The sequence below is a fragment of the Sceloporus occidentalis genome, unplaced genomic scaffold, assembly GCF_023333645.1.
Source record: "Sceloporus occidentalis isolate IW3139 unplaced genomic scaffold, rSceOcc1.0.p SCAF_249, whole genome shotgun sequence".
Lineage (NCBI taxonomy): Eukaryota > Metazoa > Chordata > Lepidosauria > Squamata > Phrynosomatidae > Sceloporus > Sceloporus occidentalis.
This window is the reverse complement of record NW_028317229.1, coordinates 1,028,806-1,089,919: the sequence shown is the minus strand read 5'-3', so window position 1 is coordinate 1,089,919 and position 61,114 is coordinate 1,028,806. Positions and strand designations below refer to the sequence as shown.

General features: G+C 43.7%; 5 protein-coding genes across 8 annotated transcripts in view; 2 read left to right on the top strand and 3 right to left on the bottom strand.

The window, feature by feature from the left end:
• Positions 1 to 386: 386 nt before the first annotated feature.
• LOC149276066 (cystathionine gamma-lyase-like) lies at positions 387 to 7,765 on the bottom strand. Its single transcript, XM_089503983.1, has 8 exons — positions 7,589 to 7,765; positions 7,321 to 7,414; positions 5,297 to 5,392; positions 4,906 to 5,015; positions 3,912 to 4,043; positions 3,473 to 3,530; positions 1,151 to 1,303; positions 387 to 466 (listed from the first exon to the last, which is right to left on the bottom strand). The coding sequence occupies exons 1-8, from the start codon at positions 7,763 to 7,765 to the stop codon at positions 387 to 389; spliced, it is 900 nt and encodes a 299-aa protein (XP_089360109.1).
• A 1,514-nt stretch (positions 7,766 to 9,279) lies between these two features.
• Positions 9,280 to 18,013, top strand: LOC149276065 (ankyrin repeat domain-containing protein 13C). The gene is made up of 13 exons (XM_089503950.1): positions 9,280 to 9,544; positions 12,919 to 12,960; positions 13,286 to 13,390; positions 14,134 to 14,219; positions 15,038 to 15,083; positions 15,170 to 15,236; positions 15,584 to 15,728; positions 15,915 to 16,046; positions 16,283 to 16,444; positions 16,817 to 16,896; positions 17,128 to 17,226; positions 17,693 to 17,793; positions 17,883 to 18,013. The coding sequence occupies exons 1-13, from the start codon at positions 9,280 to 9,282 to the stop codon at positions 18,011 to 18,013; spliced, it is 1,461 nt and encodes a 486-aa protein (XP_089360076.1).
• A 4,627-nt stretch (positions 18,014 to 22,640) lies between these two features.
• LOC149276064 (uncharacterized) lies at positions 22,641 to 25,929 on the bottom strand. 2 transcript variants are annotated; one of them, XM_089503948.1, is made up of 8 exons: positions 25,910 to 25,929; positions 25,001 to 25,128; positions 24,824 to 24,911; positions 24,177 to 24,308; positions 23,940 to 24,029; positions 23,700 to 23,795; positions 22,955 to 23,093; positions 22,641 to 22,838 (listed from the first exon to the last, which is right to left on the bottom strand). In XM_089503948.1, exons 1-8 carry the CDS (start codon positions 25,927 to 25,929, stop codon positions 22,641 to 22,643), a joined length of 891 nt encoding a protein of 296 aa, XP_089360074.1. The 2 variants fall into 2 exon arrangements, with proteins under 2 accessions (XP_089360074.1, XP_089360075.1); XM_089503949.1 differs by having other exon boundaries at positions 22,641 to 22,835.
• Positions 25,930 to 32,538: 6,609 nt separating this feature from the next.
• Positions 32,539 to 49,425, top strand: LOC149276063 (leucine-rich repeat-containing protein 40-like). 3 transcript variants are annotated; one of them, XM_089503946.1, is made up of 16 exons: positions 32,539 to 32,549; positions 37,870 to 38,006; positions 38,716 to 38,897; positions 39,213 to 39,286; positions 39,981 to 40,110; positions 40,609 to 40,732; positions 41,263 to 41,402; positions 43,436 to 43,608; positions 44,171 to 44,261; positions 44,688 to 44,739; positions 45,102 to 45,210; positions 45,938 to 46,045; positions 47,722 to 47,832; positions 48,544 to 48,621; positions 48,898 to 49,083; positions 49,320 to 49,425. In XM_089503946.1, exons 1-16 carry the CDS (start codon positions 32,539 to 32,541, stop codon positions 49,423 to 49,425), a joined length of 1,812 nt encoding a protein of 603 aa, XP_089360072.1. The 3 variants fall into 3 exon arrangements, with proteins under 3 accessions (XP_089360072.1, XP_089360071.1, XP_089360073.1); XM_089503945.1 differs by lacking the exon at positions 32,539 to 32,549 and having other exon boundaries at positions 37,856 to 38,006; XM_089503947.1 differs by lacking the exon at positions 32,539 to 32,549 and having other exon boundaries at positions 37,856 to 38,006; positions 44,688 to 44,753; positions 45,122 to 45,210.
• A 7,722-nt stretch (positions 49,426 to 57,147) lies between these two features.
• Positions 57,148 to 61,114, bottom strand: part of LOC149276062 (leucine-rich repeat-containing protein 7-like) — a 56,908-nt gene continuing 52,941 nt past the window's right edge. Inside the window, exon 24 of the mRNA XM_089503942.1 lies at positions 57,148 to 57,255. Coding sequence (XP_089360068.1) covers positions 57,148 to 57,255 — 108 coding nt within the window. The remainder of the gene's footprint in view (positions 57,256 to 61,114) is intronic.

Here is a 61,114-nt window from a genome sequence, read left to right as displayed (position 1 = left end):
AGAGAAAAGAATAGAATTAACTTGAAAACCACTGGAAAAAAAACGCAGAAGTCATAAAATGAGGAGCAAAAAAAAAAAAAAAAAAAAATCACATAAAGAAATTAATGATTCTGCTGTCTCTTCTGTAAAGACTTTAAATGACTTCTCCTCCTTTTTCAGGAGTGACCGGACCCCGGGGGCAGCTACCCCTTTTGCCCAACGTTGAAGACCACCCTGACCGCGGTGATCAGCGCCCAGCTGGGCCTAACCTGGGGTGCAAATTAAATCAACAAGTGAGGAGTCTCGGTCATTCGATGGTTAATCCTAAAGCGAATACAAAATGGGGAGGAAAAAAGGAGTTTACCTTTAAGTTCTTGAGGAAGGTCTTGGCGTGTTCTAGGTTCCCCTTAATGTAAAAGGTAATCATCCCCGGCACCCCCGGTGCACTGACGCTTTGTCAGCTCGTACTGCGGATGGGACGGCAAACCTGGAGACGGGGGAGGGGGGGCGTGAAAAATCTAATTTATTTCATAAATTAATATAAGTGGATATTATTATTAATTTGCCTAAACCCTCCCCGGAAATATTTAATTGACCATTTTCCTCGGGAACACTTAATTATCACGTGACTCAAGCACAGGCACTGATTGGCTGTTGCCGTAGAAACTGAAAATCTTCTTAAACGTTGCTTTCTTTTAAACGCGATCGCATGCTTTTTATACGCACCCAACATTTAGGAAGAAACAGCTTTTAGTTCAATTCTATTGAAATTTTTATTTTTATTTTTTTTATTTACAGTAAAGATAATCGGCAAAAGTTTGCAAAACTACCATAATTTAAATAATTAATAATAACTCACAACCCATCCAAAGACTGCCTGAACCAATCGGCACCTTTTAGGGGGAAAATAGCTAATTGGGGAGGAATAATCAGGCAAAAGAAGTTATGATGGCTGCCCCACTGTATAAACATACACAATTGCATGTATTTATTTAGTGTATAGAAAGTACAGCGCTGCGGTATATGGTGGTGCTATATAAAACAATAAATGGGAATAGTATTATTATTTATTTATTTATAGAGCGCCAACATATTCTGCAGCGCTGTACAAAAGTAAGAGATCCCCTTTAATAGAAACGTCGCACTCGGTCTGTTATTCCATGAAACGTACCCGGAAATATCACTTTATCCACGCGAGGATCCGCTTCCAGAAACCGCGCCGCGGCGAGCGCGTTCTTAAAATGCTGCTCCATGCGGAGGTGCAGAGTCTTCAGGCCTCGGTTGCAGAGATAACAATCGAAAGGGGACGGAATCGCACCGAGGGCTGCAAAAAACGACCCCGTCAGAATAAGTGCGGGAATTTTCCATAACTGCTTTATGTATTAACCCCTCGTGGATCAGGGAGGACATGCGCTGCTTCCCTGGGGGACTTCGCCGCGTTCATCACTTTGGGAGATTTTTACTAAATTCAGTTTTAATGCAGAGTGTTTTTTTAATAACCGGCTGTGATTTAAAAGGGGATTTTTTTTAACTAGTAATGACTCCATATCACACCGCCCCTCTCTCTCCTCTGCGAGCCCTCTAGCTCGGCCTCAGTGCCGGCTTGTAATGCTGAGCGCCGGAAGATGACGTAATTTCCAGCTCTCAGCACCGAGACCGAGCAGGGAGACTCCGCAGGACTGCTGGAATTAAGGTAAGTGATGTACAAAGGGGGGGGGGGGAAATAGGGTAGATAATGGTGAGGGATTACTGTATACAGCGCTGGGGGTTATATTACTGTATACAGCGCTGGGGGGTTATATTACTGTATACAGCGCTGGGGGGTTATATTACTGTATACAGCGCTGGGGGGTTATATTACTGTATACAGTGCTGGGGGTTATATTACTGTATACAGTGCTGGGGGGTTATATTACTGTATACAGTGCTGGGGGTTATATTACTGTATACAGTGCTGGGGGTTATATTACTGTATACAGCGCTGGGGGTTATATTACTGTATACAGCGCTGGGGGTTATTACTGTATACAGCACTGAGGGTTATATTACTGTATACAGCGCTGGGGGTTATTACTGTATACAGCGCTGGGGGTTATATTACTGTATACAGCGCTGGGGGTTATATTACTGTATACAGCGCTGGGGGTTATATTACTGTATACAGCGCTGGGGGGGTTATATTACTGTATACAGCGCTGGGGGTTATATTACTGTATACAGCGCTGGGGGTTATATTACTGTATACAGCGCTGGGGGGTTATATTACTGTATACAGTGCTGGGGGTTATATTACTGTATACAGCGCTGGGGGTTATATTACTGTATACAGCGCTGGGGGTTATATTACTGTATACAGCACTGAGGGTTATATTACTGTATACAGCGCTGGGGGTTATTACTGTATACAGCGCTGGGGGTTATATTACTGTATACAGCGCTGGGGGGGTTATATTACTGTATACAGCGCTGGGGGTTATATTACTGTATACAGCGCTGGGGGTTATTACTGTATACAGCGCTGGGGGTTATATTACTGTATACAGCGCTGGGGGGTTATATTACTGTATACAGCGCTGGGGGTTATATTACTGTATACAGCGCTGGGGGTTATTACTGTATACAGCGCTGGGGGTTATATTACTGTATACAGCGCTGGGGGTTATATTACTGTATACAGCGCTGGGGTTTTATGCTCAAGGAGGATATTTTTTTCCAGAGAATTTCACCTGTAAATAAACTCTTGAAATTACTGTATGTTCTGAGAGTCTCATTTAAAGTGGAATTATTTTTATTACTGTTATTTTATTGTTGTGTTATTTGTAGTTTTCCTCGCTCACCGTTTTGAAGGAATTTCAGTCTCTCGTACAGTTTGTCACAGTTTACAGAAACCAAACCCATGACGACGTCGCTGTGACCTGCGGATCAATAATAATAATAATTTATCACACATTAAATACACAGATTGTTTGGGGAATCTTTTGTTTCTACATCAGTAAGAAACTCGTTTTCTAATAATTCACTTTTTCTAGCTTTAAGCCGCCGGCTCCATAAATAAAAACATATTTTTTTAAAAACCCCACAAAAAACATATTTAAAATGAAGTATGAGCCGCGCATGTCAGGAGCTTGCGATTTATTCTATTTAACCCTGTATCTGCTGGCTTCTTCAAAATCACCTACAAAGGAATTTTGTTAGCGTTAGCGACTCTTGAGCTCCCAACAGACCTGGGTTCAAAAAGATTAACTCCCAGAACTCACACAAATTATTGCTGAAAATATAAATCTGTAATACTATTATTTCTATATCTATGGCACCACCATACTCCATGGCGTTATCGTTTTTTGTTACTGAGCTGCAACGTTCTCTTTAATCCTATTTCGGATTTTTTCTCCCTCCTCCCCAGAGTGTCGATGGGCATGCAAGGGTTAATTGCGGGCATGCAAGGCTTAATTGCGGGCATTCAAGGGTTAATCGCGGGCATGCATTTCCTTACCGTTCATATATTTGGTTGCGGAGTACATACAGATGTCGGCCCCCAGGGCCAAGGGGCGCTACAAAAGAATTCATGAAAATTAAAAAAAATAATAATACCCATCGGCAACAGCAATTATAGTGCAAAGTGACCTTATCGTCATGGCAACCAATGGAATGGACCAATCAGCAGGACCATTTGATCGGTTAGTACGGCGAAAAAAATAAATAAATCCCAAAACGCTACAATGTAACAAAAACAGCTTCTTCCGAGATCTACACAGGAGCGGAATACGGTTACTAAGCGACGGGTTTTTGCCCCAATCATGCTGCCCCCCCTTCAGGATTTAAAAGTAAATTCAATTTAAATATTGACGTTTTGGATCACTTTTAGGAAAGTTAACCCAAATCGGGGTAAATTCTTACGGATGGCTGGTGACGTTCTTGCGATTGTTCGTTACCTGGAAGTACGCGGACATGAAAGTGTTATCGACGGCCAGAATGACGTCCTTCCGCCTGTGAGCGATTTCCGCGCAGCCCTGGATATCGATGACGGTTAACGTCGGGTTCGTCGGGGTCTCGATCCACAGAAGCTGGAGGGGAAAGAAAAGACTGATCGGAAACAAGATCTCTGAACGCTACCAATAGTTATTAACTTATATAGCGCCATCATATTCCGTAGCGCTGTACAATGCGTGAAACAACTACAACTACTAGTAATAATATTAATAATAATAATAATAATAATAATATTAATAATGTAAAAGGTTTGTGCCACGCTAAGGAGATAACACTTGGGAAAAATACACAAAATAGAACATTAAAAAAGGAAAAAAAAATCTATAAAATTATCGTTTGAAAAGACACATTTTTGTTCAAAAGTTTGGGGTCACTCAGCTGTTTTCATGGAAACCGAGGACATTTCCAGCTGTTACATAATTACAAAAGGGTTTTCTAACGATCAATTATCCTTTTAAACTTAAAATTGGATCAGCGAAACCTGCCATTGGAACACAGGAGTGATGGGAGTGAGAAAGGGCCATTGGAACACAGGAGTGATGGGAGTGATAAAGGGCCATTGGAACACAGGAGTGATGGGAGTGATAAAGGGCCATTGAAACCCAGGAGTGATGGGAGTGATAAAGGGCCATTGGAACACAGGAGTGATGGGAGTGATAAAGGGCCTCTGTACGCCGACAAAGAGATTCCAATAAAAAATCCGTCCTTTCCAGCTACGATAGTCGTATATAACATTAACCCCGTCTGTGCTGGATTTCTGATCCATTTCATGCTATTTTAATGGGCAAAATGTGCTTTTCTTTCACAAACAAGGAAAGATCTAAGTGACCCCAAACTATTGCACAGTAGTGTGTGGTGTTTTTTTTAACCCAAATGGTATAATCAGAAAAGCACCAATTCCCGCAGACTACATGTTGCAACGTAGTGACTGGTTACCTTGGTTTCGGGAGTAATTGCAGCTTCAAGACATTTTAGATCCGAGCAATCGACAAACGTCACCTTCAAACCCATTTCGGCTGCAACTCTCCGGAAATATCTGTTTGTACCTGCAGGAAAAAAAGGAAATATAGACTTTGCTGGCAGATCGGCCCCATCCGGCCCCCGTCTAGTCGCCCTTCATCAAATCTTTACATTATTCAAAATTAAAAATTTCCCAGGATGACAAATTAAGGGAATTTACACAAAGTGCAGAATGTTGGATATTGTATATTATTTTGCTTCCTATTGTACTGCACTGCGGTATATGATGGCGCTATATAAATAATAATAACTTTTGCTCGGTTAAATAACTCCTGTAATTGCGATTATTCTCCCCGCTGATTGTTACCTCCGTAGACGTCGCTCGTACAAATGATCTGGTCCCCGGCTTTTAGGAGATGCGCGATATTCAGCGTGGCGGCCAATCCCGAGGCGTACGCCAAACCTACGGAGAGAAAAAAAAGCGATCAGAAAATGACATCACGCCGCGGCATTCCAACGCGCAAAAAATAAATAAATTATGTTTCGCTGCAAAAATTATTATTTTTAATGTTTACGGCTTTAAATGCCCCAATTTCTTAGAGTGTTTGAGATAAGAATAGAAAACAAAATGTTTTTAGAACACGGTTTGTGACCCCGCGGCCAGGAGCATTTCTACAGCAAAATAACGGCTTCCTAAATTACTACTGAGAGGGGGGTGGATAGGTGGAACAGTCTCCCAGCAGAGGCGGTAGAGGGTAATACAGTGAGGGTATTAAACATGCATGGGATAGACATACGGCTCCTGAATCTAAGACGAGACCAACGACCGGTTCTGTGTTTCTTAGATGTTAATCGAGTCGTCTTGACATTTTTAATGTGGCTTAAAAGCACAAAAAAAAATAAAAAAAAATAATAATCATTAGTAAAATTCCCCGCTGGGGGGCGTAGAAAGCTTACAGTATTTGGCACCATCCAGGGCAGCAACCGCTTTCTCCAGACAGTTTCGGGTTGGATTTCCACTGCGGCTGTATTCAAACCCCTGCCAGGAGAAAACACTTTTTATTACATAAAATATTTTAGATTTCCGGCCATTTTTTTTTATTTCTCGTATCAGATTAAAAAAAAGTTATTTTGAAAATATTGCTCTTTTTTTTTAAATTATTATTATTATTTTGCAGTTGCAGTTTTTCACCCGATAATGTTGGGATAGAAATATGGCTGCAATGGAAGCAAGATTTACTTTACTGAGATGGTGGTAGATAAGTGGAACAGCCTCCCAGCAGAAGTGGTAGAGGGTAATACAGTGAGGGGATTTAAACATGCGCGGGATCAGCATATGGCTCCTGAAGACGAGACCAACGACTGATTAAGGTTTGAGTCTTTACAGCAGGAAAAACGGGTTACTAGACGGGGGCCGGATGGGGGCCGACCTGCCGGCGGGTTCTGTGTTTCTACTATTTTTTATCTTAATTTTTATAAAAATGTATTTTACAATGAAGGACACGCGTGTTTCCGCCGTGACTCTCCGTAAACGTGCAAAGAGGCTTTGGGGCTTTAACCCTTTCAGTGCTGAGAAGTAGTTAAAGCATTTCTTTTGCGCACTACGATTGGACGTTGCCCAAGCATGATAGGATTTGCTGGAAAGCAATGAAAGCTGGAATCTCAGAGGTTAAACATTCAGCATTTTTTTGAAAATTATTTATCGCCAATTTTTGTTTTTAATTTTTAATTTCCACCGAGATAAAGATTAAACCTGGAAGGAGCGTCAAGAAGCTCCAGCTGGTTAATGTTTGATTTGGAGTTTTGGACACGTTGACAGAGGGCAGCCATACGATGTCTCAACCTCCCCCTCCGGGTACCCAAGCCCTGCGACAACCTGGTTTATTACAGATATGTGCCCTTGTTACGGCGCCAGGTGTTCGCCATGATCATGTGACCTGGGTTTTAGACGGGGGTCAAGGTAAAGCGGCATAAAAAATGATTGACGACTGAGAGGATATTAAATGCAAGGTAGAGCTAAACTATCTGAAGAATTGACTTCTGTGTCCTCATTGGAGGGGTTTCACTACTTTTGTGATTCCTTTGTTGGCTTTTATTTATTCCAGTGGCTAACATTTTCTATGCCATATAATGGGTTACATTCACAGGATCTGGGCATTTAAATCCCAAAGCCCTTTAATAATGATGTATGGGGAGGGGGGGCTGACACCCATTGGACAGGGAAGGGCCACCCAGCTGTGACTAAGCATTTCTATTGAGGAAGGTGCTCGTGTAACATTGCATCATACGCACCTATATGAATGAGCCCCCGCAGGGCAGTACAGAGAGGGGTGGAAGCTGCTAGTCCCCCCCCCATCCCCCCTACATTGTTCTTATTCACCCCCTACATACCCTGAAACAGACTGAGCTGCTGCAGAACATCTTTGATGGGCAGGCCTGGGTTGGCTTTTTGGGGCTTAAGGCTGATCTTCTCTTGGAAGAGGTTCTGCAGCAGCCACGAAAGGATCTGCGGCTTTTGCCTACTGCATGACTACAATCCACATCATCCCCAACCAACAGATCTCGCAGGGGAGGATAGTCGGACTACAGAATCCCCAGTCTTGTCCCAGTACAACCCCTCCTCCCCTACTCCCCATCCTTGGTGCTCTCCCGTGCTTACTGCGTGCTCCCCGGGTCCATGCTGCTTAAAGGTGGTAGACAGTGAGATGGGGGGCACCACTGCCATGGAGGTCCACTGCTCAGGCTCCTGCCCCGTGTGGATGGCCTGGGTGGCAAAGTGCCTGAAAGCTTCCAAATAGCCCTCGGAGGGACGCTGGGTGCGGGCCGGGGTCTCCATGCTGCGATGTCACCACTGTAAGAATGAACGGAGGTGCTATAGGCGGCTTCCTCCCCCTGGAGACCGCCTCCCCGGCAACGGAGCTCTGCTATTGGATGGAGCTGTAGGCGTTGTCACTGCACAACAAATCGGCTGGGAGAGGGAGGACAAGGAGGCGGGGACTGGTAAGGAGAGGCTGGACTGGCAGACAGTGGTGGATGGGGGTTGGTTGTAGCTTGAGGGGGGTGTGTCCAAGCGTGCGGCAGCAGACAATAGGGAGGAAAAGCCTGGGTTCATGTGCCCCTGGGCATGGGATCGTTGCCCCCGACCGCCTGACCTTTAACTCTGTTGCTGTGGAATATGACTCGCATCATGCTGACCCTTCTGAAGCTTATCATGGCTAAAACTGAACCATTCACTCGCAGAAACAACATTGGTTGCTATGGCGATTGCGTTAAATGTAGCACTTTACTCCCGAACCCTTGTAAATATTGCCCTTAGTGTCACTGTGGGCATTAACCCCCACACCTCCACAGACCCTTGGCAGTTTGCTGCCCCTAGGGGGATTGTCATTGCAGCTTTCGAGAGGCGATGCAGCAGCTGTGGCATTTATATGATAGCCCTGCGGTGGGTCATATGGCTTTCAAGCCGGACCCTACCCTGCCCTGCTCCACCCAATCACATTTAATATGTTTTTATTCTTGCGTCATTCGCCCGCAGCTCATCATTACACGCCATTAATCCCACTAACAAGCATCCTTCCTCTAACCAGGATTAAGTGTAATTGCACCCGCCATGTCTGTAGCATTTTCTTCTGCAATACGCCTAATCTGTCAGGAAATGGCACAAAATGCATCAAACATTTCTATTATATTTCTGGATTTGAGCGTTCTAGAGACCGGGCATTCCAGCTGCTTTCCTCCCCTTTACTCTGGCAGCTGCTCCTTCGCAGGCACAGAGTCCCCACCTGCGTGAAACCGTTTGCAGGCTGCAGACATGAGGTAGTTTACTTCAGACATGTATTTGCAGCTAGGGTTAGGTAGTATTCCAGCTGTTGAGACTACATCTCCCATGACTCTCAGCCAGGCATAAAAAGGTAATCAGTTACCCGGTTATGGCTCACACACACTGCAGGGGGCAGCACTTTACATGCTCTGGAAATTAAGTTTCTGGAAAACTTGGCCGATGCCGTCACTGTAACTTGTAATCAAATCCTGTCAGGACGCCCTCTACATCTACACCCCAAAGTAACCGGGAAACATGCAGGCTTCTTTTCACTATGCATGCGCACTCCGCCTCCCTCTGCACTTTGCCACACGCATGCGCGTTACTACCCCTATGGTCTGGTTTTAATCGCGCATGCGTTCGGTGTTCCGCAGCAGTCACCTTGCTACGCGCGTGCGCTCTTCCTTCGACGCAGTTCTCGCGATACTCTCGCGTTAAGATGGCAGGGCTCGGTTTTTTGCTGTGCTGAGGGGAATCTCGGAACCCCTCCATTTTCTGCATGTCCCGGCCCCGGTGAGTGCCCAGCGGCCATGACCGGGGAAAAGCTCCGCTCCCTGCGCAGGGGCCACAAGCCCAGCAAGGAGGAGGACCTGCTGGAGCCCGACGAGGAGGCCACGGCCGGCGGTACCATCACCCGGCTCGGCAAAAGCAAAGGTAGCCACAGGCTGAGCCGGAACCTCAACCACAACTACCAGGCCAGCGACTTCCCGCTGCACGAGAGCGTCTTTAACGGGGACATACGCCGCCTGTCAGCCCTGCTCCGGACACACAGCATCGGACAGAAGGACAACCACGGTGAGGGGGGAATGACAGGGGCGGGTGAGGTAAATGGTATTGGGGTTAAGAGGGGTGCAGAGAGCAAGGAGGGGGGGGGGGGTTAAGCGACAGGTGATGGGGGGGAGCGAATAAGAGGGTCGGGGAAAGGTGTGGTGGGGAGAGAGAAGCAGGTGACAGCGGGGGGGGGGGGGGTGTAGCCAAAGATGGTGTCTGAAGGCATTATATGGAGGGGGATGGGGGCTTGGGGTGACTGGGAGGTGCTGGGACTGAGGGTATAGAGCTGGAAAGGGGGTAATCACATCCATCAAAAGCCTCATTGTAACCATTTTGGGTTATCTAATATGTTCAACAGGGAAGGTCACTTTTGTCACTTGGATTGCTGGCTGGGAGTTATGGGAGTTTTCCCTCATACTCGGTATATTGGGAAGCAGCCGCTCCTCTCTATCTCACTGATAAAGCGGGCGGTGAACCCTCCCCTTGTTAGTGACTCGCGTATTGGTTGCTTCCTTATAAATGACTTTATGCTCTATCTTACGCGGTTTATATTTATTGGGTTCCTCAAAACCAAGATTCATCTCGAAATATTTGTAAAAAGGTTCCCCTCCATCTCCCCGGCCGGCGGCAGTCATTCTGGCAGAACCACGTGTGCTTGCGCTCTACGCATGGTGTTCATTGTGCTCAATTACGGTGCTGGTGGACCTTTCCTGGATTGCTTTTGTTAAGCAATAACCCCCGTGGGTGTTCAATGTGCGAGCCCCCCCCCCCCCCCAAAAAAAGATGGAACAGGGTCTTCAATCGGTATGTGATGGACAAGACCACCCCTGCTGGGAGACTCCTCACTGATGAATTCTGTGAACAGGATTGTAGTTTTTTTGTCTGCAAGCCGATCTCCGTTGATGGTTACGTGAAGGACAGTATATAGATCATATAGATTATAATTAAACGTTTACATGCCCTTCGTATGATAGCCAAGAGGGCTCTTTAAATTGACTTTATGCCCCCCCTTACAAATACATGGGGGATTCTGCAGAATGCCCCCAAGTGCACGTGCCCCATTCTCCATCCTCAGCTGTTACCCCCGCAGGAGACGCGTTCAGCCAAATACACCGACTGACACCTGGTGCGTTCAGCGCTGTCTGGACAAACATCGCGTGCGCGGGTGACGGGGGTCCGGCTGCTCTAAGGAGACCTCCCATGCACATATCAATAGGAGGGCTTCCCTGCCACTGATTGGCTGCTGCTTGCTGCCATTCAGTGGGGACTCGTTGCATGTTGGACCAGGCAGGGCGCTGCAGCTTCTCCCTAAGATAAGTGCTTTTTATTAGCATTGTATTTTAATAAGCATTCTTTACAAAGTTCTGCGAAATGACATTAAACGTTCCCTTTAAACACGGCGGCCGAACCCCTTCCCAGATCCAACTTCTGCTTTTCATTCATGACGAACGTTCCCTGATACAAGGCGGCTCTCGTGCCGACTTCCTCTTGGCTTCTATACAGGAGATGTTTCTCGTCTTCACTAATTTTTACTAATTTTCTGCTCCCGAGACGGAAGGGCCCCGGCTCTTGAGACGGGAATATTTTCGATCCAACTAAACTCATGCTTGTAATCATAAAAAGAAAAAAAAAAATCCCTTGTTGCGCAGCGTTGCGGTTTGTTGGCCGCGGCCCTGCGGAGCGCCTCTGGCGGGATGCAGACGGGGCGGTGGTGGCGCCAGCAGGGCCATCACACCGTACCATTCGTTGAGCTGCGATCTCTGCGCACGTACTCTCCCTGTTCCCGCTGACGTTCGTTGGCTTGTTTGTTCTTGGCAATGGGTTAAAAATTACCTTTCTAGCTCGTCATTCCGCCGCGTGTCTTTACACCGCATTCCGGCTGTTACCCGACCCGTCCGAGTGATTTATGTGAAAGGGGCATTAGGGCAGGAGTTCCCCGCTCTTCTAGTGACGCGTTTCTTATGACTTTTATTCTCGGGGTGATGGGAGTTAGCGAGGCGCTCGCACAGGGTTGATCGAAGGCTATTTTTAAGGTCTGGGCATATTGTGAGTAGCGGATTATGTCGCTTCGACTATGTTGGCTGCTTTGAAACCCTCGAGGAATCTCTGCATGAAGCCGGAGTCTCCCACGGAAGGCGTTCTGCGTGTCGGTTGGCGGCCGGATTAGTCCCTCCGCAGCCAACCGCGAAACAAACACGAACAGGTGGATAAAAATGACTGAATCAACAGAAAAAAAAAAATCCCCCTCCCTCGGCTTTTCGTGTTGAAGGGGTTCTGGCTGTTCTGTTGGCTGCACGGCCTTCGTTTGCCAAGCTTACTTTTATTTTAATTTTTGGTGGAGATGAGTAAAAAGCCTCAAGGGCCCCGCTTGCTTTGTCTGTCGGGGCCGCCGGCGGGATCTCCGCGAGAGCATCATACTCTCGCCATGTTCTGTGTTGCCTTCCCGCTGTGACATCATACTAGTCTCAATGTTGTAATGCGCTGTGATGACATCGCTGTCAGACTAAGGGTCGATACACGTGCTTTAAACTCCAGACTGGCCCCCAGGAGTTCTTGGCGACGTCGCTAAAGACCCAGAAAAAAACAAACCTGCTGAAAGCTGAGCCGCCTTCACTATCCCTTTAATTTATAGACGTGTTAAATTTGAATGGATTACTTTTTCTTATTTTATTTTAATTAAGATCTTTCTCACCCCCCAGTTAAGGCGAAGAATTAAATGTCACTTTCCGCGTTCCGGAAGTCTTAAAGCTGCCTTTTTCTCCTTTTTGGCATCTTGTTTTCGCAGCCTTTTACCTGAAATATTTATTCAGGGTCCCGTTTACTGTTTTATCAGCGGGACTTGGCATGTGGACGCCCCAGATCTGTCACCCGCGATAACGTGGCGAACCTCTTCATGCGTTCCTTTGCTTCCTCTGATCGTGGAGTTTTCTGCTCCACGTACGGAAAGAGGCGTTAATTAACGACTGCTTTGATCTCGCGACGGATCAGGACAGGAGTTAATGTCTGAATTATTTTGCGGACCCCCGCCGGCCGAGTTCTTTATGGTTCGGTTGACGGTTCGTTATTGGTCGCTTGTGTCCTAGAGATGCGTTGAGACTGAGTAGTTTCATGGAAAACCACCAAGCGGATGCCGTATCGGAATTATTGCCCCCGAATCGCTCTTTTTACTACTTTTAGACCCAGTGGCCTTCGTGTCCCCATCGTGGAGACCCTCAGGATCTCTGCACATGGACTCAGGGTGATCTCCGGCAGACCCGTCGGGCTCCAATGAGAGCCCCCCGCAGGAGACCTGTTTAGCTCCGATGCTAGAAACTCTATAAAGGCTCTAAAAATAGTGAATTTCTTTTTGTTGAAAACGCACAAACTTTGACCATGTTTCTCTATTTTCTGTCTTTCAGGTAATACTCCGTTACATCTCGCTGTGATGTTGGGTAACAAAGGTAAGAACCGCGCCCTAAATATCCATCTGCTGTTAAAGGGTAGTGGTATCGAGGGTTAAATCCTGAAGAGCCCGACATCCCGCAGTGATCTGAGCTGTCAGAGACTCGTAAAGGAATGACTTTGCTTTTTGTAAAAAAAAGTTTGCTTTAGTCATTTTAAGTAAAAAAAAAAATAAAAAAATGGCCCTTTTAAATTGTTTAATTGCTATTGTTTCACAGATAAACCCTTTTCTGTCATGACTTGTCCTGCGTCTTGGATAGTTGGACTAATTTCCGGCAGTTTATCCACTTTTAGCTATTAAATATATATATATATATTTTGCAGAATGTGCTCATCTTCTGCTGGCGCACAACGCTCCCGTCAAGGTGAAGAACACTCAGGGCTGGAGCCCCCTGGCTGAAGCCATCAGCTACGGAGACAGACAGATGAGTGAGGATTTTTACTCGCTTTTATAAAGGGCCCTTAAAGCGCGTCGGCTGCTTTTTGGATATTCTCGGTCCCGGCCTGTTGCGTATTAGTCAGGTTTTCTTTCTTGACGTTTATATTCCGCTCCCTGTGGTGCTGTACGCGGGAGCCGCCGTCTTGCTGCCTCATCACATGGTTTAAATCCCTGTCTCGCCCCAACATGTTTGTGATAATAGCTTTACAGAGACCCTGCGCGGCTGGAAACGAGGCTCTAGAGGCTAGGGGGGGGTCACAGAGATAAAACTAGAAACCCTTGCCTTAGAGGATAAGCCCCAAATGTGAGTGTTAGCTTACTGTTAATTTTTTTTTTTTTAACTGCTAACCCAACAGCTTTAAAGTGACGGCGGCTTTAATATATACAGCGGGGCGGCTCTTGTGTACACATGGAGCGGACCAGTTACAGGCTGGGTGGTTAGTCCAGGTTGCTACATCTTGTCTGTGTCCTGATTGAACTTTAGGGTCACCTGAAGCCACGCGGTCATTGAATGTCTCCCTGGCAGACACCGAGTGCAGCCTCGCCAAGGGGTTGTGTTCCTGCCAAACATGAATGAGTCCGCAAAGAGCCTTTAGAATTATTCCCTCGAGTCCCTCCAAAATAAGTTTGTTAAAAGCTGCCCGACAATGAGAACGCGTTTAACAATGTGTCTGAAAACGCAATGCTTACCCGGAGCTTTCTGAGCTCCTCTGACAGCTGTTGGTGTTTTTAGTTACAGCGCTGCTCCGAAAACTGAAGCAACAGTCCAGGGAGAACGTGGAAGAAAAGAGACCTCGCCTGCTAAATGCCCTCAAAGAGGTAAAAAATGTCCATTAATGCCCTGAACGCTCACCAGCTGCTTTCCAGAACTCCCGGGTCCTGTTGCCTTTTTTTCTGTCCTCTGCTTTGTGTTTATTGGGGTGGAGGAAATGTCAAAAAAAAAAAATAATAATTACTATGTTGCAACAATGATTTTATAATTTTCCGCAATAAAAAAAAAATTCTTACTCCTTGGCTCACTTTATGGCTTCTGACACACTCACAATTTTTCGATGTTCCTCTTTTAAAGGTGAATTTCCCTGTAGGGTGCCTCAGAAAATATCACCGGATAAGTAGTGCTTCATGTAAAGATAGTAAAGAGATGTAAACACAACATATCTGCCATTATCGCAATACTGTAATACTATATTTTTCTCCTAAATGCCCCCTATCCTCTAAAAACTGCATTAAAAGTTTTGAGATGCTAGAGCTGCTTAGCAATAGAGTCCTGTCATTCTTCCAAAAGCTCCTCCTCTCCATGTATTACATCACAGCAACCTGACTTCCCACAACCAATCAGTCTCTTTTATAAACTAATAGACCTTCAAGCAAACACCCCTTCTGCGATGTAAAAAAATAAATAAAAAAATGGCAGTGCAGAGGGAAGTTAAGAGGCCCGGCTGAAACGGTTTTTTTGGACATAGTTTTAACAAGAATGTGTTTAGCATGGATGGAGGAATAACACAAAGTATTTAGGAAAGTTTGGGACAAAAATGTGTAGCTGGGACAGCACCTTAAATCCTTGTATGTATTTATAACCCGAAATGCATGTTTTTAGGAATTGTTTTTTTTTTTGTTTTTTTTTGGGTTTTTTTTAGCTGGGAGATTTTTACTTGGAGCTTCACTGGGACTTTCAGAGTTGGGGTGAGTATCGCGATTATCCGATTAGCGCCTGCGTTCGTATCTTTGCCGCGACTAACGATCCTTCTCCCCTCTCACCCCCCCCGCAGTGCCTTTACTCTCCCGAATTCTGCCTTCTGATGCTTGCAAGATATATAAACAAGGTATTAATATCAGGTGCGTGCCCCGCTTCTCCGTACTTACGGTGGGTTTGGGGGGTTATGGGAGCTTTACTGATGCCAGTTATAATAGAAATAAGACCGTTGGAAGCTTGATTGTGTGACTCGTCTTCATCTCGTCGTTCTGGACTCGGGTCTCGCGTTCGTTTGCTGTCAGCAAATGCAATACACTGAAACTTTTCGGACGCGTCCTATGTCTGAATAATCTAGTTTCAGGAGCCACGTGTAGTATTTCGGATTCTATGGCTTTCCAGAGTGTGTGTGTGTGTGTGTGTGTGTGTGTATATGTATATATTTATTTTATTTTTTAATTGGCCGCCGCGCCGTACTCTTGTGTTGCCGCAGACTGGACACAACCCTCATAGACTTTACCGACATGAAGTGCCAACGCGGAGACCTGAGCTTCATCTTCAACGGAGAGGCCCCCCCTTCTGAATCCTTTGTGGTTTTAGACAACGAGCAGAAAGTTTACCAGCGAATCCATCACGAGGTACGGAGGGGCCGCGGCCCGCAAACCTTAATATCTGTCTGAACAGACGTCTAAGAGACAGCGTCTAGACTTTTTACCTCCTCGTCCTTATAAAATCTGCCGGTTTGGGATGTGATGTTTCTATTGGATAACAGAACTAATCAATGTTAAGGATTTTTGGAAATATATATATTTTTTCTTCTTTAGGAATCTGAGATGGAGACTGAAGAGGAGGTGGACATTTTAATGAGCAGCGATATATATTCAGCCACGTTGTCCACGAAATCCATCACTTTCACCCGGGCCCAGACGGGGTGGCTTTTCAGGGAGGATAAGACGGTACGCAACCCTCCTTCGCCATCTCGGTGTGAAGGAGCGGTGATGACTGCTGAGCGAGTCTCGGGAGAGTGGAGGTTTCACTTGACAAACAGATGGCTCTTGGCAGAAGAGCTGACATTTTGGATGTTGAGAGCCGCTTAGTCTGTTACTTGAGTGCAAATGATTAGTTATCGCGCTGTACGTTGGCTCGTGTCTTTACACCGGACTGCGTCTCACCCGCGCTTTTTGTTTTTAAGGAGCGAGTGGGAAACTTCCTGGCCGATTTCTATATGGTGAACGGGCTTATTCTGGAATCGCGGAAAAGGAGAGAACATCTGACGGAGGAAGACATACTCCGGAATAAAGCCATCATGGAGAGCCTGAGCAAAGGGGGGAACTTAATGGAGCAGAACTTTGAGGTGTGCAAAGCCGCTCGCTGACGCCCTGGCGCATGCTCAGTCTGTTTTCCATTACGATAATGGCAGGAAAAGAGCGAGACTGGGGTTTATTAGTGTTCGGAATGTAATTTGCTGATCGATACAGATTGTTTCGAGGGATTTTTGTTCCCTGGAAGATAGAAAATCACCTAAATAAAAACTAAAATATTATAAAATAATAAAATATATATATTACACACACACACACACACACACACACACACACCCCTATACCGGGAATACGTAAAGCCACCTTTGACACATACCGGCAGACACGTCCAGCAAGCAGCGGGTCAACCAGAACATGAGATCCAAACCTAATCTACCCTCCCGTTTGTCTTTTCTATAACCCAGCCTGCGCGGAGACAATCGCTCACGCCGCCTCCTCCGAACACCATCACCTGGGAAGAATACACGGACGCCGAAAACGGGAAGTACGTATGTACCGCGAACACCCGCACCCTACGTAGCCATATTTACCCCACCCCGCTAATAAATAATTAAAGAGGAAATGGGGGGATGCTTTAAACTGGAGAAAAGGGGGCTGGTGAATATGCGTTGGGTAATAGAGTGTGTGTGTGCTGGGTAATAGTGTGTTCTGGGTAATAGAGAGTGTGTTCTGGGTAATAGAGAGTTCTGGTCATTATGATTCGTTCTCTACTCAGGGCTCCTCATCTCGGAAGAGAACTCGTTTGTAAGGAGAACAAGAAAACTTTTAAAGCAACGATCGCTATGAGCCAGGATTTCCCGCTAGGAATCGAATCGTGAGTTGTGTATATAATTTTTTTATTTTTTTTTGTTATCCGGACACATGAAAAAAATGTATATTTGAGTCTTTTAGTTGTTTGTCTTGTATTCTGCGCGCTGCTGTATCGTACAATATATGAATTGGCAGGACGTAATAAATCCCAGACAGAAATGATGGATTGCTGCTCCTATGTCTTATTTCTGACTTTATCATTTTTTTTCCCTCCACATCCAAAATTAAGTGGTTTCTGGGTAAGCAGCTTTTAAACATTCTGACATCCTACATTTGGTCAGTAAAAATTCCTTTTAATTGTTCAGGTTTCCGGTTATTCCTTTGACGTGGACCTTATATTCAACCAGAAACAATTTGTCTGGAGTTCACCAGCCCGATCAAAAAAAAAACAAAACCCCATATATATATATTTTAGATAATTGTAATGATTATGCCTGTGATAAAACAATTTATTTCCCTCCGTATTACAGACTGTTGAATGTTTTAGAAGTAATCGCACCTTTCAAGCACTTTAATAAACTCCGAGAATTTGTACAGATGAAGCTCCCCCCGGGGTTCCCTGTAAAGCTGGGTAAGCCTTAGCCCGCAGCGTTGCTCCGAGGGCCGGATTACGGGTTCTGGTCTGCAGATCTTCATTCGCTTTTGCCGTTTCTTTCTCAGATATCCCTGTATTCCCAACGATCACAGCCACGGTGACATTTCAAGAGTTCCGCTATGGAGAATTTGACGAGTCCATTTTTACGATACCGGATGACTACAAGGAAGACCCCAGCCGATTTCCGGACCTATAACCGGCCCGAACTCTCCGATGGGCTAACGTTGGACGTCCACATTGTATAAGGGTCGCCTGCCGCGGTGGCCTGAGGTCTTGCAATTCAGTACAGAAATGTTCCTCTGGGTTCCGGAAGAGAGAGCTTCTCTGCCGCAGCATGTTACGGATTCGGCATCCAAGGTGGTAACGCCACGCCGGATCCTGCCGGGAATCTCCGCCGAGTACCAGTCATCCCTCACGTACCTGCAGGGAGTGCAGGACTCGCAGCTAAACCCTCACAAGCCCCCGGTGAACAACGCCGAGAGGGACTTCCTATCCACACATTCGCACTCGTTTCAAGGAGTACTTTTTAATGATTTCCTATGGCTTGATTTTTTTGTTTTCCCTCAGAAAATTATGTATCTCGTAACATTCTGTGTAAATTCTCGTTTGCCGGAATTTATGACCCCTTTTTGTTCTTTTGCGCTGAATGTTGTTCCATTTGGTTATCGCCGGCTCTGCACTTGGATGCTGAGACCGATGTGTTGCGACGTGTTCTCTCTGTGGCAAAGTTTTGTTTCAGTTTTTTTATTTTCTTTAAGTAAATGGTTTTCTTTGGTAAATAATTGTCTTTTGTACACTTATGATTTTTTGTTTTTAATTACGAAGATTCCAGTCATATTTCAAAGTAACCCATTTCGTATAGTGAGTTACGTTACCATTATTCCGCGCAGATAATTCGGCACAGTATTTAAGTTTTTGCGGCGCAAAACAAAGGTTTTATTTTTTTCTTTTTTTTTTTTTTTTTTTTTTACCCGATATTAACCTCCATAGTCTGCTGGTAGACTGGTGTATAAAACTATTACGAAAATGCTTTTAGTTATCAGATGCAAGTCTTATTAATTTTTCTCAAAATATAATTTTCTTTATTTATATGTATAGAGGGAGAGAAACAGTCACAATCCGTACGTTCTCGACGTGCGCCCCTTTTTTATTTACCGTAATCCATGTACTGTTTCCAGTATCTGCCCGTCGGTTGCCCCGGGTCAGGTTGGGAATCTGCTGCGAACACTTCAGTTTGAGGGTTTTTTTTTTTTTTCTCGTGAATTTTCAGCATGTCCCTCCCTGCTACGTTTAAAAAAATAAATAAATAAGTAAAAAAAAAATATATATATATATATATATATAATTTTTTTTTATGTATACTGTAATTATACGACGCACTGTAGGTCATTTGATACGGGCTGCACTGTTCTGTCGGGGCTTCCACTGCTTCTTTTTTTTTTTCTCTCGAAGGGAATAAATCCTTCTTTCCACGCATTGAAGAACTTTTAATTGTTTCAAATCATCACCATTGTATACGTCTTTCTACTGGAACTTGTAACATTTGGTCTTATTTTTGTAACTAGTAAATGAGTAAATAATACAGATTCCTACTGGAACCACAGCCAGAACTGGTTTAAATAAACAAAAAACCCTTTTAAATGATTGCCTGTGTCTGATTTCTGTAACATGTCTTCTAAATGACTTAGATCCTCATGTTTTAATGTTCCTTTCAAAGGATCTGTCTTGGGTTTTGCAACATAAATGCTCTAGTTTTGCTCTGAAAAGGAGATTAAAGTCTAGTTTGTCTGTGATAAGAGAGCGCTGGCGACTGACTACTACTGTGCAGAGGGCTGATTACATTTTTTTTTTAAAGATGACACAATCTGGAAGCAACCGCTCAAGTGCCCAGCATACCCTACTGTTTAAAAGTTTGGGTTTATTTAGAAATGTCCTTGCTTTTTAAAGAAAAGTACACTTTTATTGGGATCTCTTCATAGAGGCCCTTTATCCACTTCCATCACTCCTGGGTTCCAATGGCCCTTTATCACTCCCATCACTCCCGGTTCCAATGACCCATTGTGTTTGCTGATCCAAGTTTACATTTCAAAGGCTAATTGATGGTTTCATGAAAAACAGCTCAGTGACCCCAAACTTTTGGATGGTCGTGTAAGCCTCAAGCGGTTCATGGATACATGTTTTAGGATGTTCTAAGCCTAGAGAGGATAGCATCTGGCACTCAGTAGGCTGGGGATAATGAGTGTTGGGTTCTGCATGTGCTGTCCCTGGTGTGATTACTAATACATAATTACTCAACAGATTAATGTTAATTACAAATCTTTGCCTGCCCAAAAATAACAGTATTTATATCAACCCATCTCTAAACAGAAGTTATATGGAAAATAAATGATTGACAAGCTATTTAAAGAGAAAGCATTCCAAATCTAACATACACAAGATAATTCATAATGATCAGATCTATTTTATGCCAGAAAAAAAAGGAAAGCTTTTGGGATTATTACCCCTCATTTTATAATTTAGGAGATAAAATTATTGAACGGATAAGGATCAAAGACTACCTGAGAAGCATTAAAGTTCAGTCCTTCATTAAAGACTTTGTACAGACTTAGCGACTCAATCAACTTACATTAAAGCCCCAGGGCCTGATCGATTTTAGAAATGAGTTATTTCTATAATTATCCACAAGGATCAAGTTGGCTTTGTCAAGGGGAGATATGAACTTAATAGTAGGGACAACACTGAGAGAACAGATCCCATCATTGATGGTTTTATTAAAGGCTGAAAACATGTCCTTCCTATTAGATATTAGTTGTCTAGGGCTTTGTGGAAAGGGTTAATAGATGCCAATTACAGAATTATAAACCATTCCAATAGCCAAAGTATTCCAGGCTTTAAATCTCAATGGTTCAATGTCCACAATGGTACAAGACAAGGATGCCCACTAGCTCCTCTTTTGTACATTATGAGCCTTTGGGGATTACAATTCAAAATCAACCCACTATTAAAACTCTTATGATTGGTAATCGTGAATATAGAATATACGAGCTTGTATTGTATGCCGATGATGTATTGCCGACTTTAACGAGTCAGTGACCTCAGTATTGGAGGAGATAAAGATTTACGGTTAAGTCCCCAGTCCTGAGTGTTTCCGCATCTTTGAGCTCACGGATAGAATTTAGACTTACTCGGTTTCCTATGCCTTTTTCCACCCGGTGCACAGCATGATTCGGCAGCCCCTCTCCTCCCTGCATACCCCACCATTAACCAGCCCCTCTCGCCCCCCCGCATACCCCACCATTAACCAGCCCCTCTCGCCCCCCCGCATACCCCACCATTAACCAGCCCCTCTCGCCCCCCCGCATACCCCACCATTCACCAGCCCCTCTCCCCCCGCATACCCCACCATCCGGCAGGCCGTCTCCTCCCACACATAGTACTATTTGGAAGCGCCTCGCTGTCATTATGAATGGGTGTCAAAAGACAGACCCCCCCCCCCCCTTCTAAATATAATTTGTGTCACGGAATTATATCCAAAGACACTGAAAGGTGGGAAATGTTTCTGTCCGTGTGTAAGAACATGTAACACAGCCTAATCATGAAAGGATTAATAGATATATTTAGACCACTCGGCTTCCCGTTGCTCCGTAAAGGGTTTGTGTTGGGTCTGCATGCCACTGGGATGGACGGGAGCCAGCAGGGTCCAATTCTGAGGCGAACGTAACCGGCGCGCATGTCCCGCCACAAAGAAATCAGGGAGGTGGCTTTTGCCTTCTTCCTGCGCGTGAAAAACATTAGGCGGCTGCCTTCTAAACGCATCCACTGGAACGTTTAATGAGTATTTTCCAAACCAAATATAAGTTATAGATTTTATTATCAAAGTTTCTTGTAAAACAAGATCTGCAGAACTGTACATCAACATGGCACAGATTGTAACCTAAGACTTGTTTTATTTGGTAATTAACAAAATCGAAGCCTCTGAAACTAACATACCAGCTATATTCTGCGTATTCTAGCACGGAATCACTATCGGATTGCTACCGAAATGATAGTGAACACAAATGCACGTTTATAGGTCTCAACACAACCGTGGAGCTTTGCTCTTAATCTTAAAACAAAAAAAAAGGAAAAAAGCAAAGTTCAGATTAAAAACACGTAATTTCTGGTGTTATGGGGGGAAAACCCAAAACAGGGAAGGGGTTAAAGTGGTGACTCCGTTTAAACCATTGCAGCACTGTCGCTGAAAGGGTCAAGAGCATAAAAACATTCCACAATACAGGAAAAAAAAAAATATGTTTTTTGATATTTAATATATCCTGAAGATCATCGAACAAAAACAGAACTAAATGTTAAGAGGTCGTCGCTGCCTTCAAAGGGGGGGGGGGGGGGTTAATATTTAAGCAAAACAAAAGAACCCACAAAATACTCTGCTGTACAGCCATGAAACCTACGCTAGGAGGATGCGATTATAAAACGCTGCTGCCCGATTTACCGGCTGCCGGTCACATTTAACGTGCAATCAGTGTTATTTCCTACGGAAGTCATTTAGCACACAAAGAAACCGCGCAACTAAACAGCAAATCAGACAACTCATGCAGCAAATCTGGGGGGACGGGGGAGCTTTCATATATATATTCATTTTGTGGAATTGTGCCGTCCGTGTCACGCGACCTCTGTACGGATCGAATAAAAGCTGTTACGTTTTGTACAGCAAACAACAAGCTCGGTGTCGTATACAACCAAATAATAAGCAACATCTTAAATAGGAAGATCACACAGGGGGTGACACCGGCCCTCGTCTCCAGTAACGCCTGCTGGCCGGACGCTCAGTCGCTCATGTCCATGTCCTCCTCGTGGTGGTCGTCTCCGTTAACCTTGGAGTCTTTCACCGAATCGCCGCTCCCTCGCTCCAGTCCGCTCTCGCTCAGCTGAGTGGGACTCGCCTCGGTCACCATCATCTGCTCCAGCTTCTCCTTCTCGCTGTCGTAACCCTGCTCCTCTTCGTCGTAGTCGCGAGTCACCTTCTTCGCCAATAAGAGGAAAAATAAAAGAAAACATAAGCCTTGATGTGAAAGAGCGGCGCCAGCCCAGGACCCTCCAGATGAGAAGCCGAGGGGAGAAATTCCATTTATAAACTTACTTTCACATCCTTTTCACTTTCTGATCTCCTCTCGCGATCTTTGTCCTTGTCTTTGCTTTTCTTCTTTTTACTTGTGGATCGTTCTCGCTCATCTCTGTTCTTTTCACGATCCTTATCCTTCTTCTTTTCCTTTTTATGTCTAGAATAGAATAGAATAGAAAAAATTTGAAGGTTACCCACCTCTCCGTGACATTAATCAGGCAGCAGTGCCGGGTATCCGCACATAGTTACATAAATAAGGTTGAAAAAATACCTAAGTCCATCAAGTTCAACCCTAACCTTCCTACTCCTGATCCAAAACGAGGCAAAACCCCTGAATTAAGCTACTTCTGATTCTTCGAATTCTGCCATCAGGGGGAAAAAATTCCTTCCTGACTCAAAAAGGCGATCGGATTTCTCCTTGGATCAAGAAGCTCTAAAATATTAATGCTGTTCTATTTATAGCCCTGTATAGACCCCTTTTGAAGGCATCCAACGTATCTGGTAACATCACCCCCCCCTCGCTCAAGCATTATGTCATTCTGATGGACATTCCCCTGCCTTCAAGTTCGCCAATAAACCCAGGGGGGCCTCATCGTGCCGTTGGCACATTTTCTAGGCTGTGGAGCCAGGACTCAAACGGGGGGGGGGGAGGGGGAGAAATGCTCTGGAGTTTAGGGACAAAGAAGGATTTTAGCAAAACACTATTTTAGGGGGGGCTTCCATGCATTAGTGGTCACAGGTATTTGTCTGTTAGTATAAATACCTTCTGGGAGACGGGGAGCGGGACGGCTTCCTTTTAGGAGATCTCATCTTTTTGGGAGACCTTGACGCGCTTCGGCTCTTTCTCCTCCTTCTGTCTCTGAAATAATAATAAAAAAATGTATATTTAAAAAAAAATTGCGCCCAGTCAGCACTTAATGCCATCACTGCGCTGATACAATATGTTCGGGTCTCATTTAAAGTGGTAACGCTGCCAAGGATTTATCCGCGGATTGCAAAGTACCTGCTTGTGCTTCTAGATCGCCTGGTTGTGCTGTAGCTTTTAGGTGGGGTTTTCGAACGCTTTTTTTCTTTTTCTTCTCTCTTTTTCTCTCTGAAACAAGCAACGCAGATTTGGTAAGTTTTATTATTCTAAACACCTATAATGACGTCAGAAGCAATACGGATTCCAGGTAATCACGCCCCGGCCGGAAGACAAGTCACACCGACGGATACGTTAAGGAAGCCGATGGCCGCGTACCTGGGCTTCGACGCACTGCGGGATCTCCGACTTCGCTCTCTGGAGTGAGTTCTCCTGCGTCTCGGGCTCTTGGATCGTCGCCTGCTTCTAGACTTTGAATGCGATCTCCTTCTTGATCGGCTTCTAGAACGCCTAACAAAACAGCAGATTAGTGCATACTAGAAAAGACCAAAGTTCTCGATGCCTCACCTACAGAAAAATTAATTACAGAGAGAGGGACTCCTGGCGTCACACCTGTAACACTAAAGAGAATTTACTTAAACATCCCGTACATCATGCCTCTGATTCTCATTATCTGCAATAATATATTTGTAATAATGGAATCTGAAATCCTGAGAAAAGTACATTTAAGACTGCTGCCCCTACGAGACACACATATGATTTTTTTTTTTCTTTAAACATTTTGCTTATTTTAAGTTATGGACACCATTATATGGATTGGATTTGTTTACAATGTGTTAGAGACCCACTTTACATAGACAAACAAAGAATGTTTATAAAGCTGGAAAGAAAAAGTTAAAATGACTGTATATTGTCGGAAATCCTGGTGACTGATTAAATGTGGTTTCTGAAAACGTTTAAAGGGCAGAGGTTGGGCACAGAACCTGCTTTTTCTCCTCTGATATTTTGGGGTTCAGCACCCGTACCTGTGTCTGGAAGAGGAAGGCGTCCTTCTGCGTCTGGATCGAGAACGCGATCGTGAAGAATGTTTTTTGCCTTTATCATCTTTCTTGTCTGCAAAATTCAGGAAGTTTAGGTTGGAAGCTGAATTCTAAAATTTATGGTGTAAAGAAAAAGAAAAAAAAAAAAAAAAAAAAATGTACCTGGTTCGATGGCAGCAGAAATGAGAGACTGCGCCTCCCGCACTCTTTTCATGGCCTCCTCGATATCTTTATTCGAGGTGTCTGACTTCAGAGCCGGAGACACCAGACCCGCCGTCACATGGTTCAACCTAACAGACAAATGTATCACTTGTTGATTTTTTTCCTTAAAGACCTAAACTTAACCCCTTCATGTCCCTTAGGGCATACATGTATGTTGCAGAAGGGATCTGATTGACCCTCTTGCTGGGTGTACGCAAAAATAAATAAGTGAAAAAACTTATTGGGAGCTCAGCGATTATACATTTTGGATAATATCACTTGACAAGACATATCACCAACGGATCTCTATCCATACTGCGCTTGGGACAACAACAAAAAATAAAAATATATATATATATATAAAAATCAAATCACCTCCAAACCCCTTAAAGCCAGCAGTATTAATAAATGTACATATTACTGTACTAAATATATGGTAATATGTACATATAAAAATATCTATGCGAGTGACTATTCAGGAGATGTTGCTGAGCATAAATTGAGCTGTGACATCTAGACAAATTTGCAAAAAATTGATTTTTTTCCTAATTTAGTATAGCTTTGTTTTTTTTATTAATAACTACTATTTATGTTTTACGCTTGGGCGCATTAGATATCACAAAGGGGAAACAGTTCGCAAACATAAGTCTTGTCGTAAGACGTTGAGAACATGCATTAGGTAGGTTAGTTAGGGGCCCCCGTGACATGTATGCCAAGGGTGGAAACTAAACATTTGTAACTATACTTTGATCCATACATGCGCAGTATTGGTGTGTTATTTAAACCCAGGAACTCTGTCACACAGACATAATACCAGACAGGGTAAAATGATCTTTTACATTTACAAAAAGGAATGGAACTGTAACCTACTTAGGATCAACGGTGGTCATAAGTTTCAGAAGCTGATCTGCGGCCAGAGACTACAGGGGAGAAGAAAAATAAAAATGAATGAGGAAAAGAACCACGCAAATCCTAGAAGAAAATCAGCAGAACAAACGTATGGGGTATAAAGCACAGTAAAATGTTGTTATTCTTCAGAGAAATAGATTTCAAGATGAAATGATTACTTATTTTTATGGGATACATATTACGCAAAAAACACAAAGATCCTTCCGTAGATCCACATATTGCTGTTAAAACAGGGTAATAAAAGCATTTCTACCATACAAATAAAGTTATAGAAAACCAAAAACGGACCAAAAATCTGTTAAAAAATAAATAAATCTAAAAGCTTCCGGTGTGCATTTTTTTCTTAGATCATTTATTTCTGTCTTTATGTCTCGGCTGTCGAAAGTCACAGTATTAATGGATTAAAAAGTTGCAGATATGCCTCTTTTATATACAAAAGCAATTCTAATGCTTCAATGGTTTGCCTAATCATTTTCTTAAGTGTGAAAAGGAAAGTTTACTGGCTCTTTAAGGCACACACTGGGATGTAATGAGAAACACGCTGGACTCCATAACACTTAACGCCTGAAGTTGGTACAGACATGAATTCAGTACATCTGGAACCCCTGCTGTAAAGAAATAGTGTTAACAGCGGACGTCCTGATGACCAGGCAGTCTTTAAGCTAGCAATCTATTGAAAAATCAGTGGTATGATAAATACTTGTTCCAGTAGAGCCGACGGGTTGATCCTATAATCTGGAAACGTATCCAAAGCGAGCGCCGACAGTACCTGTGAGTTTAGGCTCGCTCCTGGAAGCGTAAGGGCTGCAAGAGTTGGATCGAGAGTAGGGGCCCCCAAAGCAGCGAGAGGAACGGCTCCGATCTGCGGAAATACAGAGTGTCAGAAAAATCAGTGCGGAAACAGGCAGAGAATTGTCAGAGAGCTATGGGGAAGCCGGGATCAGACACAGGTCTAAACTACACAACTCTGAAGATGGAAGTCATTTTATAATATTGATAAACTACTAGAAGACGACCTGTGGAACAGAACTGATACTCCCCAAGTGCCTGGGATGGAGAATTTGCTCATTAGGGGGTCTCAAAACAATGCTCCAGGGATGGGTTTTTAATGAGACGACTTATAGCCACCATGGCCCTTACAGGCACTTAAGCAGATGACAGCCAAATGCCCCCTTAGTAAATACATGGAGAGGTTTTGAAGAATCCCCTGCTATGCATTTGACGACCCCGCATTTCCTAAGCTTGCCCTGGCATGTGAGCGGTATACTCTGCGCCGGTGAGTAAAGCGAGAGCTTTACTGCCCCCAACGTGCTGCGAAAACGGGACCTGGAGGGGGAAACGGCACCAAAGGTTCGATATTTTTACCTAAATGTATATTAAAGGCCTTGAAGAGTAAATTAATACACAGGACATCGCAAGTAATATCTCACAGAGACGACGGGTGAGGAGGGTCCGGCCATGATTATATTTAGCGTGTTTCCCACTAGTAGTGGAAGAAAATGTATGCCTCGGATGGGGTTTTTTTTTTTTGTTTTTTTTTTTTAATATTTGGGCACTGAGCTGGTACTTAGGAACTAATGAAATGAATAAACTGTCCATTGATAAGTGGGGCGCTCTGTACCTACCTGACCCAGTGGGTTGGGGGTTGGCAAAAGCCCCCCTCCAGGCAGCAAACCGGCCACTGCATTGGCAGGAGCGACTAAAGACAGGGCCTTTGCTTCATCAGGAATGATTCCTACAGAGAAACGAGCTTGCGTTAGAAACAACAACTTAAGGAAGGAAAAAAAAACAAAAAAAAAACAAACAAAAAAAAACCACAAAAAAAAATGAAAACACCCAGCATTGTGTTCCCTGACAGCACATATTCTGGCCATCTTTATCTAGATCTATAAAGACTTCACCATTAAAATGTATTTCAATCCATTCACTAATCTTTAACTGTTTCTCTACAAACAAAAAAAGGTTAAAAGGTTCTAAGTGCAAAAAAATAATGAAAATCAAACGAGAAATTATTCCACAATACACACTACTTGGTTTTGTGTGAACGCTGCCGGGATTTCATCACCTGTACTCGATTTTTAAGTCATGAACCAAACGTATGCAAGCACAGACGGCTCTCCGCTGGTGTAATCTCAACTTTCAAAAGCTGTTTTATGAACAACGACTCGAGTCGGCTGCTTCACTATAAAGCACACAGAAAAATGAAGATACACAAGACAAAAAGAAGTATGATTTAGGAGTTATTCAAACGGAACAGTTTGCCATCTCTGCATACCTACCATACCCGTGTGTGAGAAAGACGCTCGCTTTGAGTGCTGGTGTGTTTGTGTGTGGGGGGGCGTTATCCGCTAAATAAGGGGTCTTTACTGAAGGTCTTTTTGAGGGGGTTGCCGGGAGTCTTTTTACCATACGTTCCTTACCTGTTCGAGCTCTAACAGCCATGCCAAGGGTGGGTTAGCAGCAGAAGACAGCTGAATTAACCTTAAGGGGGTGAGGGACCGGGGGTCATTATTTATAACGTACCCCAAAACAGCTGCTAGATGTAAGCTATCAGCTGCCGCGGCTTATGCCACGTTAGAAAAGGTCACACAGTTTCTGCCATAATGTGGATCGTCACGCTAGGTTGTAAAGCGCGTTAAATCCATTATGTGAGAAGATGAATACGATCTCCAACGGGGAAATGCAATGTAGTAAGTTCTAAAGGAAAAAGATGTAGCTGTTTTGTGCCCGTGCCCTCCCAAAATCAGATGAAAACTGAAACCCCCGAAACAGAAAGGAAAAAGAAAAAAAAGAAAAACTAAAATAAAAACTACAGATTTGCAAATACCAGTAAATTGGTCTTGACTGTGCATTAAGAAACTGCATGTCATCATTAAACATAGAATTTGTACAGGGCACTTAAACTGGATAAACTGCAGAAGAAAACGGTTGAGTGGCATTTTCAGCTGGGCCTGGTATAAAGTTCAGGCTGAACCAGGGGAAAGAACTGTAAAACACAACAACAAAAAAAGAAAAACCACTGTTAAATAAACGTAATGGCTCCGTCCACCTACTCTGAGAACGGCAGATCTTAAAAGTCAAACGCCTATCGCGCTGCAGGGGGTCGTGAAGGCAGGGGGTCGGGGGCGACGTGCGTCCGCTCTAAATATATATTACATATATATATATGCCTTAAATGCGTCTATGGTAAATCTCACGGAGGGGGGAGGAATAATCTTGCATGCATGTCTCCAAAGACAATATAATAATGCTCAATATTTCGGCAAAAAAAATATATTTTTCACTTTTAAATTAACTTATCTTGAGACAGCAGGTTTTTGGTTTTTTATCATGCACCATTTGTTTCACATTTCAATTAATTGAACTAAAAAAATTAAATTAAAAAATATATATCTATATATAAATAAAAAAAGCAATGAGGACCCTCACCGGATAATTTTCATGCGTCAAGTTTTTTTTTTTGTATTTTTTTTTTACGCTGCCGCTTTGTTAGAACCATGAAATACTGCTTGGATGTGGTGAAATGAAAGAAAAAAAGAAAAAAAGAAAGAAAAAACAGACAAAAGAAAAAACATTAACCAGTAAACCTACAAACCTACAAACCTGCCCAAAATCTATTACGCATACATACAGTACATAAATAAATTACCAGTTACCCTAAAACCTGCGCAAAGCCATACATTAATAGAAATGGGGGGAAAAAAGGTGAGATGTGGAAATTCTCAAAATGTAATAAGCATTAAACTGCAATGACCCGAAATTCCTGTTTCATTTGAAGTAACGGAAACCTTGTTAAAAATGTTTTAGGGCATAAAATGCAAGTATCGGTCTGAACGGAAAATAGACACGTCTATAAACACACAATAAATTAATTTATGCTATAGATACAGATGCAGTTCGATTACCAGGTGAAACAATGAATTTCCAGGCTCGTTTGGGGATTAAAGACTAATTCTGATGCAAACTGGTAAAAACAGTGCAATTGGCATAGCAACCAAGAGAGTGTTTCTGCGGACTGCAACTTTTATCACTTTGCACCATATGTACATATATTTCCAGAAAGCCTGTTTGGATCTTGGATTGAATAGCTGCTCACAAAGTGTGTTTAGTTATTAAATGTCGAACGCTCAACTTTACGTTAGGACCGTGCCTTTGGCGGTGCTCCCGGCCCGATGGACGGCTCGTGGTGCTGAGCATAGAGGATGGAACTCGCGCAAGCTCAGTAGCCAAAGGCTGGCTGGAGAGTCACAGCGGAAGAGCCTTTTACCTTGTTTTAAAAGCTTGTACAGGTTGAATGCCAAATCAATAGCATAATGACATCAAAAAGCAAATCCCGTGCTGCCGAGACCCCCGTTATTCCTTTATTACCAAGAAATTAACCAAGGAAGGGTGGGAGTCGGACACTTTGTTAGTAAGCTTTAGGGGGTCTGCTTTGCAGTGTTGGTTATAAGTGGCTAATAGAAGCGGTGAGCATAGAAATATATCAGAAGCCCTGGACTGAAATACTAAAGCCCTGGCCATCGAGCAGCTGCTTATTGTGTGATGTGGGCTTCGAGAGGCAGTAGTGAGTGCGGCAAGCAACAAATAAGCTGGGATTACAGGGGAAGCGAAGACCACTGAACATCAAACTTCTAATACTGAACACCAGAGAAGGCAAAGGGCCAAATGCAATATGGGATAGTCCCGCTCCGGGGCCACGCAAGGCGCTAGTTACTGAAAAGTTTGGTAAAGGGGTCTCCACGGGGGACTGAACTTGGGAAGTGACTGAGGGGCCACTAGGTCTGGGCTCAATAATATATGGAAGCATTAGCTTTCGTTGAGCCATTTGTCTGCTTGTATAAAGACCATGCTGCCGCAGTGCGATTATACAGCTCGGCACATTTCAACATTAGAAGTTTACTTCAGTTTAATCCCCTTCATTTCCCAAAATGATAAGATTCTCATGAACATGTATTATTTAGATAGCACATGGTGACCAGTGTTTAAACTGGACACCCCCCATCACCTGGACTATCTGCTGGTAATCCCAGACAAACATGTTTCTTTCCCATAGCTAGCGCTTTAAAAGGGTGATGATGTTTCTCTGTTTCTGGGATTCAACCCACATCACACCTAAGTTGTCGTGGGGTAAAAAGATACAGGTCTCCCCCAGGAGACGTGGTCTGCCCCCACTTAATGTTCAAAAGAGAGTAAGATGGGTTACATTAAGGCTCATTTCTTGCATTGTCTTAAATGTTAACATTTACCAAAAAACCCCCCAAAAAACAATAACCCCTAAAGCAGCGTGAAACCCAGCACGTCACGGCTTAATACAGCAAATGGAAGAAAACAAGGGCTAATAAGAGCAAAGAAAGAACACAGAGGTAATTACACCACGAAAAACACTCAGGGACACGGGTGCTCGCTGGCGTCTAGTTACTGTCTACAAATCCCCTGAAGCAGCAGAGGACCCACTTTTTTCTGCCGTCAGGAAGGGCTTTGCAAACGCCTTCTCCACTACGAAAATCACACACACAAATAACAGAGAAAAGAGTTCATTATTTGGCAAATACTGTTGCATACACGTGGGGGCAAATCGTGAGAGCAAAAGAAATCAGGGAAGGAAAGGGGACACCCGGCACCCTCCGAAGAAACCACAAGGAATCCATGGTAGACGTGGCATTATCGGAATGGGTTAACATGCCGGCCGCGGCTCAACCGCAAACCGTTACCTTTCTGGCACCACACTGAAACTGCAGGCGGGGAGCTAAGGCATTGAAAAGGAGGCTAGCACGCCGTTACAGAGAAGGGTTCACCTGAAACTGATCATTTTAAGAGTTAAAAGCCGTGTAACCAATGGCAGCACTCTATATACAGCTGTCACAGAGGCCATGTACTCCATATACAAAGACGTTATAAATAAGCCACCTAATCTCGACAAATCAGCCAGCCACGGCTTCTAGATGTGTAGATACGACTAATAGGTTCCTTACTCCTAAAAAAATGTTTAAAAACATACCAAGCCGGCTCCAATATTTGCCTGTTTGGCTTCTGACTTCAACGTTCATTTGTCAAGCCCTGGTTTATAGCAATGTAGTTAGATTTGAAAGGGGGAAGATCTAGTTAGTGATGAGTTCAGCGCCTTTACGGCATTCTCAGGTGTGAATTTAGCCAAGGCCGTAGCTGTACTCGGCGAGGCGATTAGGACGCGATGTAAAGCGGCCATGCAGTTTTAGTATGTGTGCCGGAGGCAATGCTCAGAGTACCAGGGATCACGCGAGGGAGTAACACGCATCATGCTTTTTTCCCATCAGAAACCGATTCCCCGCTCCCACAGTGACAAAATAAAGAAGATAAATGTAAGCGAGCGGAGTACAAACCTTCGGCGTACGGCACCACTATCAGAGCTCTGTCGACGAACACCGTGTTGGTCAGGTGCTGGGAGACGACCGCCGAGTCTGCATCTTGGAACTTTACAAAACAGACACGAGATGTTACAGGCAAAGGAGATTCACTAAAAAAAGGAAAGGAAAAAGCCAGGTGAAATCAGGGTGTGAAATTAGCATGCGATGGACCACACCGCCCTAGAGAAAGTATTTAAAGGGACAATCATGGCCGCAGCGTATGGGTCGTGGGTTCAGCGGATCAAATGATTTGATTTGCTCCGCGCTCTCGTAATCCGAGCAGGGTTTCGGGGAGAAGCGCTGCTCGGATACTCGGACAGCGGTTTCTCTATAGTAGACATCTGTTCAAGGACAGATAAGACCCCCTCGCAAATCTGGCTCAGAGACGGAAGCCACGTTCCCAGCCTCCGGGGATCTGCCCCACGCTTAGTAACCACTGAAAACAAATATTTATTAGTTTTATCATAATATATCAGGATATCAAACTATTATTTGTAATGGATTCTAATTGCAATTTTCAAAACATGTAACAAAGCAAAAACGGTCTATTTTGAACAAAGCGGAAACAAATACGTCACAAAGCGCACCATCTGGAGTCCCAAATATCAGCAGAGCTTGAATCCGGCAGAAGGCGCTGCGAGACGTGAAACTGCATCATATATCCAAAGCCCTGCAACCAACCTCACCGTGCCGAACCTCGACAGACAAGAGGCCTTTTCGCATGCGGGGTTAACGCTAGTTTACGGTATTCACTACTAAGAATTCTTTAAATAGCCGTTTACTGAACAATTAACCAAAACCCTGAAAATGTCTGACTGTCTCAATACCATGAAAACGCTGACAGCACAGAAACAAATGCTTCTGTGCAAGAAGTCACTTTTCTGTGTAATTGTTTAGCTGCGTTCAGGGTCTTTGCAGCCGCGCGGCTATAAATAATCTGATCACGTGTCGGGCAAAAAGATTCTGCAAACGTATCACCCGCGCGGCGCAGAAACCGGAGACGTCTTCACCAAGAAGCATGCAGCTCATCGAACGCGTCAACACAAAAATAAAAAGGGGTTTCTAACCACCAATTAGCCTTTATACTTAAACTTGGATCAGCAAACACAACGTGCCACTGGAACACAGGAGTGATGGGAGTGATAGAGGGCCATTTGAACACAGGAGTGATGGGAGTGATAGAGGGCCATTGGAACCCAGGAGTGATGGGAGTGATAAAGGGCCATTGGAACACAGGAGTGATGGGAGTGATAAAGGGCCATTGGAACACAGGAGTGATGGGAGTGATAAAGGGCCATTGGAACACAGGAGTGATGGGAGTGATAAAGGGCCATTGGAACACAGGAGTGATGGGAGTGATAAAGGGCCATTGGAACACAGGAGTGATGGGAGTGATAGAGGGCCATTGGAACACAGGAGTGATGGGAGTGATAGAGGGCCATTGGAACACAGGAGTGATGGGAGTGATAGAGGGCCATTGGAACACAGGAGTGATGGGAGTGATAGAGGGCCATTGGAACACAGGAGTGATGGGAGTGATAGAGGGCCATTGGAACACAGGAGTGATGGGAGTGATAAAAGGCCTCTGTACACCTATGAAGAGATTACGTTAAAAATTAGCCGTTTCCAGCTACAATAATCATTAACCCCGTCTGCGCTGGATTTCTGATCCATTTCACATTATTTTAATGGACAAAATTTGCTTTTCCGTCAATAACAGCAGACAAGATAAGGAATTTCTGCTTAAAGGGGAATAACCCTAAACTACACTTACGGCGTATTTACAAAGAAAAGAACAGCAGCCGGTAAACCCTCTCTCCTCTGCGCTTTAGGGAAATATTTAGATAAATGAGCGCATTTGGAAATACTTTTAAACCGCACCGCTGGGGAGAGGTCTTTAACCCCTTGTATGTAAATACTGATAACCTCGAGCTTCAGAAAAGGGATGATGCAACTCGTCTGAAATCTGGCCGAGAACTGAAAATGAAACCCAAGAGGCTGCCTGATATTGTGGGTCTGCGGTTCCTGGTTTAGCACCGAGTACACGGATAACGTCACGGGGGGGGGGGGGGGGCTTGGACAGGCGGGTGCGAACTGCGAGTAAAAATAAAGCCCCGGGTAGAGATATAATGAACACAAACAATCTCCTAAAACACGGACGACGGGGTAGTTATAAGAAGTGAATACTCTGAACGCCGCGGTTGTTGCTTCTTACTTGATTTCAACATTTCCTTAAGGATCAGCAGCACCGTGTATACAGCACGGAAAGGACTACTCCCGTAACATAAAAGTATTTCTCCTGCCGTGTAACACAAACGCTAAACAACGGATGTTTCATTATATAAATTATATATATATAAATATATAAAGTGCAGCTCCAGGGAAGGCCAGAAGTAACATATAAACCAGGTGGTTTATGAAACTGAACCCGGGACGAGCTCCTTCTGAAAGGGGTTTATTCGCTAAAGGGAGAGTTTGCAGGAGAATTGTGGTTTTTAACGCTCACTACATTATTTATTATGAAGAGTCAATACGGGCAGGTTTCTCCACCGTCCAGGGCCGAGCTTGGCCCTGTATAATGCATACAACAATGGGTAAGAGGATCTCACTGATTTAACCATAAATTATGAAGTCAAGAAGCAGAAACCCAACTCCCCATTTAGTGAATAAACCCCAGAGAGTGATGAAATGATGTATTATTGAGTAAAGCTGCAGGCTCCTAATCTACTTAAAGGGAACAAAGACCTGCTTGTGCCAGAACGGCTCAGAGCGGCCAGATATTAAAATCATCGGCCACTGCTTACATAGAAACACAGATTTACCCGGCCCAAGACGGCCCCCATCTAGTCGCCCGTTTCTCCTGCTGTAAAGACTCAAACCTTAATCAGTCGTTGGTCTCGTCTGAGATTCAGGAGCCGTATGTCTATCGCATGCATGTTTAATACCCCTCACTGTGTTACCCTCTACCACATATGCTGGGACGCTCCTCCATTTATCTACCACCCTCTCAGTAAAGTAAAAACTTCCTTGCATTCCATCCAACCAGATGCAATTATGAACAATTATACAAGAAACCACTACTCAAGGATTACTAAATGATCCAGCAAAGCTTTTCAACACATTCAAAACTTAAACTAGGAATTTCCTTTGAATTCATGTAGCCGGAGGGATCATTAGTAACCAAGTGCCCCCTAAAGTCCTATATGACTACTGATACCTACACAGACTTGACCCTTTGAGTGCCAGACACAAAGGGATAAAGTTAATGCCCCTTGAATGCAAAATATGCCCCCTCAACATCTATAAAGTAGTTTAATGTAGAATTTATATAGTTTTTTTGCAGTGACATTTTATATAAATATGTGTCCATGTGTGTGTGTGTGTGTATATATATATATATATATATATATATATATATATATATATATATATATATATATACACACACATACTATACAGATATATATACACACACACATATACATATATATATAAGAACATTAAACTCCCAGCCTAGAGAAGTGAACAGGACTCTACAAACCAACAAACTTGATTTTTTTTTGCCCTCATTCCCTAAAGCACCCCATCACACCAGATAAAAACTATTTTAATATCTAAGCGCCAAGCCCCCCAACAGCCATAACAACCTCCCTGCACCCCCACAATCCATACCCACCTTTATGCACCCCCACAGCAAGTACCCCCTCTGCCCCAGATTATACCCCAAACCACCCCAATAAGCTACCGTCTATGCCTCCCTTCATGGCCGTGCTCTCCCTTTGTCTGCAACTCCCTCACAGACCATAAAATTACCTCAGCGCCCCCGCAAGATATAACCCCTCTTACTGCCCCCCCCCAGGCCCTACCCCACATTGTCTGCAATCCCCCACAAACCATGATTCTTTCAGCACCCCCACAAGATGTACCCCAACCTTCAGGTCGCACACCTACGGCCCACTCCTCACAGAACCCAATCCCCTCACTCACTCGGGCGGGAAGAGTCGCAGCTCCTCGATCTTCCCCAGGAAACCGAACAGCGTCCGCATCTGCTCGGAGGTGGCGCTCGGGGACACGTTCGTCACCTGGATCACGTCTGTGGAACTCATGATCGCGCGCCCTGCTCTGACATTAAACACGGAGACAAAAGAGCAACAGGATTAGTAAGAGCGACACAGCGAGTCACACGCACGACGACCCCGGCGCCATGCACCGAACAACGACTGGGCCGCACGCTCCCACAATGCACTGCATGAGCATGCGCACTGCACCACAGCACGGCCAGCCGTCAGGGGGCAGTGTGACACTCGCTGATACTCACAGACAGACGATGCTATTCCCCGGCCAGCCGCCAGAGGGCACTCACTGATTAAAGGGAAAGGACAGAGTGCCCGCCTCAGTAATAAAGTAAGAAGTAGAACAACTTTAAAAGCTCTGCGTAGAGCAGAATACAGACGGTGAAAAAAGCGTTAAACCTCAAAAACAAAATAAAATGTATTTGCTGATACATATTATGTCAACCTTTCAACCATGCAACCTTCATCAACCTCGACAATGTGTGGGGGAGCAGGATATAATTAGTATGATTATGATTTAGATAGCGCCATCAGATTCCGCAGCGCTGAACAAAGGGTAGACAGGACATAACAATTAGTATATAACATAACAAGATGACAGACAGAAACAACAGGCGAGGAGGGCCCTGCTCCCAGGAGCTTACAATCTAGAGACCAGGAGAATGAATTCTAGAGGAAGCTGATGGAGGGATTTAAGAAGCGGAGCATCGGACGGACAGACAGACAGACAGCCGAGCCAGTGCCCCGGGTAGATTATGGCAGAGGGATATGACAAGGGTTTGTGGAACATGTTGGGCAGACGTGGGCGACATCCCCTTAGCTGCCGGTTCCCGTGCGTTTCTGTATCAGTAGGACCCCCAGCGGGATTTTATGGAAATTGTGGCGGCAGAAACACTAAAGTATAAAATAATTCACCCATACAGCAGGGTTACATGCAGCCATATGTGAGTCATGTGTCCCATCACTGGGTATTTGTGTAACTGAGGGGAGGCATTTAGAAGAAGAAGAATGGGGTTTATTTATCCAATTTAGTTTATAAAGCCTATTCCTGCTGTTTCTATACACATTATCGGGGCTTTTAGGGCCGTAGAACCCTGCGATCCCCTCATACCCAGCAAACATTCTGACCTCCTAGAAAGGAGGGGCATCAGAGGGGGCATAGAGGGACTGGTCACACTGAACAGGGACCTTTAGGGTGTATGTACATGCCACAATGCGCAGACCCTGCCTGCAACTAACTGGCTGGGAAGGAATAGCCGCCATGTTAGGCGCCCTGAGCGGTACGTCAGCCGTGAGGAGACACATGAGGAAGGCGGGCGCCATATTGGTACTCCCAAAGAATAACGGCTGCTCTGTGGCGCCATCTTGTGTTGGCTTGAGCTCGGTGCCGCGCTCGGCCGGATTGTCAGGTTGTGAACCTCTCAGGGGCCTGTCCGGTGTCCGCCAGCGCCATGTCTCGGCTCAGGCGGGGTGGCAGAGCCCCGGACCCCATGGCCGGTTTTCGGGACGGGAAAGAGCAGGAGCCGGCGGTGCCCCAGGGGGTGATCAAGGCGGCGCGGAAAAGCGGCCAATTAAACCTGTCCGGGAGAGGCCTGACTGACGGTAAGCCGCGGCCTGCCACTCCTAGCACCTTCAGCCACTTCTTTAGTGCTAAAGCTGGAAGGGGGGGAGGACACGGCAAAGAGCTGCTGTCACTTCCATTACTCCCAGCCAGCACATAGGACCCGGCGCTAAGTAACGAAAGCCTGCCCCGCCAGCACCTGAGGTGATACTGACCATGCAATGAGGGGTTAATTTACAGGAAGCTGCAGCAAAATAAACCTCTGGCAGAGGCTAATGGGAGTAATAGATCAGGGGCGACAAGCGCTGCCTCCTAGGCTTGTTTTTTTCCCCCATGTATTCGGTAATATAAAGGAAAAAACGTGTAATTTTACTGATAATATACAATAATAATAAGCATTCTATGGATTGTAAACTCTTTGGGACAGAAACGATTGGGCCGCTGTATTATTTAGAATTAGGGGCAGCATTTTTTGTATCTACCCCATCTACCACAACAACTCCCATCACTCTCATGCCACATCCAGAATCACGGGCTAGACTAAGGGGCTCCCGGGGGGGCTAATTGGCTCAGTGATTTAATAGCTTTTTTTTTTTTTTTACCGTATTTGCCGTTTAATATCTGCCGCGCTTCATGTTTTTTTTTTTTTAAATATATAACCCGCGAACCCATAAAGGGCCGTACCGAGCGGATGTCTTGCGTTTAATCCCGCCGGCGTAATTACCCTCTCTCTGTGATCGTCACGTTTAGTTCCGGTAAGCGTTTGGCGGATAAACCTGGACACGCCGGAAGAAGCGCATCAGAACGTGGCGTTTGGCGGCGCGGACCGCTGGTGGGAGCAGACGGATCTGTCCAAGCTGATTCTGGCTTCCAACAAACTCCAGTCTCTTTCGGAAGATATCCGGCTTCTCCCGGCCCTCGTGGTGTTGGATGTAAGTCGGGTGTATATAGCAATAATGTGGCTTATTAGCCAGAATGGGAGCGCTACTGAGCATGTGCAGGAAGTGTACCTATGTATGCTTCCTGTTTTCAGTAGGAGCAGCCGTGGGGAGGAGTCAAATCAGACAGAAGATCTCCCAACAACCAGAGAACACCTGCACCTATTTGCATGCAGTAAAATGCGCAAAATGGGCTCCAGGATGCATTGTGCATGAAAACAGGGGCTGGGGTAGATTATAGACATCCAGGGTAGGAGGAAGGTGGCAGCAAAAGGCAATCAGATCTAGATCTGCCGTCCCTCTTTCCAGATACACGATAACCAGGTGAAGTCTCTCCCCCGGGCCATCGGCAACCTGAGCGGCCTGCAGAAACTCAATGTCAGGTACGAGCGACAATTCTACGTCTTACATTCTGAGATTTCCAGGTACCGGACCCTGTGAAGCCCCCCGCCAACCAGAAATCTGACGTATTGGGTATCTCCTAAGATATTGGGGTTCCCGTCACACTATACGGCCATTTATCGCTTAGCCCCCACTACGCCTACCCCAATCTCACCGAGTCTATCTAATCCCGACATGGCTGTATCGCTTGCCGTGGAGCTGGATCAGCGGGGCTGCGCTGCCCTTTGACCCACCGAGACTCTCCTGCGATTTAATGATGCCCCGGCGTGGTAGGTTGCGGCGTTTAACCCCGAGGCCTGGTCAGGACCTGCCGATAGACCCTAAACAGCATATACATTCAGATTCCAGGGTGCTGCAGAGATCACCAACATGTATATACAATAAAGCCGCAGATCTCCCCCCATATGCTCCCTAATGCTCTTCGAGCCTCGGCAACACTCCTTTCCTGTTGGGCAAGTTGGCAGAGGATCATGGGGGTTGTAGTTCCAGTGGGAGGTCTGCTCCTTGGCCACTTGTTGCAAATATTTAACGATAGACGCTTTTGGTGTTTTTGATGCTTTTTTTGCGTCTTTATGCCATTTATATTTTACCCGCCTCTCTGTTACGTCTCTTTCCGTCTCGCTGTCTCTTTCGTGTCGGTAAACGCTGCGCTCTCTTTTTTATTACTTTGAACAGTCACAATAAGATTAAAGAGCTCCCGGCAGAGCTGGCCAATTTACAGAGTTTGAAGAGCCTTCTAATCCAACACAACCAGCTGGAGGAGATACCGGACGCGCTGGGCCGGCTCGGCTCCTTGGACCAGTTAGTGAGTCGGATCTTATTCTGATCGTTTCGCGTGAAAGAGTTTTCATAGAATAACGGATTTAAAGGGACGCTCCGGCCTTCATGCTTGCGATAGCTGTGCGGCCCCTTTACATCTTTTGGGTGTTCGCTTGCAAATGCATATAGGGGGGATTCGGATTGGGCCCCTTTCATCATTCATTCAGCTATTTTCCATACACAAGATGCTCCATGCGTGAGATATACTTTTATCCGGTATTTTTCTTCTATTAACTGACTTTACATTTTATTAAATCGTAAAAATAAACTATTAACGTCTATTTTTGAAAGCATTTTTTTTCACTGGCATAGAAAGTTTGCTCAGTACTGTATATGAATATGTATATATGTATATATAGTGTGTGTGTGTGTGTGTATATATTTATAAGATATATTTATATAATTTTATATATTTATATAATATATATATATATCTTTAACGCACCAGTTAATTTTTTTTCATTAGTATTATTGTTACTCATAGGATGTGTCCAACAATCAGCTTAAAACCATCTCAAGCTGCATCGGCGGACTCTCGTGTCTCGTCCGTCTAAATCTGTCCCATAACAGGATAAAGACGTTACCGGCAGAAATTGGTCAGCTGAAAAGTAAGAATTTGTATATTTCACCTTTTTTTGATGTTGCTTCTTCCTGGGGAAACATTCAAATTGATGTCTAAATGAATGAGAAGGAAGCTGCTCTGTTTTAGATTCTTATGAGATCTCATAATATCCGCCGTGTTTATTAACATTATTTAGGAAATGTACTGTGAGGGTAGTGGATGTACGGAGTAGCCTTCCAGCAGAAGTGGCAGAGGTTAATGGGTAAAGGAGCTAAAGAATACATGGGATAGGCATACAGCTGTGGTAGATAAGATAAGATAAGGCCAGGGACCAAGGAAAGTATTCAGAGACCGGGCAGACTTATCTGCCAACACATTCTATGTTTCTGGGTTTATGTATGCCAGTTCTGTGTTCGGCTGGAAGGATGGACGCGCATGGCCGGCACGCTCTGTCACACCGCGCTGATCGACGTGTTTCTTGCGTACGGTGAACACGCGCCCGGCAGTCGTGCTGGGAGCTGACGGCATTGAGATCGCGGGTAAATGTTATATGATGGGTCGTGATGTTTTTTTTAGATGTGAAGCAGCTGGACTGTACCTCCAACCTGCTGGAGAGCGTCCCCTCCTCGCTGGGCGGCATGAACTCGCTGGAGCAGCTCTATCTCAGGCAGAACAAGCTGACGGATCTGCCAGAACTTTCCTGCAAACTGCTGAAGGTGATGGCGTTTAGCTGTGTGGATAGAGCTGTGCGGCTCATTCCGGGGATACACGACGGCCGTAGTCCTAAAGAAATAGGGTTAACCAGGGGTCAGGGGGTGCATGTCCATACCGCTTCTGTTTCCAGGCTTGGTGGGGTCTACTAGACAATAACCCCGACTCCTTATCATACTGCATGTGGGGAACAATAGAATGGCTCAGTCTTAATCACCCAGTCAGACTCTCTGACTAATGAAAGTCTATGGAGGAACAGCCTTCATTAGCATTGCCATAAAGCATCAGCTCAGTGTGGTGTTTGAGCCGGCAAAGTCACCCAAAATATCACATGACTGACAGCAACGGCGGCTCCAGGTCTGCAGATAAAGGGAGTTTATTGGAACGAAATGAAATAAAATCAGGTTTACTGTACATTACTGTATACAGCGCTGGGGGTTATATTACTGTATACAGCGCTGGGGGTTATATTACTGTATACAGCGCTGGGGGGTTATATTACTGTATACAGCGCTGGGGGTTATATTACTGTATACAGCGCTGGGGGGTTATATTACTGTATACAGTGCTGGGGGGTTATATTACTGTATACAGCGCTGGGGGGTTATATTACTGTATACAGCGCCAGGGGGTTATATTACTGTATACAGCACCGGGGGGTTATATTACTGTATACAGCACTGGGGGGTTATATTACTGTATACAGCGCTGGGGGTTATATTACTGTATACAGTGCTGGGGGTTATATTACTGTATACAGCGCTGGGGGGTTATATTACTGTATACAGCGCTGGGGGGTTATATTACTGTATACAGCGCTGGGGGGTTATATTACTGTATACAGCGCTGGGGGTTATATTACTGTATACAGCGCTGGGGGTTATATTACTGTATACAGCGCTGGGGGGTTATATTACTGTATACAGCGCTGGGGGTTATATTACTGTATACAGCGCTGGGGGGTTATATTACTGTATACAGTGCTGGGGGGTTATATTACTGTATACAGCGCTGGGGGGTTATATTACTGTATACAGCGCCAGGGGGTTATATTACTGTATACAGCACCGGGGGGTTATATTACTGTATACAGCACTGGGGGGTTATATTACTGTATACAGCGCTGGGGGTTATATTACTGTATACAGTGCTGGGGGTTATATTACTGTATACAGCGCTGGGGGGTTATATTACTGTATACAGCGCTGGGGGGTTATATTACTGTATACAGCGCTGGGGGGTTATATTACTGTATACAGCGCTGGGGGTTATATTACTGTATACAGCGCTGGGGGGTTATATTACTGTATACAGCACTGGGGGTTATATTACTGTATACAGCGCTGGGGGGGGTTATATTACTGTATACAGCGCTGGGGGGTTATATTACTGTATACAGCGCTGGGGGGTTATATTACTGTATACAGTGCTGGGGGGTTATATTACTGTATACAGCGCCGGGGGGTTATATTACTGTATACAGCACCGGGGGGTTATATTACTGTATACAGCACTGGGGGGTTATATTACTGTATACAGCGCTGGGGGGTTATATTACTGTATACAGCACTGGGGGTTATATTACTGTATACAGCGCTGGGGGTTATATTACTGTATACAGCGCTGGGGGGTTATATTACTGTATACAGCGCTGGGGGTTATATTACTGTATACAGCGCTGGGGGGTTATATTATTGTATACAGTGCTGGGGGGGTATATTACTGTATACAGCGCCGGGGGGGTATATTACTGTATACAGCGCCGGGGGGTTATATTACTGTATACAGTGTGGGGGTTATATTATTGTATACAGCACTGGGGGGTTATATTACTGTATACAGCGCTGGGGGTTATATTACTGTATACAGCGTTGGGGGTTATATTACGGTATACAGCACTGGGGGTTATATTACTGTATACAGCGCTGGGGGTTATGTTGAAGGAGGAACCCATTCTTCTATTCTTTTACTGAGCTTTAACCCTTTCTGTAAAAACCGAAAAGAAAACCAAAACACCCCCTTATTTTTCGTTCTGTAGGAGCTTCACGTGGGTAATAACCAGATAAATACTCTGGGTCCCCAACATCTGAAGCATTTGTGCTCCATCAGTGTGCTGGAGCTCCGGGACAACAAGCTGACGTCGTTACCGGAGGAGATCACCCTGCTGCAAGGTCTGGAGCGCCTCGATTTAACCAACAACGATTTGGGGGGGTAGGTGACTCTTTACTGCCGCAGACCCTGCATGTGTACCTCAAGAACATAAACCGGGTCGGTGATCATCGATGGCACCTACTCTTTAGAAGAAATTCTAAGCAAAAAGGCAAAAAATATGTATTAGTAGTATAGTTTTTTTTTTTTTTTTATACACTAGCACTCAATTATTTTTTGCATGTGTGAGGGTTCATCAAACACGGAAAAGCGGAATCACGCGGTGAAAATGTCCCAGAAAAGGATGCTAATTGTTGCACTTAAAAAGCCTTGCTAAGGAGAGGGTTAAAGATGATGGTCCCGTGTTAACAACAAGCTGGTCCAGACTGTTCCTCTACTGGTCGGCGGTGGTAGACAAGTTACTTGTGCGGCCGGCTGGATACATTTAATCGCTGCCTATTATTGTAATTGGAAGTCGGTGGGATTTTAGTTTTATACCAAATCTGAAGGAATCCATATCGTTTTTTTATGCCGGGTCACAAATGCTCAACAAAAGTGTCATTTTTCTTCTTCTTAACGTCAAATGGTAAATTCTACAGATCTAATTCCTCATTTGGCTTTCCAGCCTCCCCAATGCACTCGGAAACCTTCCGAACTTGAAGTCCTTGCAGTTGGACGGTAATCCCCTGAGGGGGCTTCGCAGAGATCTCCTGAGTGTAAGTACAGATGGAGTTTATCATATGATGTCTCAGCTACTGATGTGATGAGGGATGGCGTCTTCTGATGGTTATAATGTCCCCGGGGTCATGTCATTGAAGGAAGTCTTACTTTACTGAAAGGGTGGTAGATAAGTGGAACAGCCTCCCAGCAGGATTGGGAGAGGGTAATACAGTGAGGCAGTTTAAACATGCATGGGATAGGCATACGGCTCCTGAATGGTTCCTGTATCCAGAGATGACAATAGTTAGTGATTCGATGAGCCGCTTACACAAGCTGAGAAATACTTGGGGCTGCTTTAGCATCATGGGAGTTGTAATACCGCTCAAGTTGGCGCAGTACTGTTCTTTTTTTTTTTTTTATTATAGATTTTTTTTAATTATTAATAATCTCACATTGTCATGTTTGATGTCCTTTTTTTAAAGAAAGGCACTCAGGAGCTCCTCAAGTATTTAAGAAGTCGGATCCAAGCGCCAGGTGAGTCTGCAGCTATTTATCGTGCGGCTTTGGATTCTGGGCACGGATTTATTGCTACGGGGCAAATTCACTATTCACGCGTATTTTAAATATTAGAATAAAATTTATTTTCTTTATTCCTTCATGGTTTTACCAGTGACCCCTTTACTGCAGCCTCCTGACACTGGGGTGATTCTCATGGGGAAGGGGTTGTCTCCAGGATAGTTTTTTTCCTATCTTAGAGAAAACATTACTTTTTTTTTTTTTTATATAATACATTAAAATGGTTTATTTTATAGAATAATGAATGAAATAAGTGACAGTCCTTTATTGATCGTCGGTAAACGCAGTCTTATGATGCATTGCTGCACTTTTATATGTAGAGGTGAAGACCGGGCACGACGCGGCCCCCGTCGTTACGGCTATGACTCTGCCGAGTGACGCCCTCGTCAGCATGCATTCCGTCACCACACTCAAGACCTTGGAATACTGGTACGTTTCCAACGTGTGGCTGTAAAAGTCGGATAGTCCTCATCAGCATTACTAGAAGCCACATTCTCAAAATGCCCCCCCCCTGCAGTGCTGTATATAGTAATGCCCCCCCAAGTGTTTTATATAGTAATGCCCCCCCAGTGCCATATATAGTAGTGCATCCCCCCAGTGTTGTATATAGTAATAGCCCCCAGTCCTGTATACAGAATGTCAGTTGGCATTAACAAAAACCTGCTTTTACCTCATTTTACACCAAGAAACTCCCTTTAACTGCAGACGAGGAGGCCGCCATTGATATGTCATGTGATATGTTGGCTCATTTATGGCGATGCTAATGAAGTCCGCTCCTCTATAGACTTTCATTAGTTAGAGGGTCCGCCTGAGTGCTCCCCACATGCAGTATTATAAGGAGTCTCGGGGTGTTTAGTAGATTGGGGAACAGAGCGAGAATCATACAAACGGCTGATATGCAGCTGTCTGAAAACTTTATATTATGGGGCAAAAACTACAACTGGGGTAAAAAATAAAACAATATTTTGTAAAACATATTTTTAGTCGGAAACTAGGAATAAAAAAAAAATGGTGAGTTCCTCTTTAATTAGTGTGTGCGGGGGGTGTAAGTATCTTTTGTAACTCACAGGGTGATTCTGTCATTAAGTGAATCTTGGCGAACTTGACAGAATTCAGATATTTTATGTTCTATTATCCATTTTCTTCCTTTTTCCAGCGACAAGCAAGCGCCTGTCATACCAGAGGCCGTCTTTAATGCTGTCGGTACAAATCCCATCACAGCCGTAAATTTCAGCAAGAACCTTTTAACTGAAGTACCGGCCAGGTGAGCGCAACCTGCTTCGCTTAATTTACTTTCTTCTTCATATTGAAAATGAGCCTTTTTATTAAAAAAGGAAATTATCCCAGAAAAAAATATAGATTCTACTAAACAACCTTTTTCAAATGCCTTCTGCCACCATTTATCGTCTAACGGAAGACCCTAGATTATTATATAATTTTATGTTATTCTAGCTAGACAAAATATTAATTGCACACCTTTAATTAAATAAACTTTAGAAGATTTGGGTTAATTGCATAAGAAAAGCTTTTTTTCTATTTAAGTGCCCTGTCAAGTGCTCGCAGTAAAAATTAGCACTACTACCTAATATACATTGGTCCTCTATGGATGTTTTTTCATGATGTACCCGGTATGTCATCAGTCACGATGTCAAATAATTATTTCTGGGAAGGGTTTTTGGCAATCAGCTGGACTAACGATGTTTCTAATGCAGCATTTAGTTATAAAAGGGTTAAATTAAGCAGAGCAGGTGGAATCACTCATAAATCTAGCTAAGTACAGAAGGCAGTTACATCTCTATATATAAATATCCAAAGATCTCACCGTTTTCCTGGAACATAATTGCTACAGATGGAACTCGTTTCTACGTGATGGAATATTTGTAATAACACTAATTTGGATATTTCTCTGTTCTGTTTCCATAGCAACGGAACAAGTAAAAATGTACCTTTTTTGTAATACACGGAACATTTAGTCTTCCAAGCGTTCTTTTAGAAGAAAGCTAAATTATAGGCCGTATTAAGTGCTGCTCTTTTCTTATTGTATCTCTAGGAATGTTTTTTTGGAGCCCACAAATGACATTATTACAATTTCACCCTTTTCGGTGTCGTCTTTTCTTCATCTTTTTTTTTTTTTCTGTGCGTTTTTAACATCGACAGCCACGGTAATCATATAGTCCGTGGTCCGTGGCTGATTTTCCAGCCCAGGGCTCTGGGGCCAGTTGATGCCCCCCTCAATTTTTTATCAATATTGATCTATTTCTCAATGCTTTCCCCAACCTCCAAGCTGCGTTCCCTCTCTGCTCTTCATGCTCTGTTAAACCTCCCAAGCTGTTCAACACAGAGATCGGGATATTTTAGAGGAACGAGAGTTATTTTCATGCGTAATGAGACTCATTTACCCCCATGCTGCATCTGTTAGTATTTAAACCCATCTATAACATCTACCACCTCTGTATAGTGGAATCCATACTCGGGGGGCATTTAAAGACACGTGACTTTATTGTCCTAATAGCGACTGTCCTGGGTGAACCAGGCCCCAGTCCTGCCCCTTATGGGGATACTTGGGGCCACGTTACAGAATACCAAAGGGTAGAAGAAAGTGTGAGCCGTGTGCTGGGGAAATAAGTATTCAAACCACATATATGTGTGTGTGTGTATACATATATGTTAATATATACCATATTTGAAAAGCTGCTGTCCCCCGGGAGGTAATGAAACCGAGAACGATTTGCAGAGAGATCAGTAAAAAGCATGGCTGATACTTTATATCCCAGCTGCTTCCGACAACGTATTAAGCACTAGGTCAGGGAGAACGTGGCTGGGGACGCGTTCTTGGTTGGGGGTCTCGGAGAGGATGATGACCTTCGGGTGGGAGAGTTACATGGAAGGAAGAATTAGTGGTTATAATTTTGTATTTTCTTTCTAAACGCTTCCTCTCAGGATTGTTGAATGGAAAGACGCGCTGTGTGACGTTAACCTCGGCTTCAACCGGATCCCCGAAGTCTCCCTGAGCCTCTGCATGCTTCTCAAACTGACGCACCTGGATATGCGGTGAGTATCTGCCGCTGGGGGGTGTCGGGGAACCCTATGAGAGCCGGCGGTCGCGTACGGGTTAAAACAGTGATGGTAATTGTCAGGTGTGATGGGAATTGCCTGTAATTCCTTCTTCCTGTAGCCCCGCGCATGAGTTCGCGAGCTGACATGGATTACCCCCTTTTTGGGGTTGCTCAGGGTGAGTTCCACATCCCAACATGGTTATTACATTATCGTTTCGCTGCCACGTGAAGCCAGATGGTCAGAGCATACTGGTGGCAGAATCCAGTACAGTCTGGTGAACATTTGCCTCCCAGGCGTCATCTTCAGATGCTGGAGAAATACTGAAGCATCCGCAGAATACATAATTCTCCGGTCATCTGCAGGGAGCCGGCCAACCGAGGCTCAGGACAAGCTGCGCATATCTGATACGGAGACTGCCGAGTCCCCCTTGTGCTGCCTACTGTTGACTCTTTCATTTCCAAGGAAGTCGCGATACGTACGTGGAGTCCCCCGTCGTCGTGTTAACGGCGTGAAGGAGTGATATTTCTGCAGCAGAGCGTTGCACCCTTTTTTACCGCAAAATTCCATATTTTTTTGTACGTTTTTCCAGATATGAAGAACGTGAATCTCGGAACGGCATTAGAAATGGAATTTGTTTCCCCCCAGTGAGCTGATTCCTTTAGTTAGTGATGTCATATCAATCCCGGTCTTTCTTGTTTGTTTCAGAAATAACGTTCTGATGTCACTTCCTGCGGAGATGGAGGCGCTGACCCGTCTGCAGTCAGTTATACTTTCTTTCAACAGGTGTGTTCACAAAAAAATTATAACAACAATAATGTATGTGGCTGCGTCTGAAGTATTATTTCATGGAATTCTGACTTTTTCTGTAATACAGGCAGCAATTATGTTATTCAGTATTTTCAGGTTTTTAAATTTTATTACAATTTGAATCATTAAAGTCTTGTTCCTATAAAGTGCCATATGAATTATCACACTTAACACAGAGGCAAGAATACAATGTTTTACCATAGAAATTTGTGCTGCTATAAATGTATATTAATAAAACTTTTCTTTCTTTAGGTTTAAAACATTTCCTGATGTTCTTTATCGAATCCCATCGTTGGAAAGTATTCTCATCAGCAGCAATCAGATCGGCTCGATAGATCCTCTTCAGTTACAGAAGATGAGCAAGCTTTCCACCCTGGATCTCCAAAATAATGACCTTCTGCAGATCTCGCCGGCCCTGGGGAACTGCGAGAGTCTAAGGTAGTCATGGTTACATAAAATAAAATGAACTATACATATGTAATGAGTATAGAAAATAACACTGGCGATGTTTTAGCGGTCGATAATTGTATCGAGCAGAGTGCTAACGTTCCAGAACTCCTTGTGGCTGCTCGTGTGGCCCATTGGACCCAAATTTATTTTCTCCAAACTATATAAGGGTGTCTATGATCATATTTCTAGAAATCATAAAGTAACGCGGTCTGGTTTGTCCGCAGAGCTCTGCATCTGGAGGGTAACCCTTTCCGCAATCCACGGGCGGCAATTTTAGCTAAAGGAACGGCAGCTGTACTGGAATATCTACGCAGTCGCATCCCCACCTGATCAACTGGAGGGAAAGGAAAACCAATGGAATTAGGCTTCTGGTGTGAAACACTTCAGTCAGGTGCTCCTCGGGGGCGGGGTTTGTCGATGATAATGGAGTACAGGAAGCCAAAGGGTTAGTGTGTCTATTCCAGTTCGCCTGTGCAACATGTCAGCAGCGGCCATTACAGTTTGTAAACATGATCCCGCAGGGCCCGGTTACGTGCGAACCATTTAAAAAAATTAAGTAAATATTTTAGCTTGTCCAAAGTTCCCAAAATCACCCATTTTTTTTTTTCTTTTTCGGTGACCCCACAAGCTGTTTATATTTAGGATGATAATCATTCCTGTTTTATCTGTGAGTCCTGATTCCTGCTACGGCTTTGGAGAGGAATCATTTGCTTACGTAGTTTTTTGTTATTTAGTAATGTTTGTGAAATATCAAATGCCAAGAATTATGCTAAAATGTGTTAATTTTTGAGTTTCCGAGAGCACTTACACAAACTCGATGACGTTATGCCTGCAATGCCTTGAAAGAAACAACAAATAAATATTTATCAATAGCTATTTTTGCTGATTGTGAATTAACCTTACTTTTTCTGATATTTCCTTTTTATGCTCATTTTATACCATTCCTATTATTTTGGGCGGTTTTAAATACTCCAAAATACGAATGACTTTCTTAGAGACGTATCTGAAAGAGAAAAAAGGGGGGACACTAGGTTTTGCCCTATTTAAGTAAGCAAGGAACATGGCTATGCGGCTCAAGAGACCCCAGAGGCAGCCCTGTCCAAATACCTGCATTTATATTCATTTCTATAGCTTTGTATATTGGTTTTCACTTAACAATCACCCGCCAATGTGTCTAGATTCCACATCTTTTCAGCACTTACTGTAGAAAACCATTTTCTATCATTTTCTTAGCTTGTTCTCATCTTACCTGTGAAAGATGGGGTCTCTTAGAAATGACCTTTTGTGGGTTTTTTTTAATATTTATATCAAAATAAAGCAAATTTTGTCCATTAAAATAACATAAAATGGATCAGAAATCCAGTGCGGACGGGGTTAATGTTGTAAATGATTTTTGTAGCTGGAAACGGCTAATTTTTAATCGAATCTCTTCATAGGCATACAGAGACCCTTTATTACTCCCATCACTCCTGTGTTCCAATGGCCCTTAATCACTCCCATCACTCCTGTGTTCCAACGGCCCTTAATCACTCCCATCACTCCTGTGTTCCAATGGCCCTTTATCACTCCCATCACTCCTGTGTTCCAATGGCCCTTTATCACTCCCATCACTCCTGTGCTCTAATGGCCCTTTATCACTCCCATCACTCCTGTGCTCCAATGGCCCTTTATCACTCCCATCACTCCTGTGCTCCAATGGCCCTTTATCACTCCCATCACTCCTGTGCTCCAATGGCCCTTTATCACTCCCTTCACTCTTGTGCTCCAATGGCCCTTTATCACTCCCATCACTCCTGTGTTCCAATGGCCCTTTATCACTCCCATCACTTGGCTCTAAAACGCTTTATCACTGCTCCACATCAACACCATTTGCCTTGGCGAATATTATTGAGAAATTACAAAAAAAGCAGTGTGTACAATAATGTGACAATTTATTTTTTGTACAATATTTTTTTTCCTTTTGTATACGTTATTTAAAACACTGGAATACTGAAAAAATTTGGTACGTCAAAGCCGAAAAATGGCTCTGCTATACCCTGCACAGCATTGAGTTTCGTCCCTGTATGTATTCTTCGTATATACAGAAAGCATTTGCAAAATGTTTCTAAATACATCATACATCTTACCGACCGCGAGGTTCAATACAGAAAATGAAACTGGAAGGATACACTTTTTTTTATGTGCAAAATAACGTAACAAGAAAATTGATCTCACTGAATCAATAAGTGTAAAATATAACGAGGAATACTAGTTTTTTTTCTTAAATACATGGCTGTGTTTATCACATGCGCAGATTTCGCTCTCTGTTTAAAGGTGAGGTCCCAAAGGGAAAAAATATTTCTCTCCCCAAGCATAACCCCCCCAGCGCTGTATACAGTAATATAACCCCAGCGCTGTATACAGTAATATAACCCCCCAGCGCTGTATACAGTAATATAACCCCCAGCGCTGTATAGAGTAATATAACCCCCAGCACTGTATACAGTAATATAACCCCCTCCAGCGCTGTATACAGTAATATAACCCCCAGCGCTGTATACAGTAATATAACCCCCAGCGCTGTATACAGTAATATAACCCCCTTCAGCGCTGTATACAGTAATATAACCCCCTTCAGCGCTGTATACAGTAATATAACCTCCAGCGCTGTATACAGTAATATACCCCCCAGCGCTGTATACAGTAATATAACCCCCAGCGCTGTATACAGTAATATAAGCCCCAGCGCTGTATACAGTAATATAACCCCCAGCGCTGTATACAGTAATATAACCCCCAGCGCTGTATACAGTAATATAACCCCCAGCGCTGTATACAGTAATATAACCCCCAGCCCTGTATACAGTAATATAACCCCCCAGCGCTGTATACAGTAATATAACCCCCACCAGCGCTGTATACAGTAATATAACCCCCACCAGCGCTGTATACAGTAATATAACCCCCCAGCGCTGTATACAGTAATATAACCCCCTCCAGCACTGTATACAGTAATATAACCCCCTCCAGCGCTGTATATAGTAATATAACCCCCCAGCGCTGTATACAGTAATATAACCCCCAGCGCTGTATACAGTAATATAACCCCCAGCGCTGTATACAGTAATATAACCCCCAGCGCTGTATACAGTAATATAACCCCCAGCGCTGTATACAGTAATATAACCCCCAGCGCTGTATACAGTAATATAACCCCCAGCGCTGTATACAGTAATATAACTCCCAACGCTGTGTACAGGAATTTACAACAACCTGGTTTTATCTAATTTTGTTCCAATAAACTCCCTTTATCTGCAGACCTGGAGCCGCCGTTGCTGTCAGTCATGTGATATTTTGGGTGATTTTCCCGGCTCAAACACCACACTGAGCTGACGCTTTATGGCAATGCTAATGAAGTCCCTTCCTCCATAGACTTTCATTAGTCAGCGAGTCCAACTGAGTGATTAAGACTGAGGCATTATATTGTTTCCCACAGGCAGTATGATAAGGAGTCGGGGTGGTTGGTTTCAACTCCAAAATTTACACAAAAAGTGCATGTAAGATAAAACAGTCATTTATTTAAGAAGGCGCTAAAAACAGTTCACGTTCCTCTTTAATTACCTTCTGCACATACAGTAAAGCAGCTTTTGAGTTCAGTAATTTTTTTTTATACTTCAAAAACATATAATACATTCACAATTTGTTGTAATAAACTGATAAATATTTAGTGCCTCAGCTTCATTTACATCCATCATATAAAGTACAGCTTTTTTTTATTTTATTTTTATTTAAATATAGCATCGCTTAAAACACTTACAAAATAACAAATCTTTATAAGTTATTTAAGCTCAAAAACCACAATTTTCTTTAAAAGAAATAAAAAAAATGAAATCAAGACACCCACCTGCCAAAAGTGTTAAAATGTTTCTGTACATAATTTTTTTTTTCCTGTTAACCCTCCGGCACTCCAAAGGTTAATCTATATATAATTATATATTTATATAAAAGTTTGGCTAAATGCTAGTAAAGCTAACGCTGTGATCGGAATCTGCTCTTGAGTAGAAAAAAAAAAAAATTAGAAATTTTATGCACAATTTTTTTGGGGGGGAGGAAAAAAATTACTATGGCTACCACTGGACCACCAGACTACTGCTCTAAATGCCTCGGACTCTCTAATAATAATAATAATAATAATATCAAACAAATTATAACAATAAAATAATAGACTGGAAGCCGGATGTCGCATCACAAAAAATATATAACAGGCCAAGTTCATTCTCCCCGTTTACTGCCTGCTGCTTGTTGCCCCGGACGGTCACCATCATCAAAGGCGCCCCCTGGAGGTAAGGATTATCATGAGCCCAAGAGGGGGCTCTTCCTTACCCTCCCCTCTAATGGATCTAATGATCAATACTCCCGGGCAGATCCCGTATTGCCACCGCCATACGCACGATGAGGTGCTGACTGTAGTGTTTGTCACGGGGGGCTGGGGCAAATATCTGCTATGGGGTTTTGGTTTTGCCCCCTCAGGCTGCCTTATCCCAGCACTGGGGTAAAATGAAATTCACCATCGAGCTCCCTGACCGTACCGGGCTGATGGCTCTAGCTACAGCTCCCCCAAAAAGGCTGGCTGAGGATTGTGGGATTGACAGGCTGGCTGGGTGTCATGGGAGTTAAAGTCCATCAAGGCTGGAGTGTCCAAATCTGACCATCGCTGTCATAGACGTGCGGGTTCTCTGGTTTTGACAAGTAGCAAACAAGCAGCTCTCCAGCCGTTTGGAACGACAACTCCTATAAGGCCCAGCCAGTACATTTTACTGTACGGGTAAACACAAAAAAAGTGGATGCTGGGGCGGAAACACAAACTCTACTTTTTTTCTTGTAACAACGAGCTTAGAAAACGTTTTGGGAGAAACGGCAAAAATGAATATTTCATTAAATTGCCAGGAACTTTTTTTTTTTTTTTTTGCTTTTAAGCCTAAAAACTATTATATTTTAAAACAATGTTTATTACCAGGAAAGACGTTTTTGAAAGCCGTGCGCCGCGGTTTATGGAAATGTTTTCCGAGCGACCTTTCCATCAATTTTTTAATTTCAGGAACTTAACGAAAAAAAAGGTTAATTATAATAAACTGTCAGCCAAAGTAATTTACGGCCAATTAACTACAAAAATATCATCCTGAATCATCCTAAATCATTCGCAGCTAATGAGTCTGCTGGGCGGATATTTCATGGAGCCGTCTGACGAGAGCTTTGGGGGTTCATCACACGACAGAAAGGGCTTGTGTGCGAGTTTCAGGGGGTCTAAAGACATTTATTTTAACTCTTTCCTGCCGCTGACCAATTTCCTCAAGCGTCATGTAGCTCACGTTTGTACTAAGAAGCCTTGAGGGTCCCAGTAACTCCCATCACTTAAGCCAGCTGTAGAGACACTTTGTATCTTGTAAGATTGTAGGGTTTTGCCCCCCCCCCCCCCCCGCAAATATACTTGAGCTATACTCTCCGCCAGCCAGCTCCAGCTCTAGCGTTCCCGGGGGTCTAACGACTGAATGCCTGCGTCTAAAGCATCCCTACGGATTTTAGTAGGAGCTTTTCCTTGCCAAGCATCCCACACAGGCTGCGCCGCACTCTATTCCCGGAGCTGCAGCTTCTCCTAAAGGTCAGTGACTTTTTCCCTACAGGTTAAAAAAGGAATATAAAAGTGCTTCCAAAGTACTTAAATATTCCTTCTTGGCTGGTGAGGCTGCATGGGCCGTTAAAACATTCTTTTTTTAACCAAATTCCATGTATAAGGAGCACCAACACAACCTCCGTATGGAACAAATTCTTCTCGGACGTTCCGGATACAAAGATAAAGCAGCTTTAGGAATCCAAACCCAGACAGCTTCTTCCGCTTGGCGCCTGCGGGGGCCAAGCCGTCCGGGACCTCGTTACATTTTAATCGGAACCAGAACCGACGGATACAATGTGTAACGATCCCAAAAGCCCACCGCCTGTTCCTCCAACATCTCTGAACCATACAGGGGGATCTTAAATACTCAACATATTGTTTTTTCCCCCTATTTTCCCTCCTGAAAAAAATGGAAATTTAAAAGAATGCAAGCAGTCTTGGACTGTGTTTCAACTAACGCAAGGTAACCATGGAAATGAATCACTTTTATTCAAAATCATCCACATAAGCGCTTGAAAGCAGATATAAATAATCTAATTATGTATAAAGCCCCAAAAAATGAAACAGACTACACGCCGTCAAAAAAGCTAACAGTCCTCAAAGCTCCGTCTCCGCCACGACATAAACTTTATGCAGAGATCTTCTAAACGGCTCGCCCGTGCGCGGCTGCGGCATTTAAATAACAAAATGGAGATAAGGGAGAGACACGATTAGCTTCCCCGTCAGCTTCGGCCCTCGTCACGGCGGGATGGGGGGTCCAGGTGGCCTAATTGCCCATCACAACGCCTATTAAGGGTAAATACTGCAGCTGCTGCAGAAGCTCTTTAGAACTATCCCAGAAACAGTCTAATTCTTAAAAAAACGTCCATTGGACTTCTTTTGGCTCCAATAAAGTACGAAGCTCTTGGAAAGCGCCGTTTAGGAAATCCAGCCCCAGGTGCTGGTTATATTCAGGACTACACGGCGTACAGAGAATGGGCCCCCGGGGGCCACTGAGTCAGGGCTCACTTTTGTTGTATATGTAATATAACCTGAGGGAGTATTGTTGGCCCTGTCGGATTGGCTGGGACACAGGCCGCAAAGGGAGGAGCTACAGATTACTACAGCCAATGACCTCCCGTGTTGTTCCTAAGTAGCTGCCTATGGGACGCGGGCCCTTGAAGCGCTAATGAGCTTTTCCTTCTTCGTACTCCAGAATTACAAGCCCTGCTGGGTACAAGAGCTTCTGCAGCAGCAGCGTTTAGTAGATGTTCCCCCTTTCATTCATTCAGTGCGGGGGGGGGCACATTTCTCTTTTTACACCATGACTGTGTTGGGGCAAAACTGGTGCATGTAGGATTAATAATTGAAGCCAAATAGTAATGATTGCCCGAGCTGCCCTTTCTTGGGACGTCGGCTCCCCATGCGCTGGATTTCCAATGGCACAAAGTGGAGCTGTTACCCTGGGCATCTTCTGCCCCAGCGTGGGGTATCTTCTCCCCCATAGCTGACGCCACAGAAGCACCAAACGGTTATTCCGGGGTACGGGACACATAATACACTTAATAAGAAGCCGCGTCCAGCATTTAATCAGCAACGGAGCCTAATTTCCCCCAAACATCCAACCAGCAGCCCCTTATTCTTAATCCTCAAACGCCCGATTAACCAATTCCCGGCCATCACCCTTCTAACACTGCCATCAGAATTTGTAATGCTACCCCCTCCCCCACCATACCACCCCCACTATTCTCTCTCTGGCAGCTAACAGGTTAATATCAGATTGGCTTTTGTCTAAACGCATGGAATCAATACTATAAATCTATAATTCCATAAGGCAAGTTCGTCTATTAATTATATATTTAAAAAAAAAAAAGGGATTAACTCATCGTACATTAAATCCGTATTAAATACTTTGTCATTAATTAATTCATTCGTTAAGAAAATATTATTCTGCTTTGTAATTATTTCTTAGAAGTCAAATTCTGACTTATAATTCCTCCTACGAATTTCTTTTTTATATATATATATGTTTTCTATATAAAAGGCATATACAATTTTGAGGCAGTGTTTCTTAATAAATCCAATATCTGAAGAGTTTCTGTGCTTCCATGCTCTGAAAGTTTAGTAAAATCCACTTTGGGGAAAAAAAACAACATAATTTCTTTATAAAACTGCACCGACGTACAGCCTCAAGCTGACAGTAAAATGGGATAAATTCTCCGCACGCGTTTATACCGCTAACACCAGAAAGTCGATAAATGGTAAATAATAATAATCATCATTTTTTTTACATTTGGCAGTAATTCTTCGCCATTGATCCAGCAATTGGCAAAAATGTGTTCTCCTACGTAGAAATTGAATTATTCCAAGATAAGATTCTCTCTAAACGATATCTTTTTTTTTTAACTGTTTTATAAAAATATTCAGACGGTAAGCTCACGTTGAATAACCAAGTCCACTGTATTCTGGAAACTCTTCAAAAGGGCCACTGCCTGTTCATGGTGAATGTTAACAAAATTGTGTCCGTTTGCCTGTTAAAAAAAAAAAAAAAAAACAACAACAACAAAAACAACACAGAAGATGAAGATAAGAAAGGGTTAAAATCTAAAATCTCTGCAGAAATAATAATAATAACAATAATAATAATAATAATATATATATAATAAAAAAAAATGGTTTTAGAAACCGGCAGATCAGACTCACTTTATCTGCTGTAAAGACTCAAACCTTAATCAGTCGTTGGTGTCGTCTTGGATTCAGGAGCCGTATGTCTATCCCATGCATGTATAATACCCTCACTGTATTACCCTCTACCACTTCTGCTGGGAGGCTGGTCCGCTTATCTACCACCCTCTCAGTAAAGTACTTTACTCCCCGCATAGCCCTGCACCTTGGAAGCCAAGCAATTATTCCTTAATGATAATTTGAATCTGTTGGTATAACGGCTCCGGGCTAACATTTTGTGTTCCTTCGTGACATCATTTGCAGATGAAAATGTTAAAGTTCTGCTCATTTCTTCAGCAAACATTTGTTTTTAATAGATTTTTACGGCGGTCACCAGAGATTCTATAAAGAATATAATTTGGGTTTTGTTAAGAATTGTGGCTTTCGGCTACTTTTGTGCCAGAAAGTTTTTTGGGTTTTTTTTAACCGTGACAAAAGTCTAGTTGAGGATCCTCTCTAAACGAAGGGTTAATTCACAATTAAAGAAAGTAAAGTAAAGAAAGGGTTAATTGGGAATTACCGATGCTGTTCCAGTTAGAGAAAACATTATCAGGTCCCTATTTGAGCTCCTATGGAGACTTATATCTGCATAAAAGATAAGATGGGGCGCAAAAATGTGGAAAACCACAGGAAAAAATGAATCTGTTTCCATAGTTACTTCAGAAAATATCGCTCATGTCCTGATGTCAGAATCTGCAGGTTTCCACCTGCTTTCGCACTTGTCTTTGCTCCCACGGGCCTCAGCGCAGGGAGTGGGTGAAGTTTCCATGGTAACTCCTTCCGGAGCACTTTCTAGGTTTTTTTTTTTTTTGCCCAAAATCACTCAAGTATTTTAAGCAAATAGACTTTGTCAGATTATCTTTTTCTCTAAAGGGTTAACGACTCAAAAGCAACAGAAACTATGGATAGAAGTTATCCTTCCAATTCTGCATTTAAATGATATAAATATTGATATATTAATTTTAACAGAAAAAGTGCAAAAGCAACTTTAACCCTTAAAGTACTGGGGGGTCCGGGCACATTTTTCCAAAAGGGAGGGCCGGGGAAATTTTTTATAGTTCTGAGATATTTAGGAGAGAATCTTATAAAACGGCTTATCCGTTACCAATATTTTGTTCAGGGTAATTAAATTGGATATTTTAAGGCAAACTATTGATTCTATAACGGGATATAGTGGTAAAATTAGCTTTAAAATATATGAATCACCATTATTTCCAAATATAACCAAATAAAAGCCCCAAACCCTTGTAGTGAATGTATAAAAAACGTGTAGAGTTTGTAAACATTGTTACGTCGCGAGGAAGCAGGGATCAGACAATCTGCTCCGCATGCTGACCTCGGTATAAGTCGCTGCCAGAATGCAGACACGCAGTTTTTTTTTGTAACCATGGAAACTGGCAGCTACTCTAAGCGTTACCTCGGAGTGGGTGGTGGGGGGTAAATGGCGCCGGGTTCTCCAGGTACATGCCCTTACCAGAGGCAAGTGTAAAATACAAAGACATTAATGAAAGTAAATTGTTGCTACGGTGACAGACTATAGTAACGTATTCACTAACCCGGGCGATTCCAACTCACAGACGGCAAATTGCAAACCAAACAGAATTTTGGTTTTTACCCAAATTCTTCTGGTCACCAGGATTCTTTCGCTTGGCGACCAGGCTAACGATCCGAATGTATCGCGATCTACTCTTTCCCAACAGACATTTAACAGAAAAACAAAGACTCGGCAAGAAACTGCGACCCCCCCAACGTAACGGGGCCATGAGCCCCTATACCCGAAGCCAGCTCTGCTGCACCCCGGATGCCCGGCCCATCTCACCCATCCCGGTGACGTTAATGAACCCCCCGCTTGCCACATTTTTCTGATAGTTTGTAGGTATTTTTTTTTTTAATGGGGAAACCCACGAGTGATTTCAGCTCAAATGCTGAATTCCTTAACTGAGTTTATCCCAGAACTGATAGCGGAGAGAGAACGGAGCGCTGCAGTGGGCGCTGTGCCGCTCTCAGCCACCAGGTGGCAGCAAACATCAGCCGCTTCGGTTTACGCAACATTCATAATGAAAAATTAGCAGATTTTTTAATCTTTCCTTATCAGAAAATGTGAATTAATGTATTCTGCTGCAATGGCAACAAACCTTTCAACCAATCAGCACTTTCTCAGCCTATCTCATGACTACAGGGTTATATTTTCTTAGTAAATATAAATAAAGCATGATTAAATATTATTTCTGAAAAAGGTCTTGGGAATAAGCAATGTTTTTTTTAGCCCTTTAATCCTGAACCCTGCAGCTACGGAACAATACATTAGGATTGTGGAATACCCACACATGCATACAGAACGGCCCGTTTTAGTTCAGATTCAGCAGATTAAGTAGAGCGGGCCCTGCAAATTTTTTATTTGAATTTTTAATAACACTTCAATCACAGACGGGATCTCTGAGGTTCCGAGTGGATGACATTTTTCAGCCTCTGAGACTTCATAATAACTTATTTTCTTTTAATAATTTAATTTGGGCGCCGCCATTATCTTCCTGCTACTTTATTTTTATTGCGAAAATTGCCGCATCCATTTTTTTTTCTTATGTTTTGTGTCTAGAAATTCATACAGCCCAAGGCTACATTAATTACCAAACATTATTATTGTGCAACAATAACACAAAATAAAAAAAAAGAAAGAAGAGAAAAAAAAGCCTCTTAATTTGTTTTGGACATTCTGCAAGTAATATTTTTAATTTAAAATTGCCGCTAGCGCTTCCAGGCGCGCCCGATAACATCCGAGGAGCTTCAGAGCGGCGGATGAAAGAGATAAAATATCAAAATAGCGTGAATTAGTTCTAAAAACAATATGGAGACGGAGATAAAGGAGATTGGGCTCTGTTACTAAACGAGTCGTTGCTCAAGGACACGGGTCCCGTCCATCGGAAAACTCTTCGTGTATCTAACGCTTTATTTGAAGAATCTATAGGTTCTTCCTAAAGGATTCTAGAGCGTTGAAGACAGAACTGCGAGGAGCCTTCATCTGTATTTAACCTTTTAATCTCTAGGCGGCTACTCGCTATATGGGGAGAAAAAATAAACGTATTTATCCCGTTTGGATAGGAACAGACGTGTTTGAATAGTTTTTTCTTTTATTAAAGGGACAGTCCAAGGTCCCTGACACCCCCCCTATAGAGGAATGGATATTGAAGTACTCTATGAGTAACCCTGACTCTCAGGGAGAAGCTGCAGCTCTGTGGTCTGACTATTCTTGCAACTTATTGGCTGATTGAAGCCAATTCAAATCAATGGGGGTGCTTGTGGCTGACTGGCGCTTAGTATATCACATGGAGATGCGTCCGGCCCCAGATATATCCGGCACGCCAAATAGGGGGGGGGGGTAAATGAGGGGCAAATGTATATGGGGGATTCTGCATACAGGGAGACAACAGGACAATTTTGGGGTTTCCTTGTGACTGTATGTTGACCAAATAAAATGTCATCTTTGTTTAAAGACTCCATCTTAGTTCAGACACACAGATGATATCACATTGTGCGGACATGATGTCGTGCTAAGCTCCGCTCACGTTTTTTGGGCAGCGGTGTGATGTCACAGTCTCCTCTGCTCATTTTGTGCATGCGCAGTGCCAAATCTGGGCATTAAACAGACATTGGCTGACAAAGCTGGCA

Coding starts and splice junctions, on each gene's coding strand:
- LOC149276065 (XM_089503950.1), top strand. CDS start 9,280: ATGACCGGGGAAAAGCTCCGCTCCCTGCGCAGGGGCCACAAGCCCAGC. Junction 13,391..14,133: donor CTACGGAGACAGACAGATGA/GTGAGGATTTTT, acceptor TGGTGTTTTTAG/TTACAGCGCTGCTCCGAAAA. Junction 16,047..16,282: donor TTTTCAGGGAGGATAAGACG/GTACGCAACCCT, acceptor TTTGTTTTTAAG/GAGCGAGTGGGAAACTTCCT.
- LOC149276064 (XM_089503948.1), bottom strand. CDS start 25,929: ATGACCACCGTTGATCCTAA. Junction 25,129..25,909: donor ATGACCACCGTTGATCCTAA/GTAGGTTACAGT, acceptor TTTGTCTGTTAG/GTTGAACCATGTGACGGCGG. Junction 24,030..24,176: donor CGCAGTGCGTCGAAGCCCAG/GTACGCGGCCAT, acceptor TGCTTGTTTCAG/AGAGAAAAAGAGAGAAGAAA.
- LOC149276066 (XM_089503983.1), bottom strand. CDS start 7,765: ATGGAGACCCCGGCCCGCACCCAGCGTCCCTCCGAGGGCTATTTGGAA. Junction 7,415..7,588: donor ATGGACCCGGGGAGCACGCA/GTAAGCACGGGA, acceptor TGGCTGCTGCAG/AACCTCTTCCAAGAGAAGAT. Junction 5,393..7,320: donor GCAGCTCAGTCTGTTTCAGG/GTATGTAGGGGG, acceptor TTCTCTCCGTAG/GTTTGGCGTACGCCTCGGGA.
- LOC149276063 (XM_089503945.1), top strand. CDS start 37,856: ATGTCTCGGCTCAGGCGGGGTGGCAGAGCCCCGGACCCCATGGCCGGT. Junction 38,898..39,212: donor CGGCCCTCGTGGTGTTGGAT/GTAAGTCGGGTG, acceptor CCCTCTTTCCAG/ATACACGATAACCAGGTGAA. Junction 45,211..45,937: donor CTCAAGACCTTGGAATACTG/GTACGTTTCCAA, acceptor TCCTTTTTCCAG/CGACAAGCAAGCGCCTGTCA.